The sequence below is a fragment of the Dermacentor andersoni genome, chromosome 6 (assembly GCF_023375885.2).
Source record: "Dermacentor andersoni chromosome 6, qqDerAnde1_hic_scaffold, whole genome shotgun sequence".
NCBI classification, from domain to species: Eukaryota; Metazoa; Arthropoda; class Arachnida; order Ixodida; family Ixodidae; genus Dermacentor; species Dermacentor andersoni.
In genome coordinates this window covers 74,096,961-74,169,049 of record NC_092819.1, presented here as the reverse complement: position 1 = coordinate 74,169,049, position 72,089 = coordinate 74,096,961, and the positions used below count along the sequence as shown (strand labels likewise).

The 72,089-nt window shown below is 44.4% G+C and overlaps 1 long non-coding RNA gene and 1 pseudogene across 1 annotated transcript; both read left to right on the top strand.

Annotated features, from left to right (window-relative positions):
• The first annotated feature begins 17,766 nt into the window (after positions 1–17,766).
• LOC129382445 (uncharacterized) lies at positions 17,767–29,234 on the top strand. The gene is made up of 5 exons (XR_008610504.2): positions 17,767–18,352; positions 19,104–19,195; positions 23,335–23,520; positions 25,333–25,494; positions 29,129–29,234. It is a non-coding gene; the product is annotated as an uncharacterized lncRNA (long non-coding RNA).
• A 14,119-nt stretch (positions 29,235–43,353) lies between these two features.
• On the top strand, positions 43,354–47,650 carry LOC140219068 (uncharacterized; annotated as a pseudogene).
• The last annotated feature ends 24,439 nt before the right edge of the window (positions 47,651–72,089 follow it).

Sequence of the window (72,089 nt, the reverse complement as noted above, 5' to 3'; positions counted from 1 at the left end):
CTCGGCCTTTTTCAATAAGCTTTTCACACTCTCTCGTTCTTGTTCGCTTACTCCATTACTTATTCATTCCCCTTTTTATTAAATTCAAAACCTCAAACACCTTATAGCATGCAGTCACGTGTATATTCACGCATTCCATGAAAAAATTCCATGTAAAGTTCACGTGTGCGTCACAGGCAAACGACAACGAAGTAGATCCACCTTAAGCAAGCTTTTTTTTCTCTTCGTATGGTACAAGCGAGATGACAGTCGCGTGTTTTGAAGTTCACAAGAATCTGGTTCTGGCTATTGTCCGCTTTACCATTATTTTACACATTTCATATGCAAGAAGGGCTTGTTGATGCACAAGGTCGCTTGCTGACGCACAAGATCGCTTGATGACGCTCAAGACCACATGCAAGTTAATGCGTTCTTTCGAGGAATCCTGCGTATGGGGCTTCTGTGAGTCAAAGGTAAAAAACTAAAATGAACAAGATGCAGTCATCTCGCCTATATGTCATACTTGAGGTCAGCGTCAAGGCTAGCAACAATATATATGCAAAGGAACGTTAAGGGCAGGGATACAAGACAGAAATTCAAGCATATGAGCTTTAAATATCAAAAGAGCGTATCTTTGTCACTGCTTCACCCAGAACTGACTTAGGCACATATATTTCTCTTATTTACAGCAATCGCAGTTTATTACAATACTGAACCCGTTTATTTAACCACAAAGTTCACACACAATATGGGCACGCGTACATTGTTTGTGGTTTTTGCAAGCGATTTCACCGGCCGAACACTGTTACACAGTTATCGCTAGGGGCAAGAGGCCCCTTCATGTATAGGAAAATTCTCGAATGCCCTCGGCGATTGTACAGCGAAAGATCGTATGCCTAATCAGATCGCGTGCGCAAAGGGAATAGTGGTGTACATTCTAGAACATGCGCGAGAATGAGCGATAATGCCAGTCTTTAAATGAGTCGGTTAGAAACAGCCGATGCATCGGACATGCTGACCAGGTTTAGAGAATCGACCACTGTGCTCACCGCCCTGGTTCTGCTCTGAGTGGTTCTCATATTGCAGGGCAGAAGCTCATCAAATAAAAAGTGAAATTCATAAGTCACGCACGTCGCAGTGTTATGCGACGAACACGTAGTGCGGATGGGGAGGGAAGAGTAGCACCTGTTTCGCGCGAGGAAGCAAGCTATAATGCAACTTGGCAAACTGGATTAGTGATTTGATACGAGGCCGGATCATAGCGTGTTTAAACCTGACTGTATTTGCTTGTGTGATGCGAATCTGGTGAAGGAAGAAGTGTTTCCGCTCGATTCTGGACGAACTCGATTGCATTCATAAGGTTTGTTTGATTAAAGGTCAACTTGGGTGACGTGTACTCAAGTTTTGGGCGTACAAGCGTTTTGTATTCTGGAGTTCTGTATCATGAGGTGCCTGATGTATAGGTGGCTGATAAAAATCCGAGGGTTTTGTTGGCGTTGTTGGTGGCAGCAGTATATTTGGTATATTAGCGCGCCAGTCCCGATTGCCGGATAGAGTGACACCCAGATAATTAAATGTGTTCTCTTGTTCAAGGGAAGTGTATCTGTTCCTGTAAGGATGGTTAAGGAGTTTTGGTGGCGCGTAAATACACATCTTATTTAGATGGGTCAAGAGCAGTTAGCAAGTGATTGCACCAAATAGCACGTTTTTAAGGTTATCTTATTGAGCCTTCTAATCTGAGTCATTAGCAATTCTACGATAGATAACACAATTGTCGGTGAACATACGCGTTCTAGAGGAAATATTAGAAAGCAGGTCATTATTGTAAAGAAGAAACTTAAGCTCAAGGACAAGAGTGATGCTACCTGCAGGCCACAGGCAATTTTTAAGAAAATTCTATGCCATTCCACTGTGTGAAGGTGGATCACAAGCGAACCCGTCTATGGTGATGACTATATTGATTTAATATATGTGCACATACGCGTCCTACGCATAGCACGGCCAGAACGGAACTGCTGCTAACGTCGCCAGGCGATGATGACGTCTCAGTAAAGAGGCGCACACATTGCACTTAGCTTCGCGGGCACAGTAGTGTGCGCGCGAAGATCGCCATCGCGAACAGAAACGGGAATGACCACCGCGGCAGCGGAAGCAGACCATCGACAACGAGGAGGCCGCCGACGCCAAGCGTACGCGCGATGCCCGTTGGGACCCCGATTACCGCGAGGAGGAAAACGCTAAACGTGGACGCGGCTACACCGGAGTGATCTTCAACCGGCGCGCTGACTTGAATTTTAATGAAAAATTTATCAAACGGTTATCGGCGTTATAATGAGAGGAAAGGGGATCGCCGTACGAGGCGATGCGAGAGAATTTGAAGTCACCAAGCAGCAAAATCTACGCGCTAGTACGTTTCGTCATCAGTTGATATAGAATGCTGTTCATCTCAACTGCGAAGCGTGTATCCATACATGGGGAACGGGGCCGGTAACACAGGTCAACAAAGATTGTGTGCTGGCTGGTGTGGAAAACCATCCATAGTATTTAAATTTCTTTCGGCTCTCAACAACAGAAAGCGCACATTACATCTTACGACGATAAGCACACCGCCGCTATTGCCGTTCCGTTGGGTTAAACACGCGAAAATAGACTAATGAGGGAAAAATGGAATGCGAAAACGCGCTTGCCTTAGTCCTGCTCTTTTTCCGTTCTTTGTTTCATTTCGCGCTATTTAACAAGATTAAAAACATACACTAGACTGGTATTGTACATTTATGGTTCATTTCTAGCTTCTCGAGTGGCCACTATTGTCGCGGAAGGTACGGTAACCGGCCACTTTGGTGCCGGGTACATCAGCTGTTAGCGACATTTCTGGAAGTTCAGGACGTTACTTACAGAAGTAAGGATTAGATTATAGCCGACGTCACGTTTAGGAAGAAAGCCTCGCATCTTTGTGTGAAACGCGGGAAAGGAAAATTTACGACGGGAGGCAGTTTCCGCTGACTGTGTTAGCAGTGGATTGTGCGGAGATTGATAAAGGAAACCTATTTTACATTATCTCTAATATCATCATAGACATAATTTGTTGATCCCATGACGAAAGTTTACAGAGCAGCAATAGTAAGACTGACTTGCTCCTAGCAATAGCGAGATGTTTTGGGCTCTCTGTAGGGCTCAAGAAAAGGTTTCACCAATGCTATCGTTAGTGCGTTTCAGCTTGCGACCGTCAAATAGAATATTTTATTTTGTTTTTAAACATGCGACTTTTACATTTATAGCGCAACTGCGGCGATTCGAATGTCACCCGAGACGACTTGCATGCCCTATCCTTTGAGAATCCACGCTTATATTTAGCTATTTGGCGTAGAGCCGAATGATTGTCTGCTCCACCTAAGTGGCTGGTCAATACACCTAGTTGGGGGAGTTGCTTTAACACGACAATGATGTAAATACGCTCAAAAGACGCGGACGATAGGTAAAGATGCGATTTGTGTCGCATTCTTAAGTATCGTACACGTGTTTTAAGCGCCTTAACATCACCTTCATGCTAAGCGGCTGATTCGGAAGAACTTGGTTCGGGAATATAAAGACAGACTACTTGTTTTTTATGTAAACAACATTAAACTACTAATTTAGTTTTATATTCAAAGAATTACAAACTGAAACTGAAACTGAAGTGTGTCACCATTGCGTAAGCTTTTCCTTCCTACAATTGAATGACTCCTCTCAGAACGGCGAATTCACGGCCGAGCAGCAGGTATTTGTCGCATTCTGCGATGCCCTTCCATGTCTCCGGTTGGTTTGACACCGACGGAATTCATGATACTGACGCGAGCCGGGATGCTGACGTCATCTTCAAGTACCCTCAACGGACGGTGACTGGGAGTCCTATCCGGCGGTATCGCTTAACATGTGGACAGAGTTATCGACTTGGACTATAGATCGAACACTGTGTCATGTTGTCCTATTAAGTCCACGCCGAGAATTACGCCCGGTAAATGTTGTCGCAGCATAATGAAGGTCGCAAAATAATTAATCTAGTGAACTACAACTCTGGACATCTAGGTTCCAGTCGCATTATTACGTCGTTACGCCGAAACTAAAGCCCTCCCCACTAGCCGTGCTGCCAAAATATTGAACTTTTTGTCCTGACCATTCCGATAAGACATAGTGCCGAAAAAGTTCTCTTCAAGGACTGCGGAACGGGTTTTAATGTGAACAACGCAATAACAACTCTAGAATAGTAGGACACCGCTTATCACCAGCAGACGAATGCTCTTGTGGTGCGCTTTAATAAATCTCTGGCCGGTATGTTAGTACGGTAAGTCAATATTGAACAAAAGACGTGAGACGACTTCCGCTTACAGCACGCCACTGTAATAAATATTATCGCAGATGCTTGTGTTCATGCTGCCCTCCAGAAAGAAACAGGCGACGATGATTGACGTCATGCTGCCGAACGTCAACGCCGCGAGGATTTAAATGTCGCCGCCGACCTTCAGCTTGACGAAGGAGCCCAAGAACAAGTCCGCCTCAGCATCAAGATTAAAACCATGCACAGCGCAAAGAACGAAGACTAAGAGAGAGGACACACAAAGCTGATTTGCAACGCTATTTAATGGCGCAGGCAAATCACATCTATACATATGTGATATTATACATGCGCAGAAAATGAAATGAGATGAGTACAGAAGGGGGCCTTAACAGCAATTTCTTTGTACTAAGCAAACACTCATGCGTAAAAAAAAAAAAAAAACGCACATTACTATTGCGGTCTGTTGGGATGCATTACTTCACCAGTTGTCAGCGCGATATAAGGGGAACTAACGCACAAACTGCCCATTTTTTTGATGAAATCAGCTGCTGTGACTTCCCGCGTGAGCTGCCAGCCGTGTCTTGGCAAAATTTGAGCCAGTTCAAAGTAAGGCTCGCAGCCGCAATCACGACAATTACACTGCTCCCATAAGAGCTAGTTTAAGCATCCGCCGGTTTTTCCAAAGATATGTACCACTGCATGACAGGGAAATCTAGTAAACCACGGCTGGGGCGCATGGCTCAAAACGCCGTTGGTGCGTAACAGAGCAATGACTCCGATGCGATGCAGGCGCGTTCACACGTTTACGGAGTATTGACAGCTTTTTCCAAGCTAAACAAACTAAAATGATGCCCACGAGCTGCCGAATCTTTTTCAGCCGCTGGGAGAAATAATAGGGAGCAAACGAATAAATAAAATATGGCAGCACTGAAAACAGCTTCTTTCTTCAGGCTGGCACCGTGACTGAACGGGCGCACCACGTTTGGTGTACTTGAGAAGCTTGAGCCCTATAAGGTAAAACTATCACATTATATTTTTATTCCAATCTCTTGACGTCAAACTTGCGTAATCGCCGACACAAGTATCGAGCGGTCACTCGTAGGGTTGTCTGAACAGACCAATAAAACGCTCTCCTCGTTCATAGGAGGCCACTTTTGTTTGCTTGTAAAACGAATAACATTGCCTACACTGAGCGGCTTGTCTTATCTAATGGGCTGTCAAGAGGAGAGCAGCACGCTCAAGTGGAGAAGGATTCGGTGGGGCAGATCCACTGCATTAAAAATCAATAACTGGGTGAAAAGGGTGTTGCCGACGTCAGCAGTTGGTCCGCTTTACCTTACTTTGCTTGAGGTGGCTGGACGAAAATGCTGTGCTGCTGTCTACAATTTGCCCCAGAAATACAAGAACTTGCTAACGCTATCCAAAAACTGGACAATCGGCCGCTTTCCGTGCATGTGCTGCTGGAACACCGCCCCCATCGCTCATTGGCCCATAAAGCGGTGAAGGCGCTTTTGAGCTCCTTGAGGACGACGGGCTTGTGTGAACGTCGGTGACAATTAGTGCAATTATTATTAGACCACACGCATCCGCGCACCCACCGCTAATTTTATATGTCATTTGACATCTTACGCGCATTCTCACATTGTGTACAGGGGTTCCGCAAAAGCTGTTTTTACATATTACAAATTTTTTTTTATATTAATGTGTAGCATATCAATTTTGTACGCATTAGACGTACTATTAGCTGCAATTCACATCTTTGTTACATCATTTTACTTTGCTGAGTTACAGCGTTGTAAATTTGATAGTTTTGTTTTCTGAAAATTTTTGATTCTTGCTATTTTTTAAAATTGACAACCGAAATCAAAAATTCGAAACCAAGAGTCACTAGATATTAAATCTTTCTTTTGAATGGAACAAACCTCGCCAAATTTGGTGTGCTGGTTGCCCACAAAAATGAATTCGCCTTTTACATGTACTTATATTAGAGCACCCGAGCTAAACTCCCCCCCCCCCCCCCCCTAACGCTGTTAATTCCAAGGTAAGCAGTTCACAGTTTTAATATGAATATACCAGTGAACGTGTGCCACCGAAAGCGCGCTTTGTCGTAGAAGCGACTAATAATGCAATGACGGTGGAGGTTTAGAGCATCGCTGGCTTGAAGACAGTGAGCTTCCGCAGTGGGGAGGAGGATAACGAAGGTGATCAGCTAGGTAGCGGCTCACGGAGCCGTGCCGATGGTGACGGTGACATCGTGACGAAATCTGGGGCGGCGATATTGATGGCGCAGGCGTCTTTGCTTCTTTTTTGCCTTGATTTCATTTTCAGAAAGAGATAGTGCTATAAATGGAGTCATTCGCTCTTGTCTCGTAGGTTTAAATACGGGCTTAAATAAACTCTATATCCCATTTATCCCGGAGAGTAGGCGTAAGCGGGAAGTGCTCACACACACATATGCACGCACGCACGCACGCACGCACACACACACACACACACACACACACACACACACACACACACACACACACACACACACACACACACACACACACACACACACACACACACACACACACACACACACACACACACACACACACACACACACTCAGAGAGAGAGATACGACACATATTCGCCCGCATTCCCGTTTATGCGTGTCCACGCATAACACACGCAGAAAAATGCAGGCACGCAAGCACACGGAACTGCACGCACACACAAATGCACGTATGCTATCACACGCATACGCGCACTCGTGCGCACGCACAGTCTATAACACGGAGAGACAAACACGCGCGCACACGCAAATGCAAATACACACGCACGCACGCTCAAGGTGTGTACACGCATATACACTCCCTCTCCTTCCTTGCTACCTCGCAAAAAGGTGCGCGTGCAAACAGACTGAATGACCCTAGTTCTGCATCACCGTTCAAGCTCCAGCTGTAATAAATGGCATTACGGTTTAAATTTGGTGCTTCTTCAAGTCAATGTGCCCTCTGCCCACAGGGTACAAAACTAGTGGATCATGTCGTGTGACATAACCGCCCATCCCCGACCGAAACACTGCTTTAATGCACCTGCAATGTTCCAACTAAGTGCCATATATGCATATGTTGTTACAAACGACAACCTATTGGCGCAGACAGTTGAAGCTTTTTGATATTCGGTTATTATATACAAATAAAACTGTTTAAAGTTTTCCCGTTCAGTTAGGCATGTGCATTGCCGTGAAGTTCCACAGGATGGTGAAGGTGAAATGTCCAGAATTCTTGAGTAGGTGCATGCTACAAGGCACGATAGTATCTTTTTTTAACGTAACGCAAAGACATGCGCATGCTTGTTAATATGTTGTCCAAGGAAAAAAAATGAGATACAAAGAGCAACGCCTTAACAAATAAGCAACCCAATAGTACGTTTTAGGAAGCAATAGGCAGTATAATATTTGAAGAGAACTCCTGAAAAAACCAAAACTGAAACCAAATCTTTAGTTTCGTGTCAAGGCCACCTGGTGGAACACTGTCGAACTGAGTCCTACGTGGTGTTGAAAAAAGGAGGTATCACGGCATTTAACCACTGCCGGTATGACACGGAACGATAGGTGCGAGCGATTAAACGAATCGGCCACGGCTTCCAACGCGTCAGCGCGTGATACGCTCGAGTTTTTATATATACTATGTGAACTTGCCCGACTGTGTTTCAAAAATTGCTTTCGGGAACACTGTTACGCCATGTGTAGAGAATCTAGATAGACATCAATCGAAAGCTGAGTCTCGAGAGACTACATACGCTGCACTGACGTTTACAATTGACGCCGTAGTTTTATCACAGCTGCCGTTTTTGTCTCAAAAATCGAGCTCAAATTTTCGGCGTTTCCATAGGCTTCCATTGCAGAATGTTTAACCGCTCTGGGAACAGAATTCTTGCTTGCCACAGTCTGATCATTGCATGTAGCTCGTGTGGATTGTCGTCTAGAACATGTCACGTGCTTTAGAAGAACCTCACCTATATATACTGTGGCGAGGACAGTATATGTCGCCTTGAAGAAGACAAGTCCACTTGTCGAAATGTTGGCTCCTACTTTTACCTTCTTCTCGTTTTGTTTATCGCCTTGACTTACCATCTCCCGCCTTTTCCTTGTTTTCCCTGTTTGAGTTCAGAAATGCAGAAAAACACAACGGCTACCGGGGACGCTCTACCGGTTGTAACTGCTAGCTTACATAGCTGTCCCTAGCTGTTTAAACTTTTAGGAACGCATATAATTTGCGTGTTCCTTCAACATACCTAAACGAACATTCGCGGATAGGTACTCATTTAGACATTGTACGAAAGTCTCGTGGTAGCGCCGATGTGAGAATACAAACACCCGAGCGAGACAGATATTTGCGTAGCTTGATGGGCTAGCCCAGAAATGCTCGTCCGCCAAGGAAAAGCATATGCAGTATTTCTGGGAGATTAAATGTTCTGTCAGCGTAATAATCCACACCGGTCCATTGGTCACATATTACAAAATGATATGGACACCCAACTGTGGCCGTAGGTGCCATGAATTCAATCAGCGACCAACTTGCAGGAGTCGGGTTGGCCGACTGTTTCTGCCATGTCGTCACGGTACAATTACGACAAATCAAATACATTCACCACGTTGACGTCACTAGTAGTATCGGTGCTATCAGTATTGCTGGATTCGGAGAAAGTGCCTATCAATACGGCCTTATAAGAGAAACGTACAGCGTACGCCACCGATGCGAAACTCAAACAAGCTTTTAAAAGAGATGAGCATCACGATGAAAGTGCTACGGTGGCTACGTCAGAAGTTCTGTAGTTGCGAGAGAAAGTAAAGCGTCTGTGGTGACATCTTACTCGGGACAGAAAGGTTCTGTTGCCATTTCCTGACTCCTTAGTCGCGATTTAATGTTTCTGTTGTGAGTTTGCACCACTGGTTGTCACAACAGAATGTTTCTGTTATGACGTCAGGAGTTCTGTCGCGAGATTGTAAGCTCGTAACCAGTGCCAAGAGCGCTGTCGACCGTATACTTCGAGAGGTTCGGTGCCGAAACGACCCTATTCTCGCGAAAGCGAAACCATTTCGGAAAGTGATCTACGGAGACTGAAGTCGTTCATGCCGTCGAGCTAGTTTGAGATTCAGTAGTTCTTAAAAGACCGCACAACCATTTCATTCTAAGACAGTACCAGGCCACTACAAGGCCCTTCCGACAGATCATTTAAAAATCATCTAAAAAGGGCCTTCCATTGGTGCCACCATCCCAGAATCACCCATTCATTGATTGCAGCCGCCGAGCCGCGGCGGAGTTTCCCAGGTCCTCGGCCTTCACAATGACTAGTCTTTAGAAGCGGCCGTCATAACGAATTCTCTGCGTCGCCGTAAAGTTGTGAATGAACACAGCCGAAGCACTAACAGCCGCAGGGTAACGCAACACCGTAACTGTCACACCATTTTCAAGTACAGCGGAAATGGCGTCGAATTCAGCAAAAGAGAAGTTTTGACTTTGTTAGACTTGTCTATGAATTCAATCACAGCTTTAATCGAGACGTAAAGATACAGGTAAAAAACGTTAAACGTTGAAACGTTAAAAACCGCGGTATTCCTAAAATTTGTTTTAAAATCGTAAAATTTGCCGTTATTCCAATGTAACGCCAAGGTAGAGTTCCAGCAACGAAAATCACGAAAACAAAACTCGCGTTACGATGGAGCAAGTGCGATATTTTATTCACTTGGTTTAACTATATTTCTGGCAAATCTTACTAGACAGTATCTTTTACAAGCTCTGAACTTTCTTCTGATTCTTACCTGCCTTTTTGCAAAATTTTTTTTAATGTCCTTAAATTTCTCGTTTCTTATTTTATTTTGAGCCAGCATGTTTTGAGCCAATGCCCACATTGCACGTGCTCCAATAAATCACTATGTTCTACATCTAGCAAACAACTGTGATTGAGTTGCCACGTAGATAAAATCATTATTTTCAGTCACCCGCTTGCAGCATAGTGTTGTATGTATAAGGTGGGAAATATAATCGCCGTGATTGTGGATGCAAAATCTGCGTTCCCGCTATACGATCTTTTCGAGTTCAGGTGACGTCATTACATTCTGCATAAATGACGCACTTGTAAGAGCTCAAGAAAAATGTCAGTTAGCATAAGGCGTTTTCTTGTCCAGTATAACCAGCTGCAGATATAAAGCATTATTCATGGAGTCGCTGAAGGGCGGTTGTTGCAAATGAATAGGCTGCCCTAGGCAGATGTAGCCGAGCAAGTGACTACGCTGGAGGATACTTCGATAGCCAGCTAACTTTCGACATGCTAATGCTCCTGCAGGATAAACGCAATAACATTTTTACATACAGTTTTTTACCTAAAAGAGTGCAAGACTGGAATTCATTACCTGCATCTGTTTTTTCCCTCACAAAGTTTTTCTGATGCGTTACATCGCCTATTTACCTGATAATATGTATGTTTAGTATCCATGTGCTGCTAATATTGTATAAACTTTATTCTCTTGGTTATGTAACAATCTAAATTCATTCCTGCTTGGGCCAAGCAATGGCCTGCAGTATTCTGAAATAAGTATGCACTGAAAGATAAGCATGGTAATATCATCAGCAATCTCGAAGGTACAATAAAAGCAGCGGAAGAATTTTATACCAGTCTCTATAGTACCCAGATGGCTCGGGAGTTCTCTATTCGAAACAATAATGAACAGCATATAGAAGCTCTTCCTATAACTAGAAATGGGGTCAGTACGGCCTTGCAAGGTATGAGACAGGGAAAAGCGGCAGGAGAGGATGGAATAACAGTCGATTTAATCAAAGATGGAGGTGAGATAATTCTAGGAAAATTGGCGGCTCTCTATACGAAGTGTCTCTCGACTGCAAGTGTCCCAGAAAACTGGAAAAATGCAAACATTATACTAATCCACAAAAGACGACCTTGTTAAAGAACTGAAAATTATAGGCCCATTAGCATACTCCTAGTATGCTAATGGGCCTATAATGGGCCTATTTGCTGTCGCTTCAGGTATGACTGTTCATTCTTTTGTACGCAAATCAAATTCAGTATTTCTGTTACGTATTTCATGTACTTTTCATTTTTTGTGTATGTATCCTCTTTGTGTACCATGCTTGCCCTGTGTGCTTGAGTGTTTTGTGCACTGGGAATGGGTCGGGGAAGGGGACTGACACTTAGTCAGGCATTCGTGCCTTCTTGTCAGCCTCTTTGACAGATATTCTTTGTATTTTATTTCTGTCTAAATAAACATTCATTCATTCATTCATTCATTCATTCATTCATTATGTAGAATATTTACCAAAATAATCTCCAATAGAATGAGGGCAACATTGGGCTTTAGACAACCAAGGGAGCAGGCTCGCTTCAGGAAAGGATTCCCTACAATGGATCCCATACATGTCAATAATCAGGTTATCGTGAAATACGCTCAGTACAATAAGCCTCTTTATATGGCTTTCATAGATTACGAAAAAGCAATTAATTCAGTAGAGATACCAGCAGTCTTAGAGGCATTGCGTAATCAAGGAGTACAGACCGCTTATGTAAATACCGTGGAAAATATCTACAGAGATTCCATAGCCACCTTACTTCTACACAAGAAAAGTAGGAAGTTCACCTATGAAGAAAGGAGTCAGACAAGGGGACACAACCTCTCCAATGCTATTCACTGCGTGCTTGGAAAAAGTATTCAAGCTATTAAACTGGGAAGGTTTAGGAGTAAGGATCGACGGCGAATACCTCAACAACCTTCGGTTTGCCGATGACATTGTTATATTCAGCTACAGTGCGGACGAGTTGCGACAAATGATTGACTACCTTAACCAGAAGAGTGTAAGAGTAGGGTGGAAGATTAATGTGCAGAAGACAAAGATCATGACAAATAAGCGAGGAAGGGAACAAGAGTTCAAGATCGCAAGTCAGCCTCTAGAGTATGTGGACGAATGCGCTTACCTAGGTCAACTAATCGCAGGGAACCCTGACCATAAGAAGGAAATTCACAGAAGAATAAAAATGGGTTGAATGGCATACGGCACACATCGTGAGCTCCTGACTGGGAGCTTACCGTTATCAGCGTGAAGGAAAGTACACCATGAGTGAATTTTATCGGTGCTGACATATGGCGCTTAGACTAGGAGACTGACAAAGAAGCTTGAGAACAAGTTAAGGACCGCGCAAAGAGCGATGGAACGTAGAATGCTAGGCATAACTTTAATAGACAAAGAGAGCGGTTTGGATCAGAGAGCAATGGCTATAACAATATTCTAATAGACATTGGGAGAAAAAAAAAAAGCGCTGGGTAGGTCATGTAATGCGCAGATTATGTAACCGTTGGACCATTAGAGTAACAGAATGGGTAACAAGAGAAGCGAAGCGCAGTTGAGGATGGCAGAAAGAAGTCTAGGTGGTACGACGAAATGAGGAAATTTGCGAGTGCTAGTTTGAATCGGCTGGCGCAGGACTGGGGTGATTGGAGATCGCAGGGAGAGGTCTTCATCCTGCAGTGGACATAAATAGCATGATGATGATGATGGTGATGATGATAATGATGACAAAACAAAATGGGCACCCAGCCGCGGCCGTAGGCGCACTCAATTAAATCGGCCGCCAACTTTTGGTGGGCTATCAGCAGTTCAGTTCGGAGGGCCGAATGTTTGTGTCATGTCGTCACGGTACAATTACGACAAAACAAAATCATTCACCACGTCGACGTCACTAGTAGTATCGGTGCTATCAGTATTGCCGGATTCGGAGAAAGTGCCTATCAATACGGCGCCTATAAGAAAATCGTAGAGGGTACAGCATCGGTGCGAAATTCAACCAAACTTCTTAAAAGAGCTGAGCGTTACGATGGAAAGCGCTACGGTGGCAAAGTCAGAAGCTATGTAGTTGCGATAGAAAGTAAAGCACCTGTGGTGACATTTTCCTCGCGACAGAAAGTTTCTGTTGCCATTTCCGAACTCATCAGAGGCGATGAAATGTTTCTGTTGTGACGTCAGTAGTTCTGTCGCCAGAATTTTCCATCGCGACAACAGAAACTGATGTTATAGGTCACGAACTTCTGTCATACCACAGAAATTTCTATTGTTGGGAAAGAAAATTCTGCGGTCCTCTTGAATCGACAAGTGATGCAGCGTCATTTCGCTGCTTTGGTTATAACAAGCTCCACGAGTTGTTAGCTACTATTTAGGCCGTGAAAAGCGCACTTCGTGAAACAAAAAAAAAGGAGTTCGCTATCATCACGTTGCACTGACGCATACTACTCTTGAACCTTCCTCTGCGCACAAAACCAGAATTTTATCCCATGCCCCTGCGGTCATTCATTTAACTACACTGCAGTGCACTAGCCTAATCATGTGGGGGGCATTCTAGAAATTGACATTTTAGAAAGCCGCCCAATTCATCAATTACTTTCACTTAGCAACGTCAAGAGGGCACGCGCTTGAATAACAGGCCTGTCTCCGGCACTTATATGCGGCGTTTTTGTAACTTTCCTGCCATGTTACAACTCTGTTTTTATCCTAACCAAAATTCTGCAATAACGCGGCAAAAAATTTATGACTAGGTGCAATAAATACTCAAATTAATAAAAGCACCTACCCACTGAACATCGCAAACGGAAAGTTCTTGAAATTTGGGTTGCCTTGTGAAATATCATTTTTGAAAGTGCTTCCCGATAAGTTATGTTGGGGCATTATGGTGAAGTTTGATGCATAACTGGAGCGGCAATGTTCAAAATGTGTGGATATGTCGCTCCTTTGCCTCTTGTACCGGTTAAATTATTTTGAAGCAAATATAGCGGGAGGGGGGGCATGGCATAGAAATCTTTTATCTCTATCATGTCTTGTCAAATATTGACACGCATAAATCTTTGAAAAGGAAGTGTCTATGGTTAGATAGATATGAGCGATAATAATTTACTGCGCTTGTGTGCATCGACGGACTCTTTCGCAGAGCGCCGGAGTGCTCTGGGCTGGCATGCCCGAATTTCTTTTAGCGCCAATGTTACTTGAACTCTAAATTTTCACGGTGGTGATCGCCTTTATTTTTGAAAAATGTTACCATGATTTCACTTACTGCATTCACTCGAATTTATGGCTACCACGAGTGTAACGCGAGGGCCGACTTTTCAGTCCACGAAATAAAAATAAATATAGAACCGCGAACGTGAGACCAGGTGAACGGAAAGAGAAATGGTGCATTTATTCAGAGAAATAATAAGGAAATGGGTTGTCTTCGCTTATCATCGGCGCCTCGAGCGATCGCTTTGAGAGATCCCTTTGACCAACAGCGTCGACGACAAGTTTTTGTGGCACTGTGCCTAGCTCGTTACCAGTGCCAAGAGCGCTGTCGACCGTATACTTCGAGAGGTTCGGTGCCGAAACGAGCCTAGTCTCGCGAAGCGATACTATTGCAGAAAGTCATCTAGCGACAATGAAGTCATCCGTGCAATCGAACTCGCTTGACATTAAGTACTTGGTAGAAGAACCCACAAACATTTCATTCGATGACAGGACCAGGCCACTATACGAGGTCCTACTGACCGAACCCGCATTTTATAAGGGCCTCCCATTGGTGCCGCCATCCCAGAATCGTCGACTCATTGACTCCAGCCGCCCAGCCACGGTGGAGTTTCCCAACTCCTTGGCCATCACAATGACTAATCTTTAGAAGCGGCCGTCATACCGATTGCTCTGCGTCCTCGTAAGGTGGCGAATGAACATTGCCGAAGTGCGAACAGCCGCAGGAAAACGCAACACCGCAACCGTCACACCAGTTTCAAGCACAGCGAAAATGGCTGGCGAATTCAGCAAATGAAAAGTTTTGATTTCGTTGGGCTTGTCTATGGATTGAATCACGGTTTGTATCGAGACGTAAAGGTGCAGGTTGCCAACGTAACGTTAAAACCGCGCAATAAATAAAATTTGTTTCAAATTCGTACGTTTCGCCGTTATTCGCATGTAACGCGAAGGTAGAGTTCAAGCAACGATAATCACGAAAACAACACTCGCGTTACCATCGAGTAAATACGACATATTTATTCACTTGGTTTAACTATATTTCTTGCAAATTTTACTACACAGTATTTTTTACAAGCTCTGAACTTTCTTCTGATTCTGACCTGCCTTGCTGCAAAATTTGTTTGAATGTGCTTAAATTTCTTGTTTCTTATTTCATTTTGAGCCAGCATGTTTTGAGCCAATGCCCACATTGCGCGTGCCCCAATAAATCACTATGTTCTACATCTAGCAAACAACTGTGATTGAGTTGGCACGTAGATAAAACCATTATTTTCAGTCACCCGCTTGCAGCATAGTGTAGTAGGTATAAGGTGGGAAATACGATCGCCGTGATTGTGGATGTAAAATCTGCGTTCCCGCTATACGATCCTTTAGACTTTAGGTGACGTCATTACATTCCGCCAGAATGACGCCGTTCTAAGAACTCAAGAAAAAAGTCAGCATAAGGCGTTTTCTGGTCCAGTATAACCAGCTGCAGATATAACGCATTATTCATGAAGTCGCTGAAGGGCGGCTCTTGTAAATGAATAGGTTGCCCTACGCAGATTTAGCCGAGCAAGAGAGTGCGCTTGCAGATACTTCGAAAGCTACCTAACATTCGACATGCTAATGCTCCAGCATGATAAACTCAGCGCATATTAGCCCTATTTGGTGCTGTATGCAGAAGCTGTCTGCCCAGCATAGAATGTTATTTCTATTGATTAGATATGGTTACAGAATAAAATAGTCCACAAGTTTGCAGCGTCTATGTAACAGAAGCACAAGGTGATCTACACTGTAAAAAATTTCCGTAATTATACGGAGGATTTCCGTCATTATACGGAGAACTGCAGCGTAAAAATACGGAAACTATGTCATATTTCAAAAATACGGCAAAATCTGCCGTTAATATACGGAAAGTGCTCTCCGTTTTCAGCTTTACGGACATTTTCACTGTAATCATATGTACGGCTATACACTGTTTTGGACGAAACAGACAGAATTCCGTATTTTTGTTATGCGAACATCCATATTATTGTGAGAAAACTTAAGCTGTCTGTATGAGCGCTCGTACTCGTAAAGTTTCAGCCAACAATATTTTATTGAACACGCAAACTGTACGCATTATAAGGATGCGTACAAAATGTGAGAGCTAGCCTTCTACCAAAAGCTGCAATAACAGATCGTATAAATATATATACGCATCTTCTATTGCGGTCGCAGTTTGCCGCGCATATGGGCCTCGCTGATCATATGCGCAAATATATGCGTGTTCTCGCAATGTTCTCAAATTAAGCGCTTTGTAGTTAATACTTGTAGTTTAAGTGAACGAAGAGCCATGGACATACGTGCATACGTAAACAAGCTTGCAGCATTCAGGTGCTGGTGCACTGGGAATGACATTGGTGCTCTGTATACGCCAAAAATTGTGTGCACTCTAAATCAGTACCGAAACGCAGGGAGTGGTATAATGACCGTAACGGCATTTACATTTTGCAACAAATGGTCTCGAAGGGGGCTGGCGGCCTATAGATCCAAGTACAACGGTCGGATGAAATTTTCGAATGCGGCAAGCAATTAACCCAAGTGTCAAAGGGCATTGCTGAACTGCAATGTAGTTGGTTTAACTCATTCCCATAATATTTACAAAATATCTCGTCTCTGACAATAACTGCCCATTCATTGAGACAAATCGATTACGCATAATCTTCACTGTTCATGTGTTAATTCTTGCGATAAGATGTAATCGCAAACATTTGGCGCTTCATCTTGAACCAAGACCGGTAAGCGCGCTCGTTCTTGTACGGTAGAATAAAGAACGCGAACATGCACCGACATGTGTGTAAACTACTGGAAGGTGACTGAAGATGAAGGACCTATTACCGTGCTAGTACTGTGTGTACTGTCAAAAAGAAGAAAAAAAATAATACGGAAAGAAGGAATGCCCAGTGCCGAGATGTAACGATTCAAGCTTTATTTCTTTTTGACCTAGAATGCAACACCATTAGTTCCATGTGCTTTATATATGGGTAATGTTATGACACAACTCATTATTTACCCGTTCATTACATGCACCAATTATCACTATACTAGAGATTATGGACGCATCGCAGTGCATTGCTTTGCACTTCATTGCAGCACAGGGGTTAGCTATCCCCAGTAGCGAACGCTTTGGTTGACCTCCCTGCCTTTCTGCTTCTTGCATTCTCTCTCCCTTTGTATAAAACGCACTAACTTGTGGGAGAGAAAGTGTTCTCCTCTTTTAGAATTCAATTAATTGTCAAGCAATTATATTGCCGTTCCAGTAACTGTATCGACCGCGTCCCGGTCGAAGAAACCAACAGCAGGCGTTTCAAGACCACAGTGAACTGTTATATTTATTGCGCTGGGCATTTTATACCAGAGCGAGGGAAAGGGGGTAGTGGAAATAGAGGGCAAGCAAAGGCACGTGTCGTTCCAGCGTGCCAAGATAGCTTGTGCTCGTTGAACTGATACGATACAGTAACTAGAGCACAAATGCGAAAACGAAACCGATTCTGTTTTCAGCGCTCACAGAGTGCGGCACCAGGGGGCAGCACGCGCTGCGCGTCCGTTAGGAGTGGCAGACAGAGCTGCACATGTGTTGTCAGCCGAAATTTTTCGTGTCGTGTTGTAAAAGTTGTTAATTTGCCGTAAATATTTCTTGATTTGTACTCAAGAGTGAAGCAAGACTCCAAGGAAGAGAGACTGACGCATCGGGAGCGAAGAACAGAAACGATGGATGGTTACGCTGCTTGGGTCTCGGCACGTTCGAATTGACAAAGTTGCGAATTTGTCGCTGTGTATTGTACGCTTGTGCGCTCGTCATTTGCCGTCATCGCGCGGAGATATTTGCGCTGGATGTCTTTCACTTCGTGTACAAAACTCTGCACGCTGCGGCATCGAAGAAGTTGTCCTGTGTTTGGGTGCACGTATGCGCTTGGACACGGATATATCCTGCTTGCTCTCAACGGGTGTTCAACAGTCTACGCGCACTCGTAACTTGCTCATGAGGTAAGCCCATTTTAATCTTATTTGGTTTGCATAACGTAGGTGTTAAAGTGATGTGTGGTAAGCAAGTGTCGCGAACAGAAATATTGTTTCAAAAGACCACTATGCAACGTCTTAGGGCAAAACTGACGCATGAATGGGGAAAGGGATCACCCTATCTTTTCAGATCGATTCCAGTCGTAGCGCGATCGGCTCGATCGCAATTTCCGTGAGGTACTCCTAACCTTTTGCTCACTCGCGTTAAAAGCGTAGAATAACACTGCGTTCAGTTGCGCACTTGTATTGACGCTTGTATTGGCTTGAGAGCATACTGTATCCGATGCAAGAACTTCTGTTAAAATACGGAAATAAACGTTCGAGGCAATAGCAGTCGCTCACTACCTGTGATCGTTACTTTCTTGCTTGGGTGCACGTTTTAATTGTGACCAGAAAAGCAAAAGTTCGTTGCTTTGGCTGCTCTGCTGTGTTTCCTCGGTGCAACTTTTTGCAGTGCAGCAAGACGTGTTGCTTCGAATGATGTCGGGGCAGTCAAGGCATTTGTGTCAGTAAGCAAGCAGTAAACGGGGTATCAGTGTGAAAAAAATTGGACATACAAGAGAAGCGAATGGTATCATCATTGACTCTTTTATTTTACGAATAATTCAGTTGTATTATAAAGCGGAGAGTGGATATGCATGAAAGTCAGATTGTATTGATACTCAGCAAAAACAAGGTAACTTATCATTACTAATCAATCCTTTTCGTTTACTGAAAGGCAAGTTGCTGTTGTGCTGGAGCTGAGAAGAGGTGTGCTGCCTGCAATGGGTCCATCTCTCTCAAGTTGTCGCAGTATTGTAGCTCTCAAAAGTGAGTGGATTTTTCTTTCTCTTAGCTATTTGCCACCTGAATCATGACTGCCACCTGCCACCTGAATCAAGCTGTGTAGGTGATCACTGTTAGTGACATTGGAGTGCTGGTGGACAAGCACTCCTTTATGATTGCAACGCATATGACAGAGTGTAGCTGTGGCACTATGCGAAGGTGTTAATCTATAAGCCAAATTAGGTTCTTTGAGGTAATATGTTAATATATTGATGACATTGAATTGTGGTCTAGCAGGCAAAAATGCTAAACAAGGAGAAGTAATATTAATTTGCACTTGGTAAGATGTGCAAGCAATTCAGGCTGTTACACATGAAATGGGACATTTGTAGATGTCTTCTACAATGCTGCAGTCCTGAATAGCTTCAGTTTAGTGATACCACTATAATTTATCTGTAAAGCATGCAGCACAGTTTAGCATTGGGGGAGCCTGGCATCAACAGGCGTCTACTTACTTAGTTAGTTAAATGGGGTTTAATGGCGCAAAAGCGGCTAAGGCTATGCTGCGCCAAACATGAGGTGTTTTAAAATCCAGTTAGTGAAGGAAAAGGCTTTGTCAATAATCTATATTTTATGTAAAAAATCCAGTGTCGTCTAGAAATTTACGAACGACACATAATGGGACTAGCGGATCATCACCTAAAATTAGAGCAGGGTGTAAAGGTATGTGTAGTTGATATAATTTGTGCAAAAGTGTTCGTCTGTGTGTTTCAGTCTGCGTACATGTGAGTAATATGTGCATAACTGTTTGTGGCTGTTGACATTTCTCGCATGTTGGTGTGTCTTCTTTCGTAAGTAAGTAATTGTTTGTGAGGTGTGTGTGCCCAATGCGTAGTCGGCATAAAACTACATTGATGAAGCGCTCCTGATGGTAGCATGACTTCCACACGCCAACTATGGGTTTCGTGAGATGTAGTTTGTTGTCAGCACAATGGTCCCATTCGCGTTGCCATTTCGCCGTTAAGGCTTTTCTAATCGCGCGGATGCTATCTTTGTATGGAAGTGTTGTGTTTGTTATCTCTTTGTTCGCTGCCATCGATGCATATCTATCGGCTGCTTCGTTACCCGGTATCCCAACATGACTTGGTACCCAGCAGAAGTGGATTGATCTCCCATATTTGTTAAGTGCGACCATGTTTAGTATGTCCCCTAACAGGGATTCACACTCAGATTTTAGGTTTAGAGCCTTCAGTGTACTTAAGGAATCAGTGTAAATGACTGTTTTTGTGCTTGCCAGTGATAATCTTTTTCACTACAACCCATACAGCGTAAACTTCAGCAGTGAAAACAGAGGCATGTTTTGGTAGACGAATACTTCTTTCCGAATTTTCTGTTACGGCCCCTACACCCACGTGTTGTTTTGTTTTGGACCCATCAGTGAAGAGTTGCATGTGATTTTGATATTGGTCCTGAAGAGCACGGAATTTTTGTATAATGTGGTCGTGAGGAGTGTCTCTTTTCCTTAACTGTGTTAATGTCCAGTCGCACAACTGCGTGAAATCGTACCACGGGGCCAACCGTTCTGGTTTCATGGCAACCTGGAGGACTTCGTGGGGAATTTCATAATCCCGACACTATTGCTCATACTGCAGTACAAGTGGCCTTAACATGTTTGGTTTATTTCTGTAGTGTAAGCGTGAGTTGCACTGTGTGACGATGTTGTAGCATATGTGTTGCGGTGATGACTGAATTCTGAGTACGTAAGGAAATGTGAGGAATGCTCTGCGCTGCTGTAATGAGGGTTCGTTACATTCAACATATAAACTTTGAATAGGTGACATCTACTTACTGTGAAGTTCAAATGAGGTGTTACTGTTAGGGTGACTATATATAATTTATGGTTTAATTCTAATCTTGTATGAGGCAGACATAGTTTACCCACTTCGTTAAACAATAGAGATGTAATATCTATGTATACAAGTATTACCCATTCATTTATGCCATTTGGACAATGGCAGAAATGCATGGGCAATACTTGTGTACATAGACATTACATGACTATTGTTTAACCAAGTGGTGCCCCTGCATGCTAAATTTTACAGGGCTATTATTAAGTAATGTCAACTTTTGTTGTAACATTAAGGCACCTTTTATATTATTATAGATTACCACCATTGTGTACCATCATAGTGTGATATTTACACTAAATGTATTTGACTTTGCTATAAAACCCTGCACAGTGGTGCATCATGAAATTTTTTTCTATAGTTTCTGGCCTCAGAATGCACTTCACGTTATATTCTTGTTTGCAACAAAACTATCATGCAGGTTTCTCTCCTTATATTTTGTGGCACTTCAAGCTGCGGCGAGCTAAACCACTGGGCAGCAATACTGGAATCGCTACTGCGTGTGCAGCTGTCTTCAAACACACACAACGAATACATAATTGCTTTTTTAGCGCAAAACAATCGACACAAGAAAGACGACAGAACAAGGCGCTACTCTCAACTGGCATCACTTTATTGCGTCCCTCCTTTGTAGACAGCAGAATCTAGAAGAACATGCGCTGTGAACGCCATGTGCAGGAACCACCAACATCTGATCACAAGAGCACACTCATACGACAGAATCCAAAAAAACCATATTGAACACTGTACAAGGTTAAAGAAAGCACACTAATGCACTGTGACCCCAATGACTGTATGAAGAAAGCTTCCGATAACTCTCTGGCGGTGGTATCACGGCTCTTTTTCAAAATCGTAGTATCACGAAACATTGCGAACATAAGCGATCCATACCAACAGGCACAGGTTCCCATTTGGCTCAACATTGTAAAATATGGAAGTGCAAAGCCATGTTTCGTGATACTATGATTTTGAAAAAGTGCTGTGATACCACCGCCTGAGAGTTATCGGAAGCTTTCTTCATACAGTCATTGGGCTCACAGTGCATTAGTGTGCCTTCTTTAACCTTGTGCGGTGCTCAATATGGTTTTTTGGATCCCGTTGCATGAGTGCGCTCTTGTGATCGGTTGTTGGTGGTCCCTGCACATGGTGCTCACTGCACATGTTCTTCTAGATTCTACTATATATAAAGGAATGACGCAATAAAGTGATGTCAGTTGAGAGTAGCGCCTTGTGCTGGTCGTCTTTCTTGTGTCCATTGTTTTGCGCTAAACAAAGTATTTATGGATTCGCACCAACTAGCCCGCCAATGCATTGTGTTGAACGCAAAGAAATGCTGCTTTGCCTTCTTTGACTGTGTTGCGGGCACTTCTGAAGTACTGTCTGTCCAATAACCTTGGTGGCATGGAAGTGCCGTCCACTTCTATGCGTTGCTTTCTGTTTCATTGTGGCATCACATCACATTATATTCATAATGTGTATGTACTTTTTCTAAGAGACCCATATTCCTATCCTTGTGTTATATTTGCTGTCGCATTATTTATGTGCAAATGACCAGTGCTCCAAGTTCCATTTTATCGCAAAGTAAACTACTGGTACCTAAACAGTTCTGTATATCAGAAAACCAAAGCCGAACTGCCGAACATTATCAAGCAGCAGCCTTAGTACAGTGTCAAGTAGTCAGATTTTATTGGTTATGCAGAGGCGCACAGCGTACCTCTTTATTACTTGCTGAACAATTAAGCTGTGTGAAAACTGAGTATTTATGTAGCTTCAACCACATGCTATTGGCCATTGTTCCTGCCCTCAGCAAATGTGGAAGACTATCATGGCATTTCTTTTCCTAACTCTTTTTCCCTATTACAGTGGGATTACTGCATGTGTAAGTAGGAAACGGATCACATAGTCAATCAAAAGCCAACAATGTGTAAACTTGGAACATTGATTGTGCAGTTTGATGACCCAGAATAAGTAGAAATACACCATAAATGATTGACGATTAACTTTTACTTGACACAGGGCTAGAGCATACAGTAAGCATACTGTATGCTCATACGGTGTCACATCAATTTAAATTTTAGTGTAGCTTTACAGTGTACGCTTCTATTGTTGCATTCTGTTAGAGGGATGGTAACGTTTCGCGTGTCTAGCAACTAGACTGTCTATATACAGTAGTAAAAATGTGCGAACTGTATTTTTTAATGATTTGATAGAATGTGTAGAACAATAAAGCCATACAATCAACGCACAGTGATGTGACTTTCTCTGCACATGTTGCAGGTTCAAAAAAGTATGGTGGAAGCTGTTGCCAAGGTTCTGACCAGAAAAGACAGCCAGTATAAAAGGGTCCACACCACTGATCTCTACTACAGGGCATGGACAGCAAATCGAGCACCCTCGACTGAAGCCAACCTTGTCCCGGAAGTTGGTGCTTCACAACTTTGCGGCAGCACTTCGTTTGCACGGGTGTGTGGCGTTTCTTCCCCTAACATGCCTGCCTGATGCGCCATAAACTACCCAAGCAGTGTTTCGAGGTGTCCAGAATTTTTCCATTGCAGTGTCTACAGTGTAGCTAACATAAGTGGCGTGCAATGGAAACACTGGTAAATGAGAAAAAACTTGATGTAAGAGAACACTATCGTATACGGGTTCAGATTGTCATAAAAGCGCTTACCAGACATGTAGAGACCTCCTAAAATGTGAAAAACCACAAAGAAAAGTTTTTCGGCTGCAATATTATCTGATCGCACGCACTAGTTAGTCCACCATATGCCCTGCTTCCAGGACAAGCGCCTGCTTGACACCGCATTTCCACTGGCTTCACCTGCATCCAGTGCGGTGTGCTGCATCCAGCAAAACATTAGAAATCACTGGTGCACAGTGTTTTCTGTCCCCTTTCTCGACACCTACTGAACACATGGTAAACTGTTTCCAAAGCAAAAAAACAGAGGGAAAGGGCTCTGAACACATTGCATTTTAAAGTGGCTGGTACTGGGTAACGCAAGTACTGTGGCATAGTAGATTTGCACCAGGCAACCTGGGCGCCCAAAAAGGCTGCTGTTTACTTGCAAATGGCCAACGTATTGTGAGCATGTTGAAGTTCTTTTTTTATTCTCATCGCTTATTTAGCTAGTGGAGACAGCTTTCACAACTGGAGAAGAAGCCTTGGAAGCATGAAACACTTCACAAAACCAGCTTCAATATATCGTGTCTGCATCACAATTTCATGGCTGCATGAGTGAACCCTCTGGTTAACATGTAAGAGTGTTCATGATGTTTGCCATGCATTATCCACTTTATTTACAGGTCAACCCTATCTTGAGATTTAAGCTGATGTTGCGTTTAGAGAAATTATGGCCGAGAGCCAGCTTTTGAGAATACAGATTGAGCTCGAGAGATTAAACGCCAGAACAAGTCGTTGAGGATTTCAGATCAAGAATCTTCAAAGGCCACTTCATTTAGTGGTGTTAATATTCTGCTCAAAGTTGTTGATTGTTACGTTCATATGGTGCCCAAGCATTGCGGTAACAACTTCACTTGGAGTACATAGCAAGGGTGTATTCGACGTAAGCTGCTGGCTTTTTTCTGTGTTTTCAAAAACTGGTTTCTTGTTCAGTTTAAATTTTCAAATTTTACATTGTTTATTAGGTGTTGTGTCCTGTTTCCTTTTCCTGCAGCTTCTTAGTTAAACATCTGAATAGTGAACACAACTTGACCTTTTGCTTGATTTTCTAGATTACCACCCTCGATGCAAAACAATTTCACTTCAAAACTGCTTGTACCGTACTGAAAGAATAACTTGAAGCAGCCATAGCCTCCAATAACACGCAAGAGATGATTATGAAAATTGTAATATTGTTTTTTGATCTACAGGGTGTCTTAACTATCGTGCACCAAGATTTAGAAATATGTAAATGCGATGTAACTAGACAAAATGAAGGTAATGTTGTTTGCCGTCGCTTGGAGATACTCTGACTATATTTCGCATTCTGCCTAATTACATAATTCTTAATTAGTTAATAAATATCTCAAATAATTAAATGAAATGTGTCAATGAAAAGTTGTAGAGCAATATGAAAGCCTCCTTATACACTTTTTTGTTACTGTTACTCATTGTGTGCTACATAAAAGTTTTTCCAAGGAATAAGCCTGCGAATACACAAAGTGTCTTGAGTGGCCAGTCATGTGTCAGTTTTGTGGTGCAAAGCCACGAATACACCTTAAATGGGTTCTTTTAAGAAAAAGACTTGGCTCAGAAAATTATCCTTCTTTATGCAGCCTGTGGAGACAAGGTTTCTTAGACATGGTCATGGCCCTCAAGGAAGATGCCGAGGCCACAGGCAGTTCCTCCAGTGACCGTGAAAAGGTCCCCTGGGGCACAAGTCTAATTTGGCACCCCTACCTTTCTCCTGCAGCTTTTGTGTCTACTTAGCTAACCAGGTGGGTCAATGATGGCAAAGGGAAAAAAGAATCAACAGCTTCAAACGTAGAACTTGCTCGAGCTCAACGCATTTTTGGTGTGAAGTTTTTCCCTTATCATTTATCAAAAAACGGGTAATAAGTATATGATATGGTCTTCATACGGACACCGCTTTCCCACAGAGAATTAGCAGTAAAAAAAGCAGCTTATGAAGGCTTGAATATTAGCTAGGATGATGTGGCATAGATAGGATAATGATTATGAATGTTTCTGGTAAAGGTAGTGGTAGTAGAGTGAATAATCAGTTAATATATAGATTGAAAGACATTTCGTTCCAATGCCAGAATTTTAAATCATCCCAAATAATTCTTGCGTTTGATAGTCTATGCGCATTGAGTGACAGTGCTTCTTGATGCTTGCTTCTTGCTGACATCATTCTTATGCTGCATAATTCACCTGTTTAAATTCCCTTTCTCCCGTTCAAGCAACTTTACATTCATCATAGCATACCTTGTAGATGAGTTCCAGAAACTTGCTGATGAGATTAGGGGGCGGCGTGCACCCCAGGCTTAGATATGCATTCAAGAGCCTAATATCTTGCAAATGTTAGAAATACTCCTGCTAAGCAAGTTCTTGGTGGCATACAAGGTTATTTGCGAGTACGAATTTGCCTAAATTTAGAAAACAATCTAAAACATGTCAAGCAATATCGCTGACAATACACACACATTCCAACGGAACTAAATACAAATAAATATAGCACCAAATGCAGAATCATTGGCATGATGCCATTCTTTCAGTGGAATAAAATCTGTCCTGCGTTGTAAATCTGGAATCCTTTATAATCCAGACTACTAAATGCCTCATGAGGGTTGTGACGTAAAAGATGCGTGTATTTATTCCTCGTTTTTTACTTTAAGACCCGATAATGCTTAAACAGCAGTGAAAGAACTGAGATCACGGTACTTAATACTTTATATTGCTCCAGAAATCCGTTTTTCTGCCGATCGCAGCATTTGACACTAACAATTTTTGACAGAAAATGTGAGACAGAAGGCACATAACACTTAAGGTGGTGCTATTCACTTTGATTGTTTGGGAACAAAACTCATAATGTACATGTTATGGCCCTACGTGTCATTGCCTTTGAACAACAAAAAGGTAGGGGGTTCGCGTTTTGCAAAACTGCATGGAGGTTTTTACTGTGTGCAATTAAAATTAGAAACCTTCACAGCTGATACTAAATGCATTCTCCACAGCTTTAGGTTATACAGGTGCACTACTTTAACAGAACACACTCTTTTACCTCATCACTGCCCACACTCTTAGGCAAAGTTACACCCTTTGGAGTGCCCCTTCTGCCACACAACGATAATCGTCATCTGCCTTGTTGCGTTTCCTTTTTTAACGCTGCGAGCCCTGTACTTTCCAGTAACGAACGGCATGCGCGTTATCAGCATGATAGCATTCCCGAAAGGAAAGTAGCGGGCGTGGTGTTTTAAAGAAAGGAAACACATCAAGGCAGATAATGATTATTGTTGTGTGGCAGAAGGGGCACTCCAAAGGGTGTAACTGCCTAAAAGTGCAGGTGGTGATTCAGATTCTTCAAAGGTGTTTCATTGTATGGGATGGCACATCGCTCTTCACTTATTTGCAGAATATTGCATTCCAATTGTGTCATATGAGATGAATCCATTAGAGAGCTTTAACTTGCCCTAAATTTATTACAGCTCTGTACTGGTAAACTGGCAGCAGCTTGCAGTGTTTGTGGAAAACACAATTGTAACTGCCATATTATATGTAACTGCTAGTGCACAGGCATCGGCAGCAGCAATGGTTGGGGTACACTTGTTTCTTCTGTTCTGGGGTATGCATCCTCCACGAGAAAGTTTTTTTCGTCTTCCTCTTCTACCACATTGGAATGTGAAATGGGGTGTAATTTGTAGGGTATACTCTTGCATAAACTTCATGAGCATTTATTCTTGTCTGTGCCACTGATCATTGTTGCTACCACTATAAAAGCAGTTTACAGCACCCGTAGCGAACAATCTGTGAATGTTTAACGAACAGTAAGGATAATGAATAATCGAATAATTTTTAGTAATTTTCAACAAATTTAGCACTCTTTGCTTTCCACTGTGGTGTTTTTCAAACTGTAATGTTGGCACAAGGTTTGTCTGCAGGATGTCATTTTGTGTGAATGAGTGCACTTGTGCGCATAACACCTCATCGTCAACATTCTGCTGCACAGAATGTCATTAGCTTTCGTATGCATTGGTCACTGTCAGCTGCTCTTTTGTTAGTTGGAATGTAGCATTTATGTAAAGCACATTTGATGTTCTAACAAAAAGCATTGTGCCCTCTTATCTTCCAATTCTCCTACTTGATGGCTAGTGCTATAATAGCATGGTTGACACCATGAGAGTCAGTGTGGTGTATAATTGTGTCTGGTGGTGTGGGGGGTGTACATTAACTTAAGCAACTTTTCCAGACGACTTGAATCAATATTGTGGAATGCTGGTTTTTTTTTTCAATCAGTTACCAAGTTTCACTTTGGTTGTGGCAACAAGTTTAATGTAGTTCGCTAGCACTCCTGCCAACACATATAATGTGCAGGCATCTGTGTTGAAAAAAAAAACCAGCTAATGGTTTGCGAGGAGCTAAGGTCCATTTAGACCATTAAATTTTGAGCTTACACCGGTGGAAATAACTGGTGAATGAAAGCACACCCAGGAGAACTGACCATAATATTTTCTTTCAATATAATAATGCTGAAGCTTTGAACTGCATATGAACTGACTTGTTTAAAAAATGACCCATTTCCTTGTTCAAGTAAGACAAAGGTTCCACAGGAAGACAGAAACTTGAAGCTGCAACAGCAGCATGAATATAAACAGCGCTCGACGTTTTGCAATCTTGCACCTGGTTATAATATTGTCCATCCCATTTTTTTCCACAGGCTGTTCTTTACTGTTTTATGGTCATACCCAGTTTAATTTTAATGTCCCTATTTTTTAATATTTCGTTAATATATCTTTTCTTCATCGGCTTTTAACAAAATATATATTCGTAATGTGCCTTCATTTACCATTTACAGTGATCTTAACCAGATGCATCTTGATACAAAATTTATTTTCCTTAATTCTTCGTTTTCCTTTTCCAAAAGTGCAAACTGTTTATCTTGATACTTATTTTGTCTTCTCGGAAGATTAGGTCTACTGGATTAATGGCTGCTTACATGTGTACATCATTTTCTGTTTTGGTCACTCCTACTCTTTGCAAGAACTGACAGTAGCGCTCATACCCGCTCCATCACAATCACCACTGCTAAGCACACCCTTCCTTCCTTTATTTTAACACTTTGGCTTCTCTTGACCTATTATATGCACCAGTTTCTTCTCCCCCAATGAGCCTAAGGGCCACTGAGCTATGCACAATCCAAAACCACACAGCCAAGGAAAACATTTGCTACCCTAATGACAAGCACCTATGTCGAAATGTTGGCTATAGCAACATCCCTTGTTCCAACAATGTTGGCCTACTTACATGTTTTTCTAACACAGAAGTTACTGCTTTGTCGTGTTCTGTGATTATACTTTTTTGCCGCTTTCTTTAGGATGGATATTCACGAATACTATTTGTTTCTCCTAACAGCAGCAAGTTTATCCTTGCAAGCATTTTGGGTCAAGAACAACTTTCACCAGGAAGAAGTGCAAGACGAGTGATTGAAGAAAATAAAGTTGCTTCTGTGATCTAAGAACTTGAGGACTGAAATGTTGCACCTTTGTGTATATATGCTATGCTATGCAGTGCATTCATATCACAAAGTGCAAAGTGTTTTATCTCTGCAGCCATGTCAGTGTGTTGGCAAGACAATTTTCTCAATGGTGACCTGCTGCTTTGTCTATGAGCTGCCTTCATGACATTTGCATTAAAGGCGATGTACTATCGTGGACAAACGTACCCTGGAAGTGCGAGCGTTGACCAAATTGCATTTCTGTTCAAGACCGCTGAAAACAGTGGGTCACGTATGCACATTCCGAACGTAGATGGTAGCACGGCTGATCCCAGCAAATAGTGCACCATAAAATTCGGTCGACTCTCGCACGTCCTGGGCAATTTTGTCCCCGATGGCACATTCTTCGAACAATGGATATGCTCTGCAAGATGAAATACGGGAAGAACTTGTACTTTAACGGATATAGTACAGATTTAGCATACAGAGTCTTTCGTTTTCTGAATACGGCAAGCACCTGTATTTTAACGGTTATAGTACAAATTCAGCATACAGTGTGTTCCGTTTTCTGAATACGTGAAGCACCGTACTTTAACGGTTATAGTACAGATTCAGAATACAGAGTCTTCCGTTTTCTAGATACAGAAGCACTCGTATCTTGTATTACGGTCTCTCTTTTACAGTTGTCCGTTCTACGGAAATGACCGTTCTTAGTTTACGGAAGAGTGTTCGGTCACAAATTACCAGCAAATTTTCTGTAAAGTAAGGAAAATTTTTTTTACAGTGTAGTATACAGCTTCCAGTCACGCGATGAGGAACATAAAGTTGTTATGGGGCGCATACCAATGTGGCTGTCTTCACTACCTAAACCGAACTACACAACTCTGCATATGAAATAAGGCCTCCTCTATTGTCTGTGTCGTGTACTTACACGCAGCAGCGCTACGCTCATGCGCTTCGACGTTATTTTCGGCGGTGCACGTAAAGGGGACGGCGGATTGATATTCTCTTGAACGAAACGATTCTTTAAAATTCAGCTCGACGCATCTGGATAGGAAGAAAAGAGCAATTATTTTGCCATCTTAGGACATAATTTAGATGTGCTGTTGGGCGCGCCAGCCATGCTTTCCATTATGTGGTTATTTAATGATACCGGCGTTAGTGGAAGCAGTGCTCCTTCTTCTTAACATGCTACGTTTCAAGCATTTCTTTAATTGTTGAAGCAAGATGTAGTTTTGGGGGTATTTGTAACAGAACTCGAATAAAATAAGTTACAGCGCAAGGTTTCTCTCATGATTGTGTTGCTCGGTTACATTTGCTCGGCGTGTAAATGTCTCGAGTTGGCGGTGCTCAAATCGGCGCGAATCGTAGCCCTTAGTCGTCGCATTCCGGGTCAACAAAAGCCTGACACGCGGGCAAGAGGCCGACGGTGGTTGCTTCTGGCGTCCCACCAGGCAGGAACAAAAGCCCTGAAATGGCGCCGCGGAGCACCGGCAACCGCAGTAGGCATTGCATGAGTTTTTTTTCGTTTTCTTGAACCTGCTCATGAAGTGCACGCAATCCATGACGTCGTCCTAGCTGTCGACGAAGGCGCCAGGAAGGCGTTCGCAGCACTATAACAATGTTTAGTTTACGCCTTTAAGGATTTCCTATCGCACTGGTAACACGCTTACCTTTAGGGCCTTGCGAAAAAATTATAAAGGCCGACAATGTAGGCCTAACTAGACGTGCGATGACAAAAAGCTGTATTTGCAGAATATGTAATCATTCTGACAGCCTTGGGCGCGCAGAAGTAGCCGAAAAGAGGATTTTACAGGGAAAGATATGAAACTTACATATCATATATTTCTGTGTCCCCTAAGCTGGTCAGAATGATTACATAGTTTGCAACTACGTATTTTGTCATGGCAAGTCTAGTTAGATCTCCGTTGTCGTTCTGTACAATATTTTCGCGACGCCCTAGCGGTAATGGTGTTATCAGTGCGACAGGAAACCCTTAAAGGTGTAAATATTTTTGCAGTGTGGTAAGTTGGCGCGGCGATAAGCGGGCGGTAGATCAGGACAGTACCGCAGCGCTTGCACAATTTCGGCCAACTTTGAGTGCAATCATCTAACGTAGAATCATTGGCCAGCTCTGGCGGTGGAGGATTTGCCGGTCTAGTTGACAGAAAATGGCACGGTCGGTCGATGAATGTGAGCCCTTTGCAGACGTTGGCGCTTTCACATATGACCGGGTCATGGTCGCCTTTCTGGCGGCGGAGAAGTAGCGCTGGCACTGTAGCGATGTGAACTGCGGGCAGCGCCTCACGTCGAAGTGTTTTACAGCGAAGCTGTATATGGCTAGTGAATTTCTGTTATCCGCGAACAAGCAACGAACTAGCTCGTTGGCGTTGTTGTTGTTGTCCTGAGTGACCGTGGCACATACCCACAGTAGGGGGGCGGGATGTGCCACGCATAACCGTGCAAACGCGCTCGTGCTACTGCTCACGCGTTAGTCGTCATCGTCTCCTTCCACAGCTGGCACCATTGCTACTCCTGGCTAAAAGGGGTATGAGCCTTTCATTGGCAAGATGAAACTATTGTCATCATCATCATAATTAACTATCAACATCAGCCATAGCTTTCCATGCCTTGGTCAGGTTTTTCTTGAGCAAACGATGCGCCATCCTCAAGGCTGGAGATTTGGAATCGGAGAAAATGAAGCTGAGCAGAAGAGGCACACTCCCAGGGGTCAGCCATCTCACCGCTCCTCTTTACCATTGCAATGGTCGACTTCTCAAGATACCTAGGCAAGATCAAGGGCATCGGTCACACCATCTATGCGGACTACCTCACTGTTTGGTGTGCGGGAGGCGATTACAGACAAGTCGAAGCCACTCGCCAGGAAGCTGTCGACACTACAGAGCGTTTTCTATCAGACACGGGACTCCAGTGCTCGCCAAAGAAATCACAGCTCCTTCTCTACAGCCCAACTAGAAAGGGCTGCGAGCCACAGAACGGGAAACCCCCCCACTGAAATCGACATTAATATCTACACCAAGTGCGGAGATACGATTCCCTAAGTCGCGTCCATTCAGATCTTGGGACTGGCACTAGAAGGGACGGTCACAAATAGCAGCACAATTCACAAACTAGCAAAGAAGACGGATAGCGTCAGCTGTCTAATCGAGCGGGTAGCCAACAGAAGGAGAGGCCTGAGCGAAGAGAATCTGATAAGGCTAGACCACATTTTCTTGTTAAGCCATTTCACGTACGTAGCGCCCAAGCACGTCTGCAAGAGAGCCGAGCGAGACAAGCTAAATGTTGTGATAAGGAGGGGGATCAACAGCGCGCTCGGTCTACCAAACTACATAGGCACCGACCGACTCATGCAGTTGGGTATTCATAATACCCTGGAAAAAATTGCAGTAGCGAAATAAAGCGCACAGGTTCTCAGACACACTGGCACTAGGGCGGGCAGACGACTCCTAACAGAGATGGGGGTCCCCCCGCCCACGGTCGAAGATGCCTACCAGGGCCTTCCGAAAGAGCAGAAAGGCAACATCATATCCCCCTCCCCACGCAATATGCATCCCCAGTGAAACGTGGAAAGAAGGAAGGCCAGGGTGGTGGCGCTCCTACGCTGCTCGGCAGAACTCCCTGGCGGCACCTGCTTCGTTGACGAGGCCCAGTGTGGCAACAGCGGAAATTTCACAGTAGTGTCGATCAACCACAAGGGTTCAACCGTTAACGCCGCTTTGGTACGAAGCACGTCGTCGCGTGCGGCAGAGAAAGTGGCCATTGCCTTGGCCCTCCTGGACGACAAACATGCCAATATCTTCAGCGACTCCAGGGCAGCCATCCGCGCCTCCAGCGTTGGCGCCGTGTGCAAAGAAGCATGTCGTCTCCTCGACGGCAAAAGCATCGCCACCTACACTCTCACGTGGTTCCCCGCTCACATAGGATCCATCACGGGAGGCTCCACAAAGCTCAACGAACTGGCCCACTCCAAGACGAGAGATGCAGGCATTATCGTCAAAGTCAGGGAGCCGACGGAATGGGTAAGCCCCTTTGTCGCGGCAAGGAAAAAGGATGGCAAACTTCGCATATGCATTGATCCCGGGCGCATTGACGCAGGCAGAAAGCGAGAGCAGTATCAATTACCAAAAAAAGAAGATATTGAGGCAGAGCTGGCCGGAGCAACATTTTTTTACGTGCATCGACGCGTACTCGGGTTTTCATCAAATCCCTCTTGATGATGCCACTTCAAGGATATGTACAATTAGAACGCCATTTGGTCGTTATCGCTTCTTGAGACTTCTCTTCGAAATCGCTTCCGTACCGGAAGTATTTCACAAAACTATGAATGAAATATTTCACCAGGCCCCAGGTGTGCGTATATATATATCGACGACATACTCATATGGGGGAGCACGAGGGAAGAGCATGATACCCGCCTCCGTACGGTTCAGAATTTAGCAAGGAAGGCCGGGTAAACGTTTAATGCAACAAAGTGTAGATTCGGGGTGACTAAAATTGACTTTTTTGGCGACGTGATTAGCCAACACGGAATAAGTCCGAACCCTACAATGACGTCACCATTAAGCGAAATGGCTCAGCCAAGGCACAAAACAGGCGTCCACAGAATGATCGGGGTCGTAAACTACTTCAGCAAATACATACCTCACTTGGCAGAAAGAACAACGCTACTGCGAAGCCTAATGAAGAAGGACACGATCTTTGACAGGTCTCAAAACCATTGCAACGAGTGGCAAGCTATCTGCCGTATTTTAAAGGTGCGCCTCTGCTAGCCATATTTGATCTGACCCGAGAAACCAAAATCTCTTCTGACGCATCACAGAATGGGATCGGCTCGGCCATGCTTCAGCGATATGGTGACAGTTGGCGGCCAGTAGCCTACGCTTCCCGGACAATGATCGAGACGGAACAAAGATACGCCCATATAGAAAAAGAGACAATGGCTATAACATTTGGATGCGATAAATTTTTTCAATTCGTCTACGGTCGCAAATTTATCGTTGAAACCGACCACAAACCATTGCTAGCCAGTGGCGTAGCCAGAAATTTCGTTCGGGGGGGGCTCACGTTCCAGCTTGGCCTCCTCCTAAAGAGGAAGCTTTATCTCGGATGCTCCTATCTAAATACACGTAGAAGGTGTATTAGTTTTTCTCGGCAACCACTGTACAAAATTTGATGAGGTTTGTTGCATTAAAAAATACTTAAATTCTACATTCTTCTGGTTTCTAATTTTCCATTTAAGTTGTCAATTTTTATTAAAAATTGGCACAAATCTCAGATTTTCAGAAAACGAAACTATCACGTTTAAAACTCTAACTCAACAATGAAAAATAATATCACAATTCTGTGAATGGCATCTAATAGTATATCTACAGCGGAGAAAATTGATCTTTTACAAATAAATCTAAAACAATTTAGCATTATCGAAATACAGACTTTGCAGAACCCTTGTGCACCACGTAACTAATTAACGTAATATACAAATTGACATACCTAATTTGTTTGCTTTGACTTTTATGATAGATGCCGTTTGAAGAACCGCGATATCTGTTATTGATGAAGAGCTTTTAGTTCGTAAACGTTGTGCTTCAATTTTTTTTCGCGCTTTCAAATTTTTCTAAATATTTTAAACAAAATTTAGGCCCTAATCGAACTTCCGCTTCCAATAGATACTAGAAGTTAACTTTCTCAAATTCAACAAATTCCATTCAAAGTGATCCAGGGGTTGTCTCAGAAAAGCGCTTCTGCGTTTTACATTTATTTGAATAGGCCGCGTCGGAGTTGGGCCCGAGCTAAAGCTTCTTCTTATACAATTTGTCGAGAGATCAAATACATGAATAATCACTGCATTGCCATTGCCAAAGATGCTGCAAATGAATTCTTGAACGCTACCCACTGTCAAAACAAGTAATATATGTATTTTTTAATAAAAAGATATACTCGTATGTGCCAGAAATTGCGCTCAATATAACTGATATCAATGCTTCCATGTTTTTGTCTATTTAATAAGTAAAGAAAATATCACACGATCCTTAGAACTATATCAGTTCGAAACCAGCAAAGCAGTGCATGCCACTGATATGAAAAATGTAAAGGCCATGAAATGAACAAGTTGAGGACAAATATGTTAATCAAACTTTGTCATTCAACAACCTTGTTTACATTTTTGTACATATGCAACGGCCAGTGAAAAATTTCAATGACGCTGTCATTTATTCCAATGTATTACGCAGGAGCAGCTGTCACCGGTCGTGTATCGTGAGTAATTGCACCGAAATTATTGTCCCAACAGAGAGCACCTATATAAAGCCGATCTGCAAAATATACGAGGGCGAGTCAAATGAAAGTGAGCCAATGCAAATATATGATAAACGGAGTACTTAATTTAAATGTAGTCTCCATGAGCATTTAGACATTTATCCGATTCACTATCGAGTCGGGTGATTCCCGTCTCATGAAACTGCTTAGGTTAATTGCTGCTTCAACAAATCTGCAACTGACTCTTTCACGTCATCGTCCGACACAAATCTGTTTCCCTTAAGCTGTTTATTTCATTTGCCCCAAAATGTGGAGGTCGCAAAGCGACAGGTCTTAGCTGTATGGCGGATGTTGCAGCGTTTCCCACTTGAACTTTGCCAGTTTTGTATTAACCACATCAGCGATGTGGGGACGGGAATTGTGGAAAAATTAAAAATTAAACTATGGGGTTTTACGTGTCAAAATCCCTTTCTGATTTCGAGGCGCGCTGTAGTGGAGGACTACGGAAATTTCGACCACCTGGGGTTCTTTAACGTGCACCGAAATCTAAGTACACGGGTGTTTTCGCATTTCGCCTCCATCGAAATGCGGCCGCCGTGGCCGGGATTAGATTCCGCGACCTCGTGCTCAGCAGCCCAACACTATAGCCAGGTCGTGGAACAAGATGGCGCCATTCGTCAATGTTCCACGTCGTTTGTTCTTGATTGCGACACGCAGCCGATCCGGCGTTTCACAATATCGGAAACGATTGATAGTCTCTCCGGCTTTAGAAAATTGTATCACTAATGGCTCCTGACGATCGAAAAAATGTGGTAAACAACACATTTCCGGCGGAAATGACGGCCTTTGCTTTCTTTGGGGGCGGTGAATTCGAATGCTTCCACTCTAAGCTGTGCCGTCGTGTTTCAGGCTCGTAGTAGTGGCACCATGGTTCGTCCCCGATCACAATTGCAGACAAGAAGTCATCATCCTCATTGTGATACCGGATCAAATGAGTGAAGGCAGCGCAGAACCTTCTTCTGGCAGTGGTTCAATATCTTGGGCATCCATTGCGCACACAAGAGCCGATGAGCGAGATGTTCATGAATTATTATGTGAACCGAATCGCGACTGATGTTCACACGCTCTGTCAGTTCATCGATGTTTATCCTCCTTTCTTGTCTCAACAGCTCATCAACTTTTGCACTTGTGTTGGGGGTGATTGCACGATCGCTTTGGCCCGGTCTTGGATCGTCTTTGCAAATTTCACGTCCTTTCTCAACCGTTTGCTCCAATGCTTCACAGTGGCCAATGAAATGCAATGTTCAACATACACGGCAGGCCCTGTATGTTGTTAAACACTTTCAGCTGTCAAAACATTCACGGCACCCCACTGCTCAACTTCTGAAGTGCCCATTACGTCCCGCAACCATCTTCATTCTAGTGTATGAGAGCATTAAAGAACATTTACCCTCACATCTGCGTGTCGCTTTTGTAAATGAAAGATGCCTCTGTGCAACGCGCATGCCTCGCAGATAATGAACCGAATCATTATTGCGCGGGGTAGGTACACTCACTTTCATTTAACTCGCCCTCGTTCATTAGAAATGCGAAGATACAATGGAATATACAAAGGCTTGATAAAGGGCAAAAAAGTGGCACTGGGAAGAAAGTTCCCTGCACGTATACACAAAACCTCGCAACAAGACATTTATATATACGTATAAGTCTCCAATAAACCTACGTATCTAAAAAAAATTCACTGTATATAATGCGTCAAACAAGTCAAATAAACATGTAGCGCAATCAGTGATTCACAGAATCCTAGATCCCGCCCCCAATCTATCCACTCCATCCGATGTATCGCGTGCGACGGAAGGCGGCGCGCTTGCTACCCGCTTTTCTCCCTTGCGCATGCAAGACTAAGCCACCATCGTCGGCTCATCCATTCCACCTCCCCCCCTACTCCTTCACTCGCACATGCAGCATGCAGTGCGCGGTCACGATGTTATTGCCCTGAGACTTCATACAAACAATTAGGGCGACGGCGACAGCAGGAATGCGCCCATGGAGTCTTCATATAATTGCTATCACAATAATATAATAATCGCATCGGGCAACCGAAGCGTGCCGTGGCCGATTACTTTCCGCAAAAGAAATAACAAACTGTCGCCATGCGACGATTCGCTGCGCCGCAACAATGTATCTTTTTTTTTCCTTTTGCTGGGCGGGGGCACCGAAATTAAAAAAAAAAGAAAGACAAAGGAGAGTATGTTGGCCACAATCCAATGCCTACTCTGGGCACCTAATGTGGCTACCGAATGAATATCGAAGAAAACGTGAGACGCTTGGTCCACCGAGAACCATACGCATAGTGCTCGGTCGTTTACACCGGCGAGACAAGACTTTCAGGAGAGGTTGCGCTCAAGCGAACACGGTGTAATCCGTGAAGTCTTTATAGTGATGGCGGTGAGCGACCATTGTTTGTTTTTCTCGTCTGCTAGCCAGAAGGCGTCCGAAACTCTGCCAGGCGAAAATTCACTCGGGCAGAGAAAACCACACGCGCACCGAAGTACGCCGCGCGGTGGTTTCGGGGAAACACAAGGAAAACGCACGCGCTCTGGCTGGCTCTGGCAGCCCGCGGGTAGGGTAGCGATAATAAAAAAAATGTAAGAGGCTTAATGTGTCCGCACGAATAAAAGTCAAAGTAGCAAAAATAAATAAGGACGTAGTTACCCTGGCTGGCTACAGTGTCTTGACATGGATGCTTTGCCGTAGGTGAAAAAAAAATGTTTATATTTTTTTATGCCACATGACGGCACAAATGAACCACCATAACGCTTCGTCTCATCGTATCTCGCTGCGTGTTTTGTCAACTTGTATGGTAGTGTGTTGATTTAGCTTGTCTCGTTGTATGTTCCGATCTAAGACTTTAGAAAAGTCAATGCACCTTTGGCGTCAAATGTTTACAACAACATTAAGCCCACAAAGTTACGGAATTGAAAATCTAGAGCCCGACTTTGAAAATATCAACGCACCTTTCATCAAAAGTTTATTAGAACTTTATACCCATAAAGTGTCAGAATTGAAATCCAAAGCGCTGCCGATTCCGCGGCCTCAGCGAGATGCCGCGACGAGCCCGCCCGCCACGCCTTTGGAATTTAGGGCTCGGATGGAGTTCCTTGCGGTCAGGTGCTGCCGGTGCATGGGGCGTTGTCGCGAAATCCAGCCCGTTTTCGCAATTTTCGCGCTAAAATGTTTTTTTCGAGCGTGAAAAGGACATTCTAGACAAAATCGAGCATGATTTCCGGCGCCGGGGGTTGTTTTGGCCGGCGGCGCATGGAATACACGAAAAAATTTCGGGGGGGGGGGCTGAAGCCCCATAAGCCCCCCCCTTGGCTACGCCCCTGTTGCTAGCTATCGCGGCTAAAGCCATTGCAGACATGCCTCCAAGATCACAGCGTTTTTTTTCTTGCGCCTATTAAGATACGATTATGTCCTTCACTTTGTCCCAGGGAAACAACTGCTCCTGGCAGATATGCTGTCCAGATCGTCGCCCGTCTCTCCCCGCAGCGTGGATAACTTCACAGACGACGTCGACGTACATGCAGTGGGCGTGGCTTCAGAATTGGTGAGCAAGAAAATGTTAGACAGCCTAGCAGAAGCAACAGCCGCTGGCCCAGACTTGCAAATTGTGTTGCGCTGCCTTAGGAACGGCGAAGAAATTAGTGGCGCGATGAAACCGGTTTCCCCTGAGTTATCAGAAGTTCAAGGCATTGTGATGAAAGAATCAAAGGTTGTTATCCCAAAGCTCGTGAGAGCTGAAATGCTCACTCGTATTCACGAAGGACACTTAGGCATAAATAAGTGCTAAGCAACAGCCCGGCGCTCGGTGTTCTGGCCAGGACTGAGCGGGGACATCGAAACTATTGTCAAGTCACGTGCCGTTTGTCAGAAATACGCATATAAGCAGCCCAGCGAACCGACAGTACTTAGACAGATCCCAGAACATGCCTGGTACCGTGTTGGAGTTTATCTCTTCATGTACGGCAGGAACTCCTACTTATGTGTGTTTGATGTATTCTCAAATTTTCCGGAAGACGAGAAACTACCTGACACAACAACAGGAACTGTGATAAGTAAACTTAGTGCAGTTTTTGCACGATACGGAATTCCTATGGAAGTCTGCACCGATAACGGTCTGCAGCTCTCATCCCATGAATTTGCCCTGTTCGCATCCAGATACGAATTCAAACACGTGACGTGAAGTGCAAGGTTCCCGCAGTCCAATGGTCTCACCGAGAAGGGTGTCCAAATCGTCAGAAGGATCATGAAGAAAACAAGCGAAACGAGGGAGGACTTCTGGCTGGGTCTACTCTCGTATCGTTCGGCCCCTCTTGAAGAAGGCCACTCCCCCGGGGAATCGCTTCAAGGCAGAAGGTTACGTACGCGGCTGCCAGACTTCTGGCCGTGCCCCAGGAAGCAAGCACTTAGGCGCCAACCTCGGCAATCGTCAAGCAGGAAACCCCTACCCGAACTCCAGAAAGATGCAGTAGTAAGAGTACAGGGCGACACGTGGGACCGCAAGGCTCGAGTCATGGACCTAGTGGCACCGAGGTCCTATCGTGTCGCTACAGAGGACAACCAGATACTCCGACGCAACCGGCAGCACCTTCTAGCCACGCGTGAGCTTTTCCAGACGGACTTGGGAGACGATTAATACGAGAGCGAGGAGGTTTCCCAGGCGACGATGCCTGGGAGGGCGTTGCCATCACAGTCAACTGCAACTGCACCATTTCAAGGAACGACAGCTGCTTCACAGTCAACAATGCTGCCCACGCAAGCGGTGCCAATGCGATCCACCCGGCAAGGACAGCAACCCAACCGTCTTCATTACGGCCGGGATTTCAAACAAGTCTCGTATCTTGCTCTCAATATATAACATTATTCCGGGGGAAGATGTATCGTCAAGTCGCGCATGCGCTCCAGGAATAGCCCCTTCCGATTAGACCGATCAACGAAGCACGTGTCTGTTATCGGGCAGTCAACCAAAGCTATATATACCTGTAATCATCCATGAATAAAACCCACTTGTTCTTGTTGCATCCATGCTGGTGGTCGTCACTGCGCACCGGACCATAGGTCAACGAATTCTCTTGTGTAAGGAACTTCGGTGAAAGTGTACCTTTGGCGCAGACAAAAAGTGTGATGAGGTGTCCTGACGTCTGCAGACGCGTGTGAGCTCTGGCTCGAACCTGATGGCTTGTTTCAGTATGTAAATAAGGTAAACCAAACCGATTATGTTTCACGCCTACTCCCAGACGTACTCATCCATATGACGCGAAGGATCCGTTGCATAAACGGCACCCCGAGTCTCAACACGCTCCAAATTGAAACATTGTACACGGCCGAAGATTTCGTTGAATTTTTAAACTATTACAAGTACTGGCCCAAAGAAGCTTAGACTTGCGACTTTCCGAATATCCTTTTGAAAAGTTTTCGAACTTTGCTTTCTATGCAAACACTTCTCGCTGACTTCGAAGTCACTGTCGTTGTTTGGCATTTTAGCTAAGTCAACAAAGCTGCAAAACTTTCCAGCAATTCCTCAAATAGGTTCTTGCGAAGTAACGCAATGATGTGGAGCAACCATGGCGCGTCAATTTATTAATAAATTCCGGTAAACACCGAGATATGAGAAGTTTAAAGCCCACTAAAAAGTGTATATTTGCCTGTTTTCATAATTGTACAGAATGCTGTCGTCGCCAGACTAGTAAACCTGGTACTCCAAAAAGATGTTACATTCTTGCATTTAGACGGGCAATTTTTAGCCTAGTTTTAAACCTTGTACGGTAATCCCTACGATAGGTGTAGTTTAAATAACAAAATCAAAATGGCGTTCATACTGCATTTCGAGCTTACTGTTAATGTGGCTATAATGAATGAATGTTTATTTCATCTTGAGCACAATTTCAAGAAAGGTGCAGGGGCAAAATACGCACAGCGCCTGACAGAGGCTCCTGTAGCCGTAAAATACGCGGGCTTTATACATTATTTAGTGGTAGTTCGTTGGCGAACACACACAAAGTTACAAGGAAACGTAGCTCATATTGCGTCGTTTTTCTCTCCTCTAAGCCATGAAATGATTGCGACTTGGACTTTCAGAGCTCCTGTATCCTATTATTTCTACAATGCCTTAAGGCAGCAAGCACGCGAAAGCGCGCACAGCAAGCTGTTCCGGTCTCATCTTGCGCGGCAACTTTTCCAGGCACTACTCTCTCATTAAACCTGGTATCTGAAATTATCTGCGTTTATATGACGGATAAGCCAGCCTAGTAAGAAGGCGCGACGACGCCACTGCAGCGTAGGAGTAAGCATTGAGCCTTCAGGCAAGGAAAGTCGCAAACTTGGTCCCATATATATATATATATATAATCTTATTTCGAATAAATATTATCATAGGCTACATAACCGTTCGAAACAACGGAGCCGAGACAATTTTTTCCAGGTACGTTTTTGTTTCACAAAGATAGAATCTTAGCTATGACAACGTGCAGAAATCTCGTTATCGACTAGAAAAACGTTGCAACTTAAATAGCGCCTGGCACATAAAAATACACATTTCGACGCAATAAACGTCTCACTTTCAGCTTATGCAACCTCTTCTACTTAAATAGGGTATATTGGGCCAATTGTAGCATGGCATGAACAAAGGTGAGAAAGGTTGTATAAATTCAGAGTAAAACGTATCATGTGTGCAAAATGACATGCTCTATACCGTGCGGCTTTTAAGTTTAGGCAACGCTTTGCGACTCGGTAAAAAAATTTTTCACATTGACTCAGTTAAGACATTTCGCGATAGTTCTCTTACATTATTTTACACATTACAACATTTTTCATTTTGTGTGGGAATCTGCGCTGCCTCACCCGAAACAAAAGTTGATTCCTTTCAACAGAGACACTAGCTGGCCTAATATATAGCTTTCACTCAAAACAATAGGTAATCGGAAGCCCTCTATGTTTGTCCGTAGCTGAACGCACCGAATTTCTAAACTAACACCCGCTCGTAGCTTCCATCATCTTCGACATCCTCCTCCCGCATTTTTTCGTCGCTGGTGGAACAAATTCGGTAGTTTCTTTCGAGGGTAGGGCACAGTATGCTCAGTGGGCGCCCAGCCATAATATTGTGAAAAAATGTAAAAGCACAAAGAAACTTAGCCATATATTCTTGAAATAACTAACACGATGTTTGGTATATTAGTTTCACTGCAAATGAAGTAAGCCATGTTCTTCGTAGCATGCCTTAAGGCATCCTCGTCAAGAAAACCGACGTCGAAAGAAAGTAGGTGATTCTTATGGGATGCTATTTTTTGTTGGCAGCACTTCATCTTGCTTGAAAATTATACTTACACTTTAATTATAGCTCACATTTTTTTAATGCATAAACATTCAGATTGTCAAAGGGGAAAATTTCCGTCGAGATTTAGCGCTAAATGCCATAGAAGGGAATTATCATTACGTCGCACGTTTTTGCGTCTAGAATCCATGATTTAAACCACATTCACCGCATTACAAAGCGTTGTTCAGGAGCATAATTGAGACACCTACTGCCTCTTCGAGAAGCGAATCGGAACTCAAGTTAGTCCGGATTTGTTCACTGTCAGTAGCAATAGATACGCATACGCACACAGACATAAATGAATAAATAATATCTGTGTATGTGCGTGTGGGGGGTATGTTTATGCATCCTGTTCAAGCATAGTTGTCTTTCTTGTAAATATTGCAAGTACATCTTTATATGTGACTTCTACAATGTAACAAATTGGTGAGAGGGGCGGGGTGCCCACTAGAAACAACGGAGCTCCACAGTGTCGTACTCGGACTGGACAACATGACGAACGAAACAAAACCCGACGTGGTACAGCCCACATCAACGCCGGCAACCTCGACGGTTGTGCTGCCTCAGCCGCAAGATCCAGGAACGTTCTTGGGCACCGACCACCTCGACGTGCAAGACTGTCGATGTGGTCGAACGCAGGAGCAGCACATGGAGCGGCTGTAGTGCGCAAGGAGGGCGCTGTGGAGGGGTCTTGCTTTGCTGACAAGCCGTGCAAGAGCGAACGTGCTGCTAGGCAAACCGGTGCATTTCACGCCGGTAGTATCGTTGGCGCAGCGTTGTGAAGACCTTTAGGACGCTGGCCAGTGCGTTTTGAGAGTGGCATGGTAGTACGCGCAGCTATCGGAGCGCATATTACGAGGAATAGCGAAAAGCAATTTGCGAGCATCCATCATATAGCTATAGTATACAATAGAGGGTGTTGTGTCGCGCGGCAATGTGGGCTAACTGACGGCGTAGCGTAGGCGTCGAAGGAACGACCGATGGAGCGGCAAAGTCGTCGAGTAGCAGAGCAAGCGTTGGTTCATTGGGTTGATCGGAGGGCATGTCAATGGCGGTCAGTAGTGAAGAGTCTGAAATAGTAGAGGGAACGGAAAGAGAAGCCACATCAAGTGTATTCATCGAGTGAGAGCGCACATCAGCGTGTGAATGATTTCGACCGGAGCGGTAGAAGACACGAATGCCACATTCCGGCAGGCGAAGCGTCCAACAGCCAAGGCTGAGCGACCGGGGAAGGACGCACCTTCCTTTCCAAGAGGAGAGTCAAGAAAGGGCATCATGGTCATTGACTATGCCGAAAAGACGACTTTCAAGGTGAAGCCTTCACTTGCCATTATCGCTCTTTAGCGCCTTAGCCACTACACACGAACCATTGACCAAACGTACTCAGATGGGGGCTTCATATGGCACTGCCACGCGGGCCGCACCTTGAAAACGATCTGCGATGCCGACAAAGAATGCCGACAGATGATAGCTTACCGCGCTGTGTTCTCGCCGCTTACTTAGGTTTGAAGAGAGAGGCGCGGGCAGCGATCTTGGATCTTGACAGCGATCTTGACAGCGATCTTGGAAAGTGGCAGACTGGGACGTGTGCTGGGAGCTCCGTGAGCGCTGTGTACCATCCGCTTCGTTGGAGTTGAAGTGAGAGGCTGCGCGAAGGTGAATCCGCTGACTGCTGCGGCCGCTATATCGAAATCAGTCATCTTTCCGGACGAACGGAAGGACGGTTTTCTCGTTGGGTAAGCATAGAAATGCTTACGCGTTAAGGGGGAACGCGGCATTCGCATCGCGAAAAATGACCGAAAAATGACCGAAAAACCAATTTTTCGAAAATCACATTTTCAGTTTTTAAAACCCTTTCTCTACCTGATTCCAAAATATCTTCCCTGAAAACCGCGTAGAAGTGCTTTAAAAAAATTTTTGTATCAGCCACGGCGACGAGAAGTTTTGCGGAAATCTCAAGAAGACGGTGTTTTTCAAGCCACGATATCTCCGTAACTGCGCAACCTAGCGCCGCCATTTTGGTCGCAACAGAAATAGCATTTCTTCAGATTTAAATCTGCCGCCTTCCCGGCCTCCTCTGAGCGAAAACAAATGCAGAAAAAGCAAACGTTTCGAGGTCTCGCAGAGGTTCCTGAGGTTCCCGCGCGCCACGTGACAGCGGCGCGCGGCCCCGTTGGTCTTTGTAGCGGTGGCCCCTAGCAACGGCGGGCGAAGTGCCGAGCGTCGACCTGCTCTTCCCGCAGCTACGTTCTCCATCGCCCGTATCACGAACCTCTCCATAGTTTCGGTAGCGGCTCCGAAGCTCCGTGGCATAGCTCCGCGTTGGATATCGGCTGTGATCATGGATCGGTGACGGAGCAAGAAGAAATACAAAACTTCGCATCAATCTGGCAGCCTTAAGCGCAAGACTCCACTGCCCAAAAGTAAAGCGTCGTCAACAGCTTCCAGTGCTGATTCTGCTGATGTTTAGTGCGGTGCGGACATTGTGGACACACAGCAGCATTTCCCTCAATGTATGGATGCCTCGGACCCGCGACGACGCACCTCGCGTGCCGACGACTCGGACCCGCGACGACGCACCTCGCGTGCCGACGACTCGGACCCGCGACGACGCACCTCGGGCGCTGACGACTCGGACCCGCGACCAAGCACTTCACGCGCCGACGACTCGGAACCGCGACGACGCACCTCGCGTGCCGACGTCTCGGACCCGCGACGACGCACCTCGCGTGCCGACGACTCGGACCCGCGACCAAGCACCTCGGGCGCTGACGACTCGGACCCGCGACCAAGCACTTCACGCGCCGACGACTCGGAGCCGCGACCAAGCACTTCACGCGCCGACGACTCGGAGCCGCGACCAAGCACTTCACGCGCCGACGACTCGGAGCCGCGACCAAGCACCTCGCGCGTGGATGAAAGGCAGTCGAGATTCGGCAGTACAATTCAGGCTCACTTGGAACCGCACTACATATCGATAGAAGCTTCTCGTGGGCGAGCCGAGACAGTGCAAGCATCATTGAGTTCTGTTTCGGCGACCGAGAGAAAAATGAAGCTCACAGGTGAGACAGGAAGTTGTGCCGATGTGGAGCTGGCGGATGAGTTTTTGGTTGTGCAGGTCACAGCATTGAATGCTTTGTACAAGAATGCCTTGTGCCAAGAATGCTTTCAGCCGGGACTGACTGTTCATTTGGGAACAAGGCATGGATTGGCTGCACGAATGCTACTGACCTGCAATGCCTGCGGCATTGTTGCAAGTGAATGGTCATCGCCGTGAGTAGAGGGTGGTAAGGCTTTTCACGTGAATATGCGTGCAATGCAAGCAATTAAAACCACCGGCAGAGGGGCAACTGCACTGACTGACTTTTGGTTAGTAATGAACATTTCACACAGAGGCTTGCACTATAAGACATTCCAAAGACATCCGAAATCAAAATTCAGGCCTGCTGGTGGGATGGCTGCGGCTAGTCTCTTTTCTGATGCTGTGGCAGCCGTGCGGAAAGTTGACAGCGAAATGGACCTGACATTCACAAATAATGTGACGGTAGTCTACGACGGGACATTGATGACACGTGGCCATGCATCCCATATTGGTGTGGGCACAATAATTGAATTTTACACTGGTCTGGTGCTTGACTGCGTTGTGCTCTCGAACAGATGCCATGGATGCACGCTTGGGCTGAAAGAAAACGATGAAGGCTACAGTGAATGGAAAGAGAATCACGTGTGCCAAAGGAACACCGATGCAAACTCAAGCCGAATGGAGGTCGAGGCAGCGTTGATCTTGTTCAGAGAGAGAGAGAGCAAGGCAAAAGAAAGATAGGGAGGTTAACCAGAGATTATCTCCGGTTGGCTACCCTGGGGGAGGGGCTGCGTGACAGTGCCTACAGAAATAGTTCGTGTGTACGTGCGTGTGTGTATTTAGGTTTTTTTTTATCCTTATTTCTTGTTCACAAGGTCACTGGAAAGGAATGACCTCCGCTATACATCTATTGTTTGTGATGGGGATAGCCGTACTTTCCAGGCACTTTGTGAAGACAAGGCTTATGTCTTGATTACATTCAACAAAGAGGACTGTATCAATCACGTGAAAAAGAGGATGGGTACAGCCCTGCGAACACTTGTCTCAAAAAGTAGAAGTAAACCAATTGGGGAGGGAAGGGCGGCCTGACCCAAGACCTAATCAAAAAACTCACCAATTATTATGGCATGGCCATACGTGAGAATAGTGAAGTAGATGATATGCAAAGGGCCATGATGGCAACCTCCTATCATATCACTTCAACAGATAAAGAACATCATCATGCGCTCTGCCCTCCAGGACCCCAGAGCTGGTGCAGACACCGGACTGCAGAAGCTGAAGGTAAAGCTCCGCCAGAACACAAGTACAAATTGGCAACACATGTTTCAGCTGCGTTGCTGCCTGTGTATCAACGCCTCTCGGATCCTCAGCTACTCAGCCGTTGCCAAGGCAAGAATACTGAAAATGCAGCCGAGAGTCTCCACTCTGTCATTTGGTCAATTCTACCAAAAGAGCAAGATGCTTCATTGGTCACAGCGGAGACAGCTTTCAATGAGGCAGTCTGCAGGTACAACGCCGGAACGCTTCGTGCATACCGACAGTATTGTGCCTCACTTGGCTTGAAGCCAGGAAAGCATTCGCTTCAAAGAACTGCAAAAAATGATGCTCTACGAAAAAAAGGCATCGAAAAAACAGATGAAGGGCGACATGCCCAAGAAGCCCCGCTGTGCTAAGGATACCAAAGAATACAATCCTGGTGCATTTTAGAAGAGTGGAGGCAAGGCAAAACTTTGAAGGCCTTTTTTTTTCAAAACTGTGTTTTTGCCTTTCTGCTGAGTTTGCGGAGCTGATTTCTTTGTTACCGTTTGGCCTATTGTGACTCAGTTTTTTTTTGCCTTGTTCCTTGGGCTACAGTGCAGGTCGTGACATTCTTGCTTTTGGGCCTTGACGTTTTATAAATTTATGATGTGGCTATTCGTTCACCCCGAAAGGGTGCTTGATACGAAGGTAACATAAAAAATTACACTCCAAAAAATTCTTGCTGAAAAAAAGCAAGAATGTCACGACCTTCAGCGTGCATTTAGCTATGCAGTGAGTAGTTAAGAAGCCTTCTATCACGTTTTTTTTAATTTCCCCAGGCTCTTCACAAAGTTCGAGGTTGAAACACTCTGCTCAATCAAATTTAATAAAATGTTCTCAAGCTATCACTGAAACTTTTACGGAAGAATCAGGGAGACATTTTAAACATTTGTGCCAATTTTCATCAAAATCCATGACGAAATAAGGAAGTTGATTTTCAAAGCCACGTCCCCCTTTAAAAGGAGACCATCTTTATCAAGCCACCATCGCGATAGCGTTACGCTCACCCAATAATGACCTGCTGGCACTCACGCCACTAATGCATGGTTCAGAGAGGCGCGAGAGTTGCAGTCTTAGGCTGCTAAATTTAATTTTACAGTGCAGCTCTTAGATGACCGCTGCTGCGGCGAGCGTGGGCCTCAGCTTCAGCGTAACCGAGCGAACCAGCACAGCGAAATGTCAAAGCGAACGCGGAGCACAGCGGGGGAATGAAAGATGCGAGGAAGAATACAGATAGGAGGGTGCAGCGCAACCAGGAGGCGGAAAGCGCAGGAAAGTATGGTGAAAAGGGTGAGGGGGAAAGTGGAGGGCCGGCATGACTGGGCATGTGGCCAGCGCAGAACTAAAGCCCTGGCGTGGGCTTCGGACCCAATGCGCATGCGCTACCTCGCCTTCGGCGGCGCGAGCCACACGTTTCCATGTTCACGACACGGTGGGAGAACTCTACCTCCCTTGGGACGCTTGGCCGCACGCTGATACTAACCCGATACTTAGCCAATACGCAGCGGCAGCGCCGCTTCCACCACTGGCGGCTACCGGATATCCAAATGAAAATAATTCAGAAACAATGCCTTCGTGACGTCACTGGTGAAATCAGAAGGTATAGGGAGAGGGTGAGCAGCCGGCAGGAGGAGGGTTACCGTGGACGCCCTCCTTTACCACTTCGTATGCATGTGGGATGTGTTCGTGCTCTTTTGCGGCTCACTGGCCGAGCGGCGGCATTGGCCAAATAGCGGAGCAGGGCTTGAATTGTGTCGTCTTTACGAAGCGTTATTCTGCAGCATTTACCTTGCAAGCTTCTGTGTATTTTTTAAGGCACTGAGACCTCGTTAGTACACACCAGCACTAATCAAATGCAACTAGAAATATTTATATAAGGAACCATCGTTAACTGGAAATATTCGCTGTTAAAATGTTTTACTTGGTCATTTCGTGAAAGTAGCCGCTTTGAAATTCCTTCTGGTGGTTGAGCTTAGGCCTACGCTTAACCTGGCCCATAAATATAGCACTGGGGGCTAGCATATACAAAACTTCTTGGCTCCAAGATTCGTTAGTTTTTGTTCGTCTGTTGTGAAATGGATCAACTAAAGCTAGCCGATTTCTCAGTCAGCCAAAGCTCAACACAAGTAAAACCTGAACGCGTTTGTTTTTATTCACACATATTGTACTGGAAAAAGACTGAATTTTACGCAGTGCGAAAGTGTCAATCTGCAGAAAAAATCACAGAAAATACACCGCTTAAACCTTCTTCATTACGATGATGGGCGCTTCAGAACGCAACAAGGAAGTACGTGCGTGCATCGTTTCTCTGTCGTTGCTCTTAAAATTTGATGAAACATCACGGCTGCGTTTTTTTTTCTTACTTTAACGTTCCTGTTCATGTCGACAAAGAGTGAACAAAATCTATAGCACAACAAACATACATATAAGCCCTCAATTACAAGTATTTCACCAGCAGCAGATGGGCTGCCGGCCTTAGGAACGAGTCGAGCAACACTGCTCTTGTGTCAGCTCACACCGGCTCACACGTCTGGTTTACTCATGAAAAATGAATACCTGCTTAGAAAATAGAGTGAAATGCTTGTGCTTACCTGTTTTCACAAGAAACTGGAAAAACTTCGCACGACAGGAAATCCCGGTGTTAGAACACCACAGAGCCGCACAAGACATGTGATGCCCCGCTTTAGCCATCTTTGTCTAATGCCTGATAGACCGCCCTCCGTTCACTGCACGCCTGACCAAGCTTCTTTGTCTTATCTTTCCCTTCTTCATACTTGGCACGACAACCGAAGCTGACGACCGAGCGTAATCCGACTTCTGATATCGCTGAGCGAGTGGTAAGTGTGAACGGAGGGAAGCTGGACGGACAACACGAAGTCAACCACTTCCAACGCTTCGCTCCGATTTCAAGTTCACAAAAATAGAAATAAAGAATAACTAAAAAAAGGAAGGAGAGCTTGCTCTTCACTGAAATAAACTTATTCCTAAAAACTTGCGTATGACAACATCCACATCTACTTCTTTCCGCGAGATCGTAGGATGCCCGGCAACCGCTAGGAGCACGCATGTTCCGTGAAACCGAAACTAGCACTCCCTTCCGGAGGTTGTTCACGCTTTCTTCCTGAACAATGAGTGACGCAACCTGCGGAAATGCTTTGTCTGCCGCTGCTGCTAAACGAGTTTTCAGAGCAGAAGCTCAGCGCCGCCGCCGAGAGCACCTTGTCCTTCACAATAAAATTATTTGCCTAATATATCGGCAATTCAAAGTACCTAAACAGCTGCGCTCGAAAATCGTACTATGGAGCATCGTAATCGTAGATGAATTTCTTTAATAGTTTCCTGTTTATTCAGAAAGAACGTAGCAGTGTGTCACGTAAAAACGGCATTGCGAACGATCATTGATGGGGAGAAAGAGAAAGCCGTACCATACGTCCTGATGCCCAAATGCGTGTTCAGGATATGACAGCAAACCGCTGTAGCTTGCAGCACGGAGCACAAACTCCTGTAGCAAAGGCCCTTGCGTAATATGCGCTTTTTCTCGTGACGGAGTGTTGTAATAATCGTGAATTTTTTTTTCGGCGTGATATCGACTGGAGTTAGTTACGCTAAAATCAAGCAGCGTTATTTTCTCTCCTTCCTGAAAACTGTTGTAAGCTCCTCAAATGACACGCCTCAGAGCTTACAGTGTGACCACCGCATCGCTTTGGTGTTTAGATTACCAATCTGTTCTCATTTAAACAATGAGTTGTCTAATTTGAAATAGTTTGAAACAGTGTACATCCGTGCTAAAACTAAATTACGGAAAATACTTTATTAAACCCTTAAGCTTTTCTATGCCTACCCCACGAGAAAATCTGTCCGTGGCCGTCACGTAAGACGATCGCTTTCAGGATAGGTCCCGCAGCAGCAAATAAATTGACCTTCGCGTTGCCTGTCGTTTCAACGCAAAATAAGCGGCGAGAACACTGTGTTCATGAAGCTATCAGCACTGGAGTGCCCTTTCGGCCCCGGTGTCCTCTAAGAAGGACACGAAGAGAAATTTACGTAAAGTGTGACACAAGTCGTTAGCAAACTCAAAAAAGAATCTGAGCTATTCTCCAAGCATCTCCGCTAGCGTAGAGAACAGTTTATTTGTCATTATCTTCCTCAGAAAGCCGTAGTGGTGCAAACAAAATGGCGGAAAGCAAGAAAGATGACTGCAGCAGTATCCACGTCTTATGATAATATTTTGGTCAATACCTACAGTCTCGATAGCGATCATAATTTTATATGTTGTTTCTGATATACTTCGAGGTGTTTCTATATACGGAAGTTTTGCCTCTCTTGTGCGTTTAGCCCGCAGCACGCCATGATCTGTATGTCCTAAATATAGGACACCAGTACTAAATGGTTGTCGAGGTTCCTGCATGACTTGGATGTAGAGAGAGGGCGCTGTTGCTTGAGACAGATTCTGACTTCTTATTTTATTTTTCTAGAGGCGATAAGTTAGCCTGAACTGTTGTGCCCAGTGGAAAGGGGCCTCCTGTAGCGAAAAGTCTGTTTATAAAAGCCCCAAATATTTATTCTGGGCTATAGGAAGTGTGCGTGTTGGAAGTACAAGACGATGACAATGAAAAGGATATACATTTTTCATTTGCAGGCTTGGGGAACAGTTTTGCTGCATAGCATACAAACAAACAATCTATAACAAAAATACATCTGACAAAGCGACTATAAACTAGATGAAGGCCAGTCAAGTGCAATGATGAGCCGCATATAACGAGCGAAAAGAATTTTCTGAAAGCCTTTTACGCACTAGAACCACTGTAAGATTACCATAATGCGTTTTTTTTCGCATTTAGATGTGTGGTACAGCTGAGAATATTATGTACCTTTGAAATACTTCGTATTGCTGCTTACAACCACTAAGCCCTGGTGTCCTATAAATGGGACATGACACCATATCTTATACTGATGGGGTACTCCGAATATAATGAATATTTTTCTGTTTCGTAGGCGGTACGAAATCCATACAAAACGATGCAAAAAATTCTGCAGGTTAAAAAAATTTTAGCGCTGAAAGGGTTAACATCTAGCCCCATCGCAGATCGCTTTCAAGATAGGGCCCGCATGGCAACGCCATACGTATACGCGATAGTGCGGTTCATCACAGTTGATAATGGTTCTCATCGAGAAGTGCAGCAATAGAGAGTTTTAGTTACACGTACGTAGAGGCTTTGCGTACGTAGAGCTTCTACGTGTCAGCAGTGCGCATGCGTAAAACGTAGCGGGCGCACGCGCGTCTCACGGACGTACGTGAGATTCAGTTCTTTGCGTGCGTTTCTTGCGCACGTAGACAGCTTCGCGTGGGAGTTCCGCGAGATCACGAACAAGCGATAGCGGGCCGCGCGCGCGCAGACGGCTTGCATCGAAACACGGCGACAGGATCGAATTGGCTACCGCCGTGTTCACATTTCCCGATAGATGTGGCTACGGGGTCCCTCTTGGCGTGCGTCGCGTACGTGTAGCTAAAAGCGTTTCAGATGGCGTGCACGTAAGGTACGTAGGCTTTTCATGATTGCGTACGTGAAGCCTCTACGTACGTGTAACTAAAACTGTCTATTGTCGACCCCGTCTACGTACAGTCTATCAAGCGTGACGCTGTACAATTTCCGTTCAACTACAGCACGTATCGCCAGTGCTCATCTTCCACGAAGCCGCGTCATCATCGAAACGCGCCACCTTACAACATGAGTGTACATTGCTAATACTCGCCTGTTCTTCTTCGCGTTGTGTTGAGCTCAGTTAACATTTCGGTGTTGCAACCGCGCTACCCTGTTTCACGATTCCCTCGCGGTGTTTCTCGCAATCATACAAGACACTGTAGCATTGTTAATGTGTATACGCAGTGACATGACGTTTGTGCGGAACATGATAACTCCACATGACAGCAATGAATATGTGTGTGTGACGCTAAAACATAAACTACATGTGTTTTCGATCATCGGCGCCTACATACCTCCTAGACAAAGACTTATCTATCCACTGTGTTACAAAGTACCCCAGGCCCTCATGTTGTTATTGGAGACTTCAATGCTCATCATCCTTGCTGGGATGATCATGAAGATGCGAACCTCTTCGAGTATTCCTGCGACTGCTTTGCCGTCATGGATGCCATCCCACATCGACATTACCCGATATACGGCCGGACTCCACATTTTCAAGAGCCGTTAAATGCCAAGAATCTGCCATACCAGCATACTTTGCCCCTGCTGACGTTCCACATATCCCCCCAAGGGTAATGTCCAAAATACCGGTACGTCTATCTATTCCCGGAATTTCTAAAAAATCGCGAATACCTACCGTCGGCCTCAGACATTTAACACTTGAATATATGTCGAAAGAATATGACTCCTCGGTGAGCGCGTATACGGACGGATCGGTCTCGTCGTATGCGTCTGGTGCGGCTTTCGTCGTGCATGCGCATCAAGTCATTCGACGGTTTCGTCTGCATAACAAGGCGACTACAACATCTACGGAACTAGTGGCAATCAGAGAGGCCGTTCAATATATTTCGCGACAGCCTCCTCAAATATGGACAGTCTTCAGTGACGCAAAATCGGCTCTTCAACTACTTAGAGTGGTGTTGAAAGAAAGCGCTCACAGAGTGTTGGCTCTTCAAATTGCCGAGCTCTACACTTTAGTGCAAGAAAACGGCCACCACATGACATTTCAGTGGATTCCCAGTCACTGTGGTATACAGGGCAACGAACTGGCCGACGCCGAAGCGAAGAAAGCACTCGAAGAATGAGAGTCACTACTTTCAATTCCTTTTTCAAGAGTGGACGCCAACTGTCTCCTCTCCAGTGTCATCCGAAAATTGACAGCGAAGCACTGGGACAATCCGGATAATCGCCACAGACGACTCCAGAGATTGGACCCAACCATGAATTTTAGGCTACCACCGAAAATTCAACGAAACTGTGCCAGTCTTCTGCACAGACTAAGGCTGGGGGTAGCGTTTACGCGCGGATACCTGCACCTCATGTGACGCACCGAGTCTCCACACTGTGAGGTGTTCAATGTGACTGCCCTATCACAAAGCACATGGCTATAGGTCATGTGCTTTGTGACTGCCCTAAGTACGTGGAAGAGCGTGAAAGGTTGGACAACGACCTTACGCGTCTCGACAGCGCACCATTGTCGGAGGATGTTATTTTAGGCCCTTGGCCAGATGCTCAATCGAGTTTCAAGGCCATCCAGGCATTACTGAACTTTTTAAAAATTACGGGCCTGGATTGCAGACTTCGAGCATGCCAAATTGCTTCCCATATGTTCTACATCTTCCTTCTATCGTCATCGTCACCCATCATGCACCTCTTTCTTCCCTCTTTCTTTCCCTCTTCCCCTTCCCCCAATGCCGAGTAGCTGGCTAGAGGAATATACCTCAGGCCGACCTCTCAGCATTTCGTATCATTAAACTTCTCTCTCTATCTATCTATCTATCTATCTATCTATCTATCTATCTATCTATCTATCTATCTATCTATCTATCTATCTATCTATCTATCTATCTATCTATCTATCTATCTATCTATCTATCTATCTATCTATCTATCTATCTATCTATCTATCTATCTATCTATCTATCTATCTATCTCTTGTTTTTTCGTTGATCTCACCCGTAACTTTAGATTTTCTTCTTGTTAAACCACGTACCCACCCTCTCTGTAATACCCCAAAGGCCCTGAGGGTAAATAAGTAACTAAACAAATTGATAAATAAATAAATAAATAAATAAATAAATAAATACGACGACGAAACATCAGGTGATTAGTAGCAAATGCTTGCACATCATTTAATAACTGCCCTGAAGACTTGCAACATGTTCTGTGCGAATGCTACGGCTAGGCACTACACCTGCAGCAGGACTCGAGCTTGGAACTGCGGCACATTCTCGGCCCATGACAAAGCATCACCTAGACGTTACGCACCCCGAAAGCGCTGCTGACGTTCTTGCGGGTCACTAGCCCTAATGAACCTTTGTAAATTTATTTGACTGTATGTGCTGTTAAGTGTTTATCACTGTGTATATAATAATCATCGCCCATAATCTGCAGCAGCATGTTAGGCAAACAGCCAGGCTAACATCTCCAGCATATCATTAAAGCTTGTGTGTCTCTCTCTCAGGAGATCGTGCGTGTGATTTTTTATCTCAGCTTCCCTGGATTTCGAACGCATTTTGTGAAAAACCCGGTGTATGTATATATGTATAGTATACATATATATATAGAGGAGGTTTCAGCGAACACTTTCAAAATTTTTTTATATTGCCGGTGGCAGAGGGCACAATTCAATTCCATGAGCTTGCCCACTCGAAGAGGCTATTCCTGGGGCATGAAGTTTTAATACAGAATCAATAAATTTTTAGAAATTCACTAATCAAGTTCTCAAGTGATAACCTTATGGGACATATTGTAAATTACAAATTCTAGGGAGTGAGACTTCAAGCCATGTGCCCTTGAAGGCAATTGTGTGAATGATACCATTTGCGAGACATGCGCCGTCGAACTTGCGGTAAAAGTGCACGGTCGTTCCACTTATTTTCTTAGCAAAACGCCATTTTATGAATTGCAGGACAAAATTAACTGGAACGCCATTGCATTTCTCCACAAAGTAGCGGAATTAATATCTCGAAACTCGGGTAATCCAGAGAACTTGTTCTAAGTGGGTCTGCCTTGCGAACTCCACGGCAATAATTTGTAAATTGCTACATGTGCCAGAAGGTAATTAGTTAGAAAATTAATTAATATATTTTCATTAATTAGCCGATCATGCACTGAAGTATTTTGTGCAAGTAATGTATGCTTCTTTCAGTAGACAGCCTCATGGACTACAACGTGGTAGCTGCCACAGGCAATTTAAAAGTGAAAATCATAAAGTGTTCGGTCAAACACCCGGTATACGAACACCCATTGTCTGTCATGGGAAACATCCGCCGCAGGAAAATTAGCCATTCGCTGCAGAATACTTATTACTCATGACAACTATTCTCTACCAAACTAAGCACGCTTCGCATTATATACACCTAACCTGCCAGGTTAACATATTTAAACAAAATTTGGCGAGATAAGTGCCTTGTCACTAGAGAGGCCTTACTTCACCTTGTATGTTACGGAGAATTAGGCTCGCATGGAAGGATTTCATACTCTGATTTATTTATTGTTGGCGTCCATTGCGACACCTATCTGGGTCATTGAGAAAGTACGACCATGAAAGCGAGCGAAAGAGCCAAAGAAAACTATTCGAATTAAAAAGCTTATGGTCCTTTTCGTAGAATCTGTGCAGTAGGTTTAGGCGCAGTGGCATTTTCTGCTGAATCTGCCCGAGCACTTCAAATAGTTTCCTGCGGCTGACATTTTCCTTTCCTCAACACATAGTTCTAATCACCATGTCATATTCTAATGCAAGCTGAAACCTTTTGCTCATTTCTTCGAGATCACATAGCTGGGCTTAAATGCCACCCGGAATCTGTCTTAAAATTTCGGGTAATTTAGATCGTGTGAGCATTCTTGGTGTCGAGACAGTTCTTCAGTAGCACACGCAAACTAGCCATCCGCAAAATGATCATTAAATGGAGCCCTCTCTTAAGTGGCCTGACCTGCGCCATTGCCCTCGCGCTCTACGCATTTGCTGGCTAACTAAAATTAGGCTTTCAGTCTTTTCTAGACGAGTTTTTGAAGCTGTATGATTCCACAGCGCTGAACCCGAGCGAATGGCATTTTATAGTACTTTATAGCTTGTATGCCTTTGGTACGGCCTAGCTCGATAAAGCAACCGATGCCCGTAATGGTAGCGTGCTTTTACCGCAAAGTGAAAGGTGATATAACTTTTGCAAGCAACATATTTTTCTGCTGCAGCAGTTCATTAATTGTGGCGGAAGGAATATTGCTATGGCGCTCCAGCACGTGTGCCCATGCGGCAGGTCCGGGGCCTACCGGGGGAAATCTGCTGGTCGATTTGGAAATTTTCGCGTACAGCTGCGCCAGACGAACACTTCTCAGAGCAAAGCTAGTTAGGCGCGCATTTTACGTGACTCAATCGATGCAATCATGTCCTCCGTAAAAAATAGTTTTCTGGTGCTTATAAAAAATCTGAGATCTCTACTCTGGCTCTTTCACATGGGGACATTCGGGGCGTAGAGTGACGAAATGCTGCGTTCGTCACAGCGTGCACTATTGGCCTCGCGGGAAATGCTGCCAGCTCTCTAAATACAGCGGAAGCAAGGAGAAAGCACAATATTTTACTACTAGTACTACCTGCACAGTATATACACAAAATATTCTGTTGTATTGTTTGTGCATAATTTTGCAGACTTTTTTCATCACGCGTTGAGTTAACGTGCTTTTGTTTTCCCCGTTAGCTTGTCCTTCAACCCATCATACATGTCCTTGGCATGGCACGTGTCACACAGGACCGGATAATTTCTCCAAGACTTTGGCAGGACATCGGTTGACACGCGCTTTTGAGATGACTGCAAGATGTCACGTTTAGACTTAGTCAACGTCATTTGCAGAGCGCTGCGAGCGATGACTCCTTCGCGGACTCGAGTCCTGAGCGCCAGCGCACTGATTTCGGCGGTGGCGCGAGAAATCTATTTTGCAAAATATAGACGCGGACAAGGTATTTACAGTAAACTTCTCTTCACCGATTTTCATTTCGCGCCGCCCTAGACAGCCAATGCCACGATGTGTAGGAGAAGGAAGTCTTTAGAAAGGAGATCAGAAATTGAGGGCAATAAAGGCTAAACTATGTAGCCGTTACCTGCTGCGGTAAAACGTACCGCAATATACAACATCTTTACTTTCTGTAAAACAGGATACCGGCCTTCGTTCATAGTGGCAACCACATTGTGTACCTAATTAAGCGTTGGCGTGCTTGCTAGCTGGTGTTGTATGCTAGGAATTTTCTCGGCTGGCGTTCCTGGTGATTGTTGTCGTTCTCTAGCGGTCGATTTAGTATGACGGGACATCTTCTACTTGGTAAACGGTTATGTGAGACGCAACGAAGAGATTTAACTGAGAAATCCACAGGTCCCAGCCAGAAGTCCACAGCCTGGCGAAGTTGCGACGCACGGGCCTCCAGATATGGTATCAGTAAACGTGATCGCCACATGCCTCGTCATTCCCGTGAAGGACGTCTCGTGTGGCACCCCACATCCCTCCTCACCATTTTAAGGCGCGAAACAACAACACACAGGACGCAAGAGAGGACAAGAGGACAGATCACTCTGTCCCGTTGTCCTCCCTTGTGTGATGTGTGTTGTTCTTTGGCGCCTTAAATATAGGTATTAGGAATCAATACCAACTTGCCCAACAAGATATTCTCTTATTCCTCCTCCTACTTTCGCCATACTCTCCTCCTCCACTTTCCTCCTCGTGCTTCTGCTCCACCCTCCGCCTCCGCTTCCCTCCTCGTGCTCACCGCTATCGCCGCCTTTCATATTCGGCTGCTCTCCATGTTCGCTCTTTCATCCTTCGGTTTGTTTGTTCACTAGATTACGCCGAGAGACGCCAACGCTGACGCTCTGCGCCGGAACGAACGCCTAAGAGTTGCGGTCTCAAAGAATGAGCGTGCATAAAAATGGGACACTACAAGAACTTCTGACTATATAATACTTTATAAATAACTTTATACAGGCTTGTATAAACTCAGTCGCTTAAACAAATGCATTCGAACCTACTTTATTCTCGCTTGGTTTTGTTCAGCTCTTTCCAGAAACACAACCTCATTTAACGCAGCGCTTAATTCGGGAATCTGTAGAGACCCGCAAGCAACCAACCACCACAGGAGATAAAAACATCCCTTCCTCTGTAGCCCAAACACGCTTCAGCGCTTTTGTAAGGTCAACAGCAAAAATTGACGGGATACAGCTTCCCCTGCAAATGTGAATTTGTGCACTGTTAGGCATGATATTTAAAATTTAATGAATACCTGTGTAGGTGGCGAAGGCTACTACATGCTGAAACATTTAATTCGAGACCACGCTTCGGCAGAATTCAGCTTCTTAGCATAGGCTGCGTCCCGTAAACTTTTGCTATTGTCGGTACGCTCGCGCAAGGTGTCTTACAATGTCGTTTTGCTTCTGCTTTCCTTTTTACCACAGTTCTCACTCAAACCACACATCATTGTAACCTTGCAGTTTGCTGAGCTGAAAGAGCAGCGAGAGCAAATATTCAGGGTAACTACACTTGTAATTGCACTACAATGATAAATATAAATATTGATAATAACTGCAGAAAAAACTTCATTTATGTGGTTATTCAGCGTGAGGCATCGTCGCTGTTTCTATGACTTTTGCATCGATGTGCTCTATTTATCAGCGTGATTTGTAGCTCCCGCCACAGGGGACTTTGTCTGACGTCGTGCTAAGAAGGAGTTACACGGGCTCAAGGTTGAGGTAGGATATTGTTGCCGTAGGGAACACTATGGCTGACTTTTGACTTATTGCCGCGGCAATCTGCTGCCAGTTCAAAACTTCGCGTCAGCCTGCCAGCTTCTTGTGGTGTGGCCCATATACGTACATTTATACCACGGTGCCCTTTCTTTGGAACAGCTATTTTGTGCGGCGTGTGATTCAGCAGAAATGGACTTTCTCAAGAGAATAAAATCGGTAGCGCAGGCTTCACAGATCTCTATTTTTACATTTCAACTTCTCTTGTATCTCGTAATTTAGAGATATTTTAGTTTAGTACGTGTATGCGGTATCCTACACTATCAGCAGGCCTGGTGCGGGCATGAAACGTTGTAGTGCAAATGGTAAATCACCTGACTGCTCGCATATGACCTAATTACATGAAAGTCATAAGATAAATATTATTTAGTTTTCCATATGTTTTCGTGTATGATAAAATCAGTAGTGCCGAGGTCATATACATTGCCTTTGTTCTAATTTAATTGCGTGAGCTCTATTTGCAGCGAATTAGCGAATTGCTAGCCGATTATAAGGCACGAAGTAGCCTAGCGTGGCAACTAACCGGTCACTAGGGAGTCCCGCAACTTACTGATATATTGTCATGATTAAGTAGAACTATGCTGACAGAGTTACCGAGCTCAGTGAATGAAAGAAGAGGAGGGAACACCTTTTCTTCTACGCCAATTCGGCATATTGCATGTTGTAAATAGTTGTTAGCATATTCCACCTATTTAATTCTTTGTTACATTTAAGGCAAGACGCAAAGCCATGCCAGGGTCACATGGAACCCCACAGAAAACTAGTCGTACCACCCTAGGTCATGTCCACTGATCTCCTGATATAACCTACGGGTGCCTTCCAGTTGAATGCTGCACCAGATCTCAGCGCAGCTTTCTGAACCAACTGTGCTTGCTACAACTGACAGTATCGCCGCTTAAAATTGGCTGAGCTGGTGTGAATGCATCAACTCTCACAACTGGGACCCAAAGCTGTCGCTCACAAATGTGATATTATATTGACAAGGCATCACGCATGCCTTATATGAGACGCACGACATGGAGATCACAACCTGGGTGTTTTCAATTAAGTACATTTACCCCTTTTCGGGAAGCCGGAAGGGCGTCACAGTGGTGCCGACCGGCTAATAGGCCTATCTACTTCAACTTCAAGGAGATGGCGTGATCCCTTCTAGTACTGCAGTGATTGGATTTCGTCAGCCTGGACTTTTTTGAATACCAGTCAACGGGTTTAAAGATCTCCACTATTTCCAGAGGACCCTCAGTTGGATAACCCTAACACATCTTAGCCCTCCCAGAGTACCAGGCGCTTAATGTCGCGATGAAGTTGTCACTCTCGCTCACCCGTTTTTCGTTACATTAAAAGAACACCTGAACCACATGACTGCAGCCGATCTGAGGAAAGATGTGGTCATCCCGTACATCCACGGCTTATCGCACCGATTAAAAAAGACAGGACAACGTGCGAAAGTCAGAGTAGTCTTGTCCGCTCCGACAAAATTGCAATGTCTGTGCCGACAAACCAGGCCTGAGCTACCTGAAAGCCAGTGCGCAAAAGGAGGCAGCAAAACAACTTCGTTGATTGTGCTAAGGCAGCTGTGTACAATATCCAACTAGTCTGTGGTAAGAATTACGTGGGACAAAGCGGAAAGTGCTTCAACGAGCATTTAAAGGAATACCACTCTAACGTAAAGGAAAAGTGGGGAGGGTTCCCAGATGCGCACAACAGACACTCTAGGCATTCCGGTGTCAATGCAAGTGATAATCAAGGTACCACGTGCGTTCCAGTATATCAAGACTCATCCATCGTTGGCAGCAGCAGGGCTCAGTTAACTCGCGAAAATAAGGAAGCCGAAATGATTCATAGTTTAGGGAATAACTGCGTTTCAAAACCATCAATCACCCCTTTGTTTAAAGAGTTATCCTGTCTACCTAAATATAGGTGAGCCTTGCAAACTGCGCACTTGTGACAATTCCTGATCTTGCCTGTATATGTGCTTCTCTTACTCGAAATGAACACTGTTGTAAGTAAGCGCCTGTGTGTACCACTTCTTCCTTTGTCCTCATCTATTCGTGCCCTATGAGTCTCATCATGTCATACCAACACGCCTGAAACACTGCGTTACTGAACATCAGAGACATCATTCTGATAACTTCGGTACCAAAGAAAGCGTAGTTCAAATCCAAAGATTCAGAAACAACATAAAAGTCTGGAGATCAAAATTTAGCATAAAAAGATTCTTCTAAAAAGTTGAAGAAAATGCCCCTTATAACGCCACTGCAGGGCCTGACAAAATTCCAATGCAGGAAACTAAAAACCTCGGTCCATAGAGCAGGGACCCAAAGCAGACTAAAGCCATTGGGCAAGTGATTTGCCTTTGAGCAAACGTTTCTTTACTCAAAGCAGTAAAATCTCCAATCTTTATCTCTGCGCCTTTTCTGCATCGACCAAGGCTGGGCACACACACTTGCAATTACAATTACATATAGCGTAGGTAGACTTGCCACAAATTGGTAATGATCATGAATCAAAGGATCCTTGTCAACATAGTGCCATAAGAATGATCACAATTGTTCTCATGCCGGGAATGTTGATGTTTCTTGAACGTACAATATCCTGGCTAAATCGAATGGATAGTTTCAAGCTAGTGTCTACGACACAAAACTAGCGCATTGAAAAGTCAAACCAAACTCCCGACAGTCTCCTAAAACAAAGTCACAGAAGACTTGTGCGACCTCCTTAGTATCACAATATAATTTCCAGTGAAGGTGTTGGTCCTATCAGCCTCTTAAAATTTGCCTCTACATCACTCGTCTATTTCAACAAAATATAAACTAAGTGTCTCGTTAATCCCTGCAGGACACCGTGCAATGGTGCTTCGTATAGTTTGCGAAAGTAGGAAGAAAGCGAGGGACCAGTAATTATAGGTAAAGCTCATGATTTTGCTAGAAACATTTACCTTTCGACGTGCATTATACTTAGCGTGCTCTGCCTTTTCACTAAATCGGCAGTCAGAACACAGTGTGACGTACAGTCTCTGCAAAACGCTGATAGAGATTGCAAATAACGTCCGTATAACGCATTCGACCACTTGCTGTAGGGATGTTTTAAGACAGACGTCATCCGCACACAATGAACTTTACACAATGGTGATGGGGCGAGTCATAGTACTACCAGGTGAGCCGGGAAATTCTGCGCAACCCGTTAGTCGCAACTCATAGGTCCCAGAATGCTTTCAAATTATATTGTCTGCAAAAGCCGTTAATAAACTACACCTTGACTGCAACTAACCCAGAAAATACACAAAATATACAAAAGTTGGCTAGTTTAGATAAGCTCGGGCTTCACAGGCACATAGCGTAACACACAAGAATACAAAGAAATTAGGAATATAGTAATCTAGTAATTGCCTGCAGAACTCTTCCCTAAACAGGTAAGGTAAAGTTTTGCCACACAGTCCACTTACCATGCCTTCAATTTTTACGAAATGCAAGAATGGTGTGTTTTAACTTTAAAAATTTGTAAAAGTGACATTGCTGTCTAAAACTGATATTGATGGTACTGGTTCATGGAAAAACAAAAAAAAGAAAAGGGAACAAGAGATCAACCGGACAAGATAGACAAGACAGGTCGAGCGCTCGTCCCTCTGGTGCCCCTTTCATGCTGCTCTTTTTGGCTATGGGTCTTCTTTTCTATGTAGAAAAAAATATATATACCGTGAATAAAGACCTTATCACGTTTTCGAACAATTTTTGAGAGACTGTTTAGGAAGGGTGCAATTTATCAAGGTGCATTTAACTTCGCTTCAACATCGGCTCTAATGCTCCAGCTCTTTCACTCAACTTGCTTTTCGTTTTCCTAGGACAGAGAGGAAAATTCAACACTGTTCGCAAAACGCAATTGAAATCCTCTGGAGCTTATCGATTCATAATTTACTGCAAACACTCTAATTGAGACACACACTTTCAACTTCGCCTACAGATTCACTAAACACTTTCCTCAATTTTCTAGATATATTGCAGGTTGATTGATTTTGCTTGGGAGGGGGGGGGGGGGGGGGAGGGTACTTAAACGTATATTGGAACGCTTGAGAAAGGCAAGAAAATAAATTTTCTGTGCTTATTTGCAACAATAATAGCTTAGCTAGGACCATTAAACTCTTCCCAGGCATCACTCCTAAATACGTATTATCCCCTTTTTGTCGAAAGTGAGTTTCGCGTCACGTAAAGCCAACTTACAACCTTAAGGAAAATAACGGAATGCGGAAGACTCCCGCTCTCAGGCGCACGATAATCTAAATTGTCCTCCTTGAAGAGTTGCTGCTCCTCTTCTGTATGAGGTGCGTACGTTTCTAGCCTCTGATCTCCCTGTGTGCCAATCCCCAACATAGTCACGCATTAAGAATGTGACTAAACTGATGAATGTGCAAACGATGACAACGATGATGATAATAATGACCGTCATTATGACGGCCACAATGACGAAGACGATAATCGTAATGACGGACATGACGATGATGACGTTTGACAAAAAATATGTGGATATAACGCTCGTATTGAAATATAAGGGAAGCGAAGCTAAAGTAAAGCTTTTAATTTGTTCCCTCAGAAGTAACAGAAATCAGTATAATTGTGTTTGCTCTCCCCTTATGCAAACTGTAGTCTTATTGAATATTTATTTTTATCCCTCACACAGGTCTTTCATTGTCATGAAATTTTGATGTTTATGCACAGCATCGTTCAAAAGCTACGCCGAAATGCAAACTCGAAATAAAGTGGACGCACAGTATGAGGCAGTGGTGTCACGGAAGGACAAAGGGTATGCGTGATGCTTACCTGAGGGCAACAGACTTGAGTGCCCGGCTATAGACATCCTACACCTGCGCTCTCTCTCTCTCTCTTTCACTCCCCGTTCCCCTCCCCACGTGTAGGGTAGCAAATTGGACTCAGTCTGGTTAACCTCCCTGCCTTTCCTTGTTCCTTTCTCTCTCTCTCTCTGATGAGGGAGGAAGACTGATCGCTGGTGTGTGCACAGAAAAGTTCGAAAGATAGGAAGCCACATTTAAGGGTTCTGTGCGCTTGTCTTCACTGTGGGACATGCCGATTCTGGAGGATTGGTCAAGAACGGGCGCACCCCTACTGAGACATGCGAAATCCCAAAATCATAGAAATTAAAGTAAACCAAAGCATCTTTGAAGTATAATTCACGATTGTAATACCAGATAGGTATGCTTTAGAGATATCTGTCTGCTGATCATTTTCGCGCAGGTCTTATGCAAAAAGCTATTTTGCACGCAGAACAAAGTGTTCATATGCGGTCATCACACAAGGCTTATAAAAGCCACGTAGCGGCTACTGTTAATAACCATTGTATATATAAGTGCAACTAGATCCACCGAAGTAGCAAACGACGCAGCAGTCAGGCTGTCATGCAAAACCCTGGATGGTAGAAAAAGAAAAATTTGCTTTAAATGTTCAACGTCTATTCAACTTCTATTTGGGGACATCGAACAAACATTGTCGCTCCAGTTTGGCTCTCTCCTTCAATAAAAGGTAATACAATACATTCTTACCCCCAACTCATCCAAAAAGACACTGCTAGCAAAAAATCCCATATCACATGTATGCTACATTTCCAATAAACACGTGGGATCCTATGAGAACACAAATGAATTATACGTGTTATAATGTGATGAGCAAAGCGAGAACAAGGCAAAAGCGGAAGCCAATGTTTCGACAAGTGGACTTGTATTTTTGTTAAAGTCGATTTATGCTTGCCTCGCCACGTTATATGTAAGTAGGTTTCTTCTAAAGGGGAGGGGAGAGGGGGTAAGACGGCTGGGTGCGGCAACGACCAAAGGTGTGTTAGCGGTGGGGGGGTAGAATTGAGAATGAAGAAGTGCTGTGCACAACACCGGTGACACGGCCGCGTGTCATCCGGCGTGTCAACTGCCGTGTGCACAGCACCATTCTATTCTTAGCCCATTATTAGCCCATTCTTATTACCTGCTTCACTCGTGATCGTGGGCTATCGCGTATCTGAAAGACATAATAAAAGGAACGGCAGAAAACTGTGCTTGCGAAGAAATAGATTTAGAAAAAACTGCAGAAATATATAAATAAAGGAAAGAAAAGGGAAAGAAAGGGAAGAAAAAGAAACACTAAGCAACCAAACTAAATGTTGTTACCTATAGCTTGAAATTTAGCATATCGAATAGATTCTAAAGTGCGATTTGAAACGGTTATGCCTATTGGTTTTAATGTCTTGAACCTATGGATAAGGTATGATTCTCTGTGTTATCTTTCTTCTCCAGAACGAAAATTTGACTGTAGCATGTAGAGTTTAATCATCAAATTTATTACCGGGTTGGTTGAAATACTCGGCGACGGCTTTGGGGGCTTTTTAGCTGTGTCCACGCGATGTCCGTTTAACCTGGCGTTCATTCCTTCCCCCGTTTCACCGAGATATCGTTTCTTACAGAAGGAAGATTCAAGCATATAAATCACATCGGGACTCGTAAAAGTAAAGCTAGTTTTCACTTGGCGTGTATAACTATTTGCGGTGCTTTTAATTTTAATGTCTCTTTGAAGGTGCCTGCAGGTTTTGCACCAGGGGCGACAACATGCTTTGTATACTCGGGAATTATGTTGGCTGAATTTTGCGTGCACCAACATGTCTTTAAAGATTCTGTTGCGGCGATAGGTGACCCTTGGTACATCTGGCGACACTTTTCTGAGAAGTTTCTTACTTGATAATATTAGTCGGTATTTTCGTAGGATATTGGTTATGTTTGGGAGTGCATTAGAATATTTTGTTATAAAGGATGGCGGTCTGTCAGGTTCTGGTGCATGCTGTTCCTTAGCTAATTTCGACTGTCTCTCCAATCTTGACGCATCATAAGCTCTGTCGAGAGCAACTTGTGGATAGTTTCTTTATGCTAGCGGTGTTTTAAGGTCATTTAGGCGGTGAATATAATCGTTGTCTTCACTGCACATTCTTCTTATTCGTTTTGCTTGCACGACAAAAATGTATTGCTTGCAGTATCGCAAGTGATCACTGTTGTAGTCTAAATATTGCTGACTATCCGTAGGCTTCCAGTAAAGTGTGGTTCTCAGTTTACCGTTTTCTATGTATACCGTCGTGTCAAGGATGTTAATTTGACTATGAGAGCTGTGAACAGTAAATTTATTATTCGGGCGAAAGCGATTTAAATGGCTAATTATGTCGGTTGATGCGCTTGTGCCATGTTCCCGTATTATAAATGTGTCGTCAAATGTAACGCAAATAGGAGTGCGGTTTTTGAAGGGTAGGATTTCAACAGGTCTGCTTCAAGCTGTCTCATGAAAATGTTCACATACGTGACAGCGAATGTTGTTCCAATGCAACTGCCGAAAGTTTGCACGTAGTGACTAGTATCGAATTCAATATAGTTGAGCGCAAGAGCTAGCCTGAGGACGGAGAGGTAAACTTCAGGATCGAGTATACGTATCACTCATTATTAAACAATGAAGGAATTTAATATTGCTCTTCTTATCCCTTAACGTTACACCTATCATTCTCCTTTCCATAGCTCATTGCGTTGTCCTCAATTTAAGTAGCACCTTTTTCGTTAGCCTCCAGGTTTCTGCGCCGTACGTGAGTACTGGTAAGACACAGCTGTTATACGCTTTTCTTTTGAGGGATAATGGCAACCTGCTGTTCATGATCTGAGAATGCCTGCCAAACACACCCCAGCCCATTCTTATTCTTCTGATTATTTCAGTCCAATGATCCGCATCCACAGTCACTACCTGTCCTAAGTAGATGTATTCCCTTACCACTCCCAGTGCCTCGCTACCTATCGTAAACTGCTGTTCTCTTCCCAGACTGTAAAACATTATTTTAATTTTCTGCAGATTAAATTTTAGACCCACCCTTCTGCTTTGCCTCTCCAGGTCAGTGAGCATGCATTGCAATTGGTCCCCTGAGAGACTAAGCAAGGCAATATCATCAGCGAATCGCAAGTTACTAAGGTATTCGCCATTAACTCTAATCCCCAGTTCTTCCCAATCCAGGTCTCTGAATACCTCCTGTAAACGCGATCTCAATAGCATTGGAGAGATACTATCTCCCTGCCTGACGCCTTTCTTTATTATGATTTTGTTGCTTTCTTTATGGAGGATTATGGTGGCTGTGAAGCCGCTATAGATATCTTTCAGTATTTCTACATACGGCTCCGTATGTATATACATACTTACAAACATACATACATACGTACATTTTACATACATAAAGGGGTACCGATCTGCAAAATTTTCCCAGCCCGCGGCAGCTGCGGCGGTGGCGATCTTAGGAGAAGTGACCTTGGAACCCTCCCCAGCCCGCTGTGACGTCTCGCTTTGTAACGACGCCAATGCGTCGCTTCGATAGCCCGACGGCACCGACATGTCTGGCCACCTTCGGCGGGACGAGTATTGTTAGTGATTCGCCGTCGCATTCACGGTTTGTTTTGAGCGGGAGAACTCCTTGAAGGGGGTGTTTGGCGGTGCGGTCTCACGGGCCCCAGAAGTCATCACAGTCAGTGGACAGACACGGTGGCCACGCACTCTGGGGTCAACTCTGTGATCAAGAGGCGCCTGCTCGGGCCAAGACCCCTCTCTGCGGGAACCCTCTAACCTCGGTGTGTTCAGTGAAACCTTTGCGGAAGTGCGGGGATAAAGCCTCCCCTTTTAAGACGGATCGCCTACGATAACTTTGGACGCTCCCATTGGTCGAAGGTTGAACGGCCGTTTTCCCTCACCTAGGGATCTAGGACTGACAGATTGTTTTGAAGCAGCCCTTGTGTGGCTGCTGGGAGTGCATTCTCTTTCAGTCATGCTAAACTGATGAACTGTAATATTCTCCACCGTTCATGTAGCTATTGTAAATAAATCCTATATTCCTCGTTCTCGAAGAGACCAAGTCTCTCCCTTCAACAACGTCCTCAGCGTGGATGAGTTGGACGATGGCATGGGCCAGCTACCATCTATTTCATGCCCGACCCCAACCTTTACAGCGTTTTCATACGACGTTCGTAGGCCCGACGATGGTCTTCAGGGGTCAATCTTCATGTGACTTTTGTTGTTCCAGCCATATTGACTTTGTGGGTCTGTTGTTACTTCGTAATTCGGTGGCAATCATGCTTTCATCATTGCATCGTGATTATAGTGTTGTTGTCATGCCATTGTCGGTATTGTGTCATCCTGAGACTGTCGATCTCATGCGTGCTGTGATACTGTCGTCGTCATGCCGTCGTGGTCAGGCCATTATATTCATGACATCGTCGTCATTCCAGCTTCCTCATTCGGCTGCCGTAACAATGCCGTCGTGACGCCATTGACATCATATACACGTCGTTATCTGAACGTGGTGATGACATTATCGTGATACCGCCTTTGTTTATCGACTTTACTGCTTTTTTTTATTCCATTATACTCCCTCCGCCGTCTTCATAAAGTCGTCATACGTTTGTCGTCATAGAGTCGTCTTGAGGCCGTCATGCTCATGAGTCACCTTGGCAGACGAGTGCCATAGCAAAGTCAGCCGATATCGCAGACAATATTCGTCGCTTGTAGCGGGAGCAACAGAAGTCTGAAAAGAACCAACGCTGACATAAACAAAGGTGAGTTTAGGGTGCTCCTTTTTGATGCGGCCGGACGGTTGGTCACATGATATTTTTTTGTTTTTTACAGACAGATTTTATCAGTCAGAAAAAACTAATGAACTACCAGAAAGTACCTGGCTGAAAAAATTCCAGTTTTAGCTTTCTTTCAATGTTCAACAAGCTCTTCATTGACAGCACGCAATTCAGAGCAATAAATAAAGATTTGGGTGAAAGTAAGAGCTGAATAACTTGAAAGGCCTCAACTATAATGTTGCTTGAGGCTGCTCTAATTAACTGCGAACAATATGCACTTGGTTATCGTCGCGCATAATAACCCACATTAAAAAAAAAAAAAACTTGGAGGACACTTAAACTTGGGCTTTAGGAGTGGAACGCGATAGCATTTAAATATCCCTGCTGGTTCTCATGCGGGGGGACGCTATCGGTGTTGGAGCGTGTGGAATCATGAACCGTCGGCTCCCGTTTTCATGAATAGTTGTGGCAGTAAAACCTTCGAATTCAGAGGTACGTTTTGCACCATCAGAGAGATCAAGTCACCAGCTACCTGATGACACCAAATTTATTTCCGTGAGCCCATTCTTTTGGCCCGGAATCACTCTTTTCCGAACCGCCAAGTGGAGAACCCGCGAAGTGGTGTGCTCGGTGGGTGCGCCACGATACTGTCGTCTAAGCCTTTGGTTTTCGCCATGCAGATGATCACCGCTGCCCTTTTGCACGTGCTGCTGCCCGCACTGGCGGCTGCTTGTTCCAGGCCTCCCTCGGAGCATATGCCCTTTTGCCACCGATTTTCGGATGAGCGTGGCGTCGCACATGACTTCGCCTTTCCGGATACCTGTGTGCTGCCAACACAGCAACGGTTGCTCGAATGACCGCTGGTTCCTGCATCGACATCGACGCTGTCCAGCTCGTCGACTGTAAAAGACAGCCTACCGCTCCGGCTGCTCTGTGGGCTCTGTGGCTGTGCCGCGACACTGTCGTCTAATCCACTGGTTTTCGCCATGCAATTGGTACAAGGCACAGTCTTTTTGCTAAGAGGTGTAGCGACTATTCTCTGGTGCAGCTTCCGAGCCCCAATTGTTGCGTTACTCTTATTGGTGAATGTGTAAGAGAGATCAGTGAAGTTCAAGGCTTGAAAGGTCAGATTTTAAATACTGATAAGGTCGTAATGAATCGAATAAATGAATGTCCGAACTGGAACATCGTTACCAGGCGATGATACTACTTCAAAGTGAATTAGAAACTGTCAAATGTGCCGCTGCTCAAACTGCCAGCCTTGTATCCGGCCTCGAAAATCGCCTAGACGATGCAGACAACTGGTCCCGAAGGAATAACCTAATTTTCTAGGGCCTTCTTGATACTAACCCAAAAGAAACTTTCGCGCAATCAGAGAAGCTGGCCATTGATGAAATCGCGGATATCATGAAGGTAAACCTCGAGTCCAAAGATATCGAACGTGCTCACAGCCTTGGTTGCTATTCACCTAACCGGCACCGTGCGATCATTTTCAAATTCGCATCATGTAAAACGAAAGAATTAGTCCTGTCTAACAGCCGCAGACTGCAAGACACAAATTATAGCGTGATCGAAGATTTTTCACCGGCAGTTCCGAACGCCCGCAAACATCTTATTGCCTAGGCTAAAAGTCAATCTATCCCTTTTTCCGCGCGTTTCGAAGTACTCGTTATGAGTTCCCAGTGCTATGAATATGACGAATCGACAAAATCCGTGAAAAAGATTCAGTAGCAATCATTGCGCAAAATACGTGCAGTGAATCACCTCCCTTCCGCCCCTAGGAAGAACCTTTCCTTATTTGTTGTTTGCACTAATGCCCGCAGTTTCATTCTCAAACGTGACGCAATAGCAAATCGTGTGACGTCATTTAACAGTACCTAGCTACTTCTAACAGAAACATGGCTCACAAGTGAAATTAGGGACCAAGAAGTAGTCCAAGAGTTGCCAAACTTCGATGTTTATCGCTGTGACCATCCAGGGGCACGCGGGGGTGGAGTTCTTATTGCTTGCAGTCATGAATTATTTTGTACACCAATTATTATTTCTTCCAACTTAGAAATACTGTGTCTTCTTATTCGCTCTTCCCCTTGATATGGTAATCTAGGCGTGTGCTACAGGCCACCTACCAGTGATCTTAACTTCTCACCGGAACTTAGCAGTACTTTATGCCAGATTACAGCAAGCCATCCTAACGCTCATATACTTCTGTTGGGTGACTTCAACTTCGCCGTTATTGATCGGAATAACCTGACTTCCGCAATAAACAAGACAGAGGCGAGGGACTTTGTCGACATCCGTTTGAATTTTAACTTACCGCAAATTTTATCCGAGCCGACACGCGTAACGCGCGACTGCGCAAACATTTTGGACCTCATACTTACTAGCCATCTAGGGACCATATCATCGGCTACCTACCTTCGTGCTATCAGCAACCACCGTGCAATTCATGCCACATTTAAATTTGCCCCAGCACCACGTGTTCTTTCTAGCAAACTTAACATCCTATATGACAACAAGAACTTCGAAGCTATAAATGCAGAATTGTGCACTTTTTTTCCAATCGTTGAAACCTCATTTAATGAACCATCTGTTCAAGACAACTGGGAAATGTTTAAAAGTAAAATGAATGAACTAGCAAACAAGTATATTCCGAAAATAACATTCCGTTCGAATAGTTACAACACCTGGTTTAATAACAATGTAAAGATGTTGGAAAATAG